This window comes from Pan troglodytes, chromosome 9, assembly GCF_028858775.2.
Source record: "Pan troglodytes isolate AG18354 chromosome 9, NHGRI_mPanTro3-v2.0_pri, whole genome shotgun sequence".
NCBI classification, from domain to species: Eukaryota; Metazoa; Chordata; class Mammalia; order Primates; family Hominidae; genus Pan; species Pan troglodytes.
In genome coordinates, this window is record NC_072407.2 from 126,297,290 (window position 1) to 126,362,316 (window position 65,027).

The window sequence follows — 65,027 nt, forward strand, 5'->3', positions numbered from 1 at the left end:
AAGAGTTAAGGGAATCTTTTTAGGCTGCAGTCTTTCTCGTTTAGCAGTTTGTTTCAAATCAAATTTCAGCTTTCACTTTATTGAATGAACTTCTATAGCGTGAAGAAACAACGTGTTCGCATTACTCTTGTCTGTCATTCCAAACCCCGGTGGCTTTAACTATGTAAACTATGTGTCTATATATTCAAGGCTGTAGCATTCAGCTATGCTCTATAACCATAACTCTCAGTTATTTAGTCTTAATTTTGTATTTAAATAATTCAGTGCTTACTCCCAGGCTTCTACTTTCTTGAGTTCTTTTGATTCATTTGTCAAGCATTTTCTTCAAGACTAGCTTAGAAGGACTATATTGTCTGAGGTCTTGCCTGCTTCAGGTTTTTTGTATGACTTTTCGTGGCAGTATATTATTGAAATGTAATTTTAGTACATAGTACGCACAAATCCTAAGTATACAAATTTGGGGGAGGGAGCTTTCCTCATACTTCTTTTTTGAGGCAAAATTGCTATACAATAAGCTATACATATTTAAAATGTACAATATGGCAAATGTTAACATGTGTTTACAACGTGAAATCATCACTGCATCAGGAAAATGCACATACCCATCACCTTCAAAGCCTTCCTTGAATCACAGTACTAAAACTGTATAATCATCTTAAAAAATGAAAAAAAAATTCACAATTGTCAGTGTTTATATAATATTTTAAAAAATTAAACCTAAAAATAAAAAGGAATTCTTAACATGATGAAGGGAATCTGCAAACAAACAAACAAAGCTACACCTAACTTCACACTTAGAAGAGTGAATTCTTTACCTTTAAGTCTGGTGAAAAGAAAAAAAAATTCCACTCTCACTGCTACTACATGATCATGTAGTGGATTCATGGACAGTGCAATAAGGCAAGAAAAAATAATAAATGACAGATACATTGCACAGGAAAAAATAAGATTATTTCTATTTATAAATGACATGGTGTTCTATGCAATGAACAATTGGAAATTGAAGTTTTTAAAAGGCAATATTACAACAGCACCAAAAATCATGAAACCTTCAAAATAAATCTAATAAACTACGTACAAGATATGTACACCATAAACTAAAACTAATTAAAGAAATAGAAAACTTATGTAAATAGAAAGATATACCATATTTATATTCCTTTTTGTTGCTGTGTATTATTCCATTGTAAAGATGAAGATACCATAATTTATCAATTAAACTGTTGATAGACATCTAGGTTCTTTACAGTTTTTGGCTGTTAAAAATAAACCTACTACTAACATTTGTGTGTATATGTGCATATATATGCATACAATTTTTGAAATTTTAGCAAATTCAATTCTAAAGTACAAAAAATAGATAATACATCATGACAAGTAAAGTTCAATCTTGAATGAAATAAGCCAAACATTGGAAGACTGAATATTTCTAACATGTCCATCTTTTTAAAGTTGATGTATACAATCCACGAAATTACATTAATTCCAAGTAAGTTTGATTGTGAGAAATTGATGACAAAATTTATATGGATAGACAAAGACACAAAAATAGCCAAAAAAAAAAAAAAATAGCCAGAACAATTTTTCAAAGAAACAGAGTAGGAGGTCTCACACTACTTGATTTCAAGACTCCCTATAGTTCTGCAATAATTAAAACAGTGTGATATTGTCAGAAGGTTACACAGATGGATCGACGGAACAGAACGTAGAGTCCAGAAATAGGCCCACATATATTAGGCTAATTGATTTTGACAAATGTGCAACGGCAATCTATTGAAGAAATTATGGGCTTTTCAAGCAATCACACTGGAATAATTCCATATTCATAACAAAAAGAAAAAAATCTCAAAACCTACCACTATGGTTTGAATGTGTTCCCCAAATTTTATGTGTTGGAAACTTAATCCCAAGCTCATATGCTGATTGAAGGTGAGGCCTTCTGAGGTTAACAAGGATTAGATAATGTCATTAAGGTGGACCCCCATGATGAGACTGTTGGCTTTGTAAGAAGAGAAAGGGAGACCTAAGCTGACACACAAGCTCATGCCCTCTGCCTGTGATGCCCTCTGCCATGTTATGTCTCAGCAAAAAGGCTCTCCAGATGCTGCCACCTTAACGTTGGACTTCTCAGCCTCCAGAAAGTGTAAGAAATAAATTTCTTTTCTTTATAAATTACTTAGTCTTGGTAGTCTGTTATAGAAATGCAGAAGAGACTAAGACACCTAACTCACATCATTAATATAATTACCACAAAATTACTCAGACATAAAGATAAAACATTAACCTTTAAGATTTTTAGAAGGGAGCAAAGGGAAAACTTTTTGACATAGAGTAAGGCAAAGATTCCTGATAAGCTACCAAAAACAGAGTCCATCAGAGAAAAAAGATAGTTAATTAGACATTATCAAAGTTAAAATCCTTTCCTCTAAGAAAGATAATACTCAAAGAATGAAACAAGCCAAACACTGGAAGGTTATATTTTCAAATCATACTTCTATTAAGTAATATACATCCAGAATCTGTAAAGAACCAGTAAACCTCAAAAATAAGTAAAGCAACAACTGATTAAATAAATGAACAAAGGTTGTACCTAGACACTTTGCCCAAAAGCGGCATATGGATGGGAAATAAACTCATGAAAGGATCCTCAACATCTTTAGTTATTAGGGAAAGTCAAATTAAAATCACAATGACATACCACTAAAAACCTATTAGAAAAGTGAAAATAAATAAACAAAGTGACTAAATCTAATGCTAATGAGTACACAGAGCAGCTGAAATGTTCATTCATCAGTGGTGGGAATGCAACATGGTGCATCTGTTAGAAAACCGTTCGTAGTTTCTCTTAAGGTCGTCACAATTTAAGGTATTTGCCTACAAAAATAAAAGCTTCTGCTCACACACAAAAACTGTACACTTATGGTCATAGTGGCCTAAGGATTATTCTAACGCTCCTCCTCTTCTTTTTCTGTAGAGATGCTAAGGGCACTTATAAGTCTCAGTCTTTGATGTCAGTCAAATAAAAGTCATGATTTTTAATTACGATTTTGCCCAGAAGTAATCATGTAACCAAAAACAAGGCATCTAAACAGCAATCTCTGTTTTTGAGATATTATAATAATTACAGGTAGCATCATGTCAGCTATTTTATTCTGATATAGTGGCTTCTCCAGGAGCCTATCTATAATTCAAGTGCTTTAATAAAGACATAATTATGAAGTCATTTATACACAGACCAAGGTGCTTTTGCCTTGCTGTCTTTGGAGGCTTAATATTCTATTCAAAATTTTACATCACAAATAACACATTCCACCAGGCCTAAAAGATCGGGAACTTTCTTCTCCCCTCCTTTTCTAACAGTGTCTGTTTGACTTTTAGGTACAGTCATTATCACACAGTTAGTGACTCCAGAAATGCCTGTCAAAAAATATATTACACACACACACATAGTCTGCGTAGTTACGTAATTTTAACATTATGATATACATGGCCATATAATGCATAATGCTCTGTAATCTTTCAGATGAAATCACTTTTTTTTTTTACTCAGCATTACTTTCCTCTTAGCTCACTCCAATTCATTGCCCTTATTTGTTTCATGTTTATAACCTACAACACACCCTCCCGTATGTTGTTACATGCTTATATTATCTGACAACTGCAATATGAGGTTCTAATACCTTAAAATGAAAATACCTAATGAAAGCCACAAAACCATGAGTGATTTAGTTGTCTGCAGGTCCTCCAGCCCTCAGGTTTAACCTTTCTTTAATATCAGATAACTTATGCCTTCGTCCTACTCAGAAAAATTCTATGATCACCATAGTATTTGTAAGGCCTTCCAATTTAGAGAAAAAGGAGTCATAGGTAGAAGCTTTAATTTTCCACTGTTCTACTTTCTAAGTTCCTCTTTCCTAACTTGAAATCCAATTGCCACTCATTATTTTTCTGGTTGAAGTTTCCTTTCTTTCCCTTCCTGGTTCTCCACAAATATGACCATAGATTTTTCACATTCACTCCTCGAAACATTATTTAATGTATAGTCGTTTTGGATTACAAATTTTATCAAAGCTTTATGCTAATAAAAGATAGTTACAGTAATTTACAGAACAGATACAAATTCAGACTGAGAATTTAAATTGAGAATTTCAGATGGTTTCTAAATCCTAATTGATAATCCCCACAGAGGGACCTCTTGTATATTGGCTATGTGTCTCTTTGGATTCTTGCCTAAATGACAAATTGGTAGGCTCTTTTCTCTCCTATGCCTCTATTCTCTGAGTTATAAACACCAGAAAATATTTCAATATACTTTTTGATTTTGTAAAATACATCAACTCCCTACTTGAGCCAATCAATTCGCAACTACCCCAGCTTAATAGATCTCCACTTTCACAATTTCACCCAAAAACACAATTTCCCAGAACAAAAAACTAAAGCAACAACCATCCTGAGATTATTTATCATCTAGAAACAAAGTGCACTCAACTGTCCAAAAGAAATGTTTTCTCATATAGTATCTCGTGTTTAATAAGTGAAATAATAAAGCATACCAGAAAAAGTAGTAGACTTGAAATCAGGAGTCTATTAACTTATTTTAGGCTTTTTTATAAAGAAATTGTGTGACTTTAAGGGAATCATTAGCATCTCTTAGTTTCAGCACCTCATAGATGCAATCAGTGTATACTGGTGATCTGTATAAGCTATTTGGGGTATACCAAGGTAAACGTAAAATTAATGCCAAAAGAAGCTCATGTGTAGTATTTAAAACTGCAAAGTGGGCTGTATTTGTTAAGTCTTGTTGAAACTTGTCTGTCTGGAAAACGCTGGCGTTTAAAGGATGCATGATGCTGCCCAGTGGAGGATGGAAAGACAAGAGTAGAGACAGGTTGTCAGGCTCTTACATGCAGCGGAACATTGTTATCCTAATTTTACTTTACTTGATCATTTGAAAAACCAATCATCTTTTCTAGAAGAAAAAAGGAAGTCCATAATGACAATGTAAAAAGAGAAAAACTTTCTTTATTATTACACAGGAAAAATGATGAAAAGGGGAAAGATGTGCAAAGGGTGGGGGGAAAAATCTACTATAAAAAATTGGAGACAAATTGACAGGATGATACTCAACTAACCATCATGAGATAACAAATAGGAAAAATTATTTCCTCCTAAATTATTATAATAAAATACAGAGAATCCCCATCCTGTAACTACATACACAGAGAAATGTTGTTTATGGCAAAAACATTCTCCTACTCAGAGATTTTCCCATGGCAAATTTAACATCTTTGCTCCTTAAGCTGTAGATTAAGGAGCTCATCATGGGAAGCCCATTCGTATAAAACACAGAAGAGAATTTTCCCTCATCCATAGACCCAGCAGAAGATGGTTTGAGATACGTAAATGCACTTAATCCAAAGAACAGAGAAACAGCAATTATGTGGGAACTGCAAGTGCTGAAGGCTTTGGACCTTCCCTCATTGGAACTGATGTGGAGGATCCTGGAGAGGATGTCACCATAAGAGATAAAGACGGTGACAGTGGGCACAATGGTATTGATGCCTGCCACAATGAAAACCACCAGTTCATTGATGTAGGTGCTGGTGCAGGAGAGCTGGAACACAGGGAGGATGTCACGGAAGTAATGATTGATGGTGTTTGTATCACAGGTCAGCCTCAGCATGCATCCAGTGTGGGCCATGGCCCCAGAAAAGGATAGGAAGTAGGAACCAAGCATAAGGCTGAAACACACTTTAGGGGACATGGCAATGTGATAAAGAAGTGGGTAACAGATGGCCACACAGCAATCATAGGCCATTGACGTCAGCATATAACATTCAGAAATAAATTTAAAAAAAAAAAACAGAAAAAGAAAAAGAAAAGCTAGATCATGCAAACCATGTAGGAGATAACATTCTCCTCTGAAATACAGTTCCTCGGCAGTTGGAGTATAAACACAGAAGAATAACAGAGGTCTGTGAAGAACAATTTAGAAAGGAAAAAGTACTTGGGAGTGTGAAGATGTGAATTTCGCATAGTTAGAATTACCAAGACAAAGTTTCTTATCACAGTGACAACATACATTACAAGAAACATGAAGAACAGAGGGAGTTAAAGATCTGGCTAGTCTGTTAACCCCACCAGAATGAATTCATTCATCAAAGAGCCATTTCCAGGAGCCATTCTACTCTAAGGGAATCTATGGACACAGGAGAAAAGGGTTGCATAAAAGGACACCCAGAACTTCCCATGGTATTTTCTCCCACACCTTGGAATATTGTTGAGATTGTCTGAAACTAGACTGATGTGGACCCACAGAATCTGCCTTTACCACTACTATGTTACTGAGTGACATTGACTTACCCATGGTAGAATCTTACTAAACCAGATATAGCACCAACTTAGCCTATGGAGTGAAGGCTGGCTCTCCCATATGCAAACGTAACTCTTAAGAAGTGATAGAATAAGGGAGAAAAAGGATGAACGGGGACAGAATCATCCTTCCCTCATCTCATTATTTCTTCATTCACTTGAGTCCTCCCTCACCGTTAAAATTGGAAGCAGAGACCTTTGCGACCTGGTGCCCATCTCCAATGCAGATTAGACTGTGGTGTGGGAGGGAGAAAGAATCTTGTTTCTAATACACAGGTAGGGGAACCAAGTCTAGAAAAGGTTATATTACTACTCCAAGTCACAGAAAAAGCCATAAATCTAGAAGAGGTGGATTTTCATTCATGGAGAGGGAATTACTGACTAAAATACCGCATCCACCGCTTTCTCTGTTTTCTCTGAACATTCCCAGCTCCCACTTTAAATAGATTCTTACATCAGTTGCACTTGAATCTCAAGACTGACAAGGTGTAAAATAAAAGGCAATATGTTATATCCCTGTAATTCCGTTTCAAAGCAAGACAGTAATATAAATAGAATTCAGAAATACACCCTCTCATGCCAGACAACCTTGGTGCGTACTGTTGATTACTTACCCAGTGGTCCTGGAAGGGCAATTTCAGGGTCTGAGGCTTTGGGTTTTTTGCTTCTAAGAAGGTGCAGCCCAAACTCTATTTCCAGTATGTTCTGAAATTTTTTCTGAACTACAGATCATCTAATTTATTATTATTGCTTTGAATCCTCTCAAGCATCAGAAAAAATAAAGTCTTTATTGTTATCATATATGCCATTTAATGAGACACCAGAAGACTTACTATGAGTTTAATGATAATAATACAAGTTGTTCTAAAGAGGATAGAAGCTTGCTCAGTCTCTTCCCCAGGAAACAGATTTTAGGAGTAACAGGAAAACGGGGGAATTGTATTTTCACCCTGGACCATAATCTGCCTTTAGTTCCTTAGAGACTCAATATTTTACTCAAGTTTTCTTTTCACTCTGGGGATTGTACATCAGCCATGCAGAGCCAGAAATAAGCTTCAGTTTCTCAGTCAGCAAGATGGTGCAACAGGAAGCCCTAGATCCTCCTTTCCCCATGAACAAAGTAATTCTACAACAATTCATGGACAGATTCTATTTGTGACACTTCTCAACCTAGTTATAATGTTCCTACACCCCAGTCTAGCATAAAACCAGCCACATGGAATCTGGTAGGAACATTTGCATTATCCTTGTGCCATAATCTCTATTTCTGGCAGAGCATCATGCAATTGGAATAAAAGCTTCTCCTTGGGAAGGGCATTGGGGTACACCATGCATCCAGTGCCCCATATTTTCCACAGGTTATGCGGAGGACTGACTTCTATCTAGCCTGTCTCATAGCACTGACAGGACATAAGACATAGCATGCTCTGATCATTAAGGGCCAGTGAGAACAGAGTAGGCAATGTAGACAAAATAGCTCAGTACAGAGACAGAAAAGAAAGAAAGAAAGGGAGAGAGAGAGAAAGAAAGAAAGAAGGGAAAGAGGGAGGGAGGGAGAGAAAGAGGGAGGGAAAAGGGAAGGAAGGAAGGAAGGAAGGAGAGAGAGACCCTCCTAACTTCTCCCTGGAGAGGGAAAAAGATACACTGCACTCTTCCAATGCAGCCTGTCTCCAAGGTTCATCACAGACGCCAGCAGTTAAGGCAAACTCTAGCTCTCAGCATTTCCCTAAGGAGGGAAAGAGGTGTATCAGAAGTCAGGCTACCTGAGCAAATAGCTTCTGCCTCACTTGTTTCAGGGTGCTGACTGGATCTTGCACTCTCTGGACAACTGGTAGTTACTAAGAACAAAGATGTCTGGTGTATTCTACCAAACATTTAAAGAACTAATGCCAATTCTTCTCAAACTCTTTCAATAAATTGAAGACAAGGGAACACTTTCAAATTTAATTTATGAGATCAGCAGTATCTTGATACCAAAACCAGAAGAAAAATCACAGGAAAAGTCTTATCTCTTTTTTTCTTGGTTAATGTAACTAAGGATTTCTCAATTTTGTTTTTTTCATAAAACAAACTCTTATTTTTGTTGATTTTTTATTGTGTTTCTATTCTCTATTTGATTTATTTCTAGTCAAATCTTTATTACTTCCTTCCTTCTTCTAATTTGGGGTTTAACACACCAACATATTGGGTTTTTTTCCTAGTTCCTTAAGGTTTAAGGTTATTTGAGATAGTTTCAATTTTTTAACATAGATGTTTATAGCTTTATACTTCCTTCTTAGCACTGCTTTTGCTGCAACTTGTAAGTTTTGTTATGTTGTATTTTTGTTTTTGTGTGTCTAGATATATTTTTTAAAATTTCTTTTTGATTTCCTCTCTGACTCAATGTTTGCTCAATGTGGAAATGTTGAGTTTCCACGTATTCCTGAATTTTCCCATGTACCTGCTATTATTGATCTCTAGTTTCATTCCTTTGTGGTCATAAAAGATATTTGAAATGATTTTAATCTTCTCAAATTTGTCCAGATTTATTTATGACCTGAAATGTGATCTATCCTGGAGAATTTTTTACTTGCCCTTGAGAAGAATGTGTATTCTGTTGCTGAGTGAAAAGTTCTGAATATGTATGTATATATATTTGTTAACTCCATTTGGTCTATAACATTGTTAAGTTCTGCTGTGTTCTTATTAACTTTCGGCCTGGATGACCTACTCATTATAGAGAGTGAGGAATTGAAGTTTTCTGCTATTATCATATTCCTGTCTATTTCTCCGTTCATATCTGTCGTTGTGTGCTTTCTATACTTAAGTGCTTTGATGTTGGGTGCATACATCTTTATAGCTGTTACATCTTCTTGTTGAATAAAGTCTTTTATCATTATATAATGACCTTATTGACTCTTTTGACACATTTTACTGAAGGCTATTTTGTCTGATATGTTCTTTTTTGGTCATCACTGAATAAACTATTTTCCTCCACTGCTTTATTTTCAGGCTTCATGTGTTCTTAAATCTAAAGTGAGTCTCTTGTAGATAGCATATAATATGATCTTTTTTAAAATCCACATAGCCACTACATATCTTTTGATTTAGAAGTTTAGTCCATTTACATACATATAAAGTAATAACTCATAGGTAAGGACTTATTCTTGCCATTTTTAAATGGATTCTAACCAGTCTTAGCTGGTCTGGTTACAAAGGAAACTTTTTCTCACAAGCATCCTGTTTCTTAAAGATAGGCATATAATTGCTTTTTTAAATCCATCTAGCCACTCTGTTTGATTTGGGAATTTAGTTCATTTACATTAATTATTGATAGATTAGGACATACTCTTTCTTGCTTTTGTTTATTGTTTTCTGTCCATTCTGTGTTTCTCTTGTTTCTCTCTTCTTCTCCTGTGTTTCTTTGAGATTTGATTTTTTTGTAGTGATGTGCTTTGATTATTTTAATTTTTTTATGAATCTACTGTATATTTTACAGGGCTCTCATCAAACATTTTATAGTTACTGCAGTCTGTTTTAAGCTAATAGCAACTTGAATTGCATGCATACTCTATACTTTGCCATCCCCCCCACACAAACACTATGTTATTGCCATCGGATTTTATTTCTTTCTATGTTGTGTTTGCATGAAGAACTGTATGTTGTTATAGCTATTCTTACTACTTGTGTCTTCTATTTTATATAGTGTTAAAAGTGATTTACATGCCACCATTAAAGTTTTACAATACTTTTTCTTTCTTTTTATTTGTATTTAGCAGTTAGATTTTTACTTTGTTTATCATCATTTTCTTTCAACTTGAAGAATATTTAGCACTCTTTGGCGGGTGTAGTGGTGACAGACTCCCTCAGTTTTTGTTTGTTAGAAGGTATCTCCAATTCATCATTAAAGGACAACTTCCCTGAGTAAGTCATTCTTTGTTAATATTTTCTTTGACTATATCATCCAGCTCTCTCTTAACCTGCAAAGTTTCTATTAAGAAAATTGCCAGTAGTCTTGTGGAGCCCTCCTTGAATGTGACAAATGACTTTCTCTTGCTTTTTTCAAAATTCTTTGCCTTTGATTTTTTAAATTTTCTTTTATCTTAAGTTCAGGGATACATGTGCAAGATTGTCAAGTTTGTTACATAGGTAAACATGTGCCATGGTGATTTGCTGCACCTATCAGGAAACAACAGATGCTGGAGAGGACGTGGAGAAATAGGAAGGCTTTTACACTGCTGGTGGGAGTGTAAATTAGTTCAACCATTGTGGAAGACGGTGTGATGATTCCTCAAGGATCTAGAACCAGAAATAACATTTGACCCAGCAATCCCATTACAGAGTATATACTCAAAGGATTATAAATCATTCTACTATAAAGACACATGCACACATATGTTTATTGCGGCACTATGCACAATAGCAAAGACTTGGAACCAACACAAATGCCCATCAATAATAGACTAGATAAAGAAAATGTACTTATACACCATGGAATACTATGCAGCCATAAAAAAGCATGAGCTCATGTCCTTTGCAGGGACATGGATGAAGGTGGAAACCATCATTCTCAGCAAACTAACAGAAGAACAGAAAACCAAAACCCACATGTTCTCACTCATAAGTGGGAGTTGAACAATGAGAACACATGGACACAGGGAGGGGAACATCACACACTGGGGCCTGTCACGGGGTGGGGGGCTAGGAGAGGGATAGCATTAGGTGAAATACCTAATGTAGATGATGGGTTGATAGGTGCAGCAAACCACCATGGCACCTGTATGCCTATGGAACAAACCTGCATGTTCTGCACATGAACCCCAGAACTTAACGTATAATAAAAAAATCAAGTATATTGATACTGGAGTCAGGGGATGAGATATGAATGCTGTTTTAAAATCAAAAGTCAGGGATTTAGCAATGCCTAACATCTAAAAAAAAAAAAAGTCAACAAATCACGTGATAAGTTTCACAATTACTAAATATTGAGTGGAGACTTTAAAAATAGTAAAATAATAAATGCTATTATAACTATTCTTCAGATGTTTAAATTTTTACTTGATAAATCAGATTAAGAATTTTGAGAGTGGTCATCTTTAGGCCTATTTTCTCAAAGGAAAAATAATCCAACATCCTATTATTTCAAAAACATTGTCAGCTAATGTTTCCTTCAAATTGTTATTAATCTCCCAGCAGTAATTTGAGGGTTTTGTATCTTAAAATTCATAAGGTAGTAGTATATAAAAGCCAGTAAAAATGGGTATGACCATTTTGTTCCTGGGCCATCAAGACCTGTGGTTTTAATCTTTCTTTAATATCAAATAACTTAAGCTTTCATCCCATCCAGAGAAATTTTTTATCTCCATAATTTTTCTAGAGCCTTCCAGAAAAGGGAGGAGAGTCATAGGAAGGGGATTTCATTTATTCATCATTTTTCTTTCTAGATTCCTTCTTTCTAACTTGAGTTTCAATTACCCCTCACTATACTAGCTCCTAAAGTTATGGTCCTCTCTCTATATGGCTTACCACAAATGTACCATAACTCTTCTAACATTTGCCCGAACACTTTTAATGTATTGTCATTGCAGATGGTAAATTGTATCAAAGATTTAATGAACAGTGTACAACAATTACAGTGCTCTACAGGACAGATACAAATTCAGATTGCAGTGTGGTATCTGAAGCATCTTTGATAGTTCCTTACAAAGGGAAATCTTGTTTAATTGCCATTTGCCTCTTTGGGTCTTGGCCTAAATGTCATGTTGCTGGGCTCCTTTCTCTCCCTGATCCTGTTCTCTTAATTACAAGACCTTGAAATCATCTCAATTTTTTTTAATGTTGTAGAAAAATTCAGCTCCCTAGTTGAAGCAATCATCTTCCAACTATCCTAGCCTCAAAGGCCAGATCTGTCCCAACAACAAGAATCATCCAGTTGTTTTTCTAAACAAAAGATAAAGCAGCAACAACTTGGAGAAAGATTTATGTATCATCCAAAGAGAAAGCACATTCAAATTTTAAAATAGAAATATTTTTCATACTCATATTTTTGGAAATAAAAATAATAAAATGAAGTAGACCAAAAGCATACTTGAGAGAGTAGTAGACTTGAAATTAGGAATAAATAGTATATTCTAGACTTTTTTATTATGAAACTCTGTAAATTTGTAAATTTAAGTAAGTTATTAACTTCTCTGAGCATCGGTATCGTCTCCATACAATAAATACATATTAGCAATTGAGTTTGTGCTGTTTGGGTATACAAAGGTAAATAAGAAATATCTACCAAAAGAAGGTAAATGCATGGTATGTAGCTGCAAAACAGGTTATATTGGATGATCATTATGGAGCCTTTTATATCTGTGACACTGGCTTTTGAAGGGAACACATTCCTGCCATTGGATGATGTACAAGCAGAAGTAAAACAAAATTATCTGATTCAAGCTTCCAGTGGGATATTATGAGTAGAAAATAAGAAACCCCACACCAATGAATTAAATTCTCATATGTACCCTGAAAATACATACATCTATTATGTACCAATACAATAATAACATTTTTAAAAAGAAAACCCACACCCAATGAGTGATGAGTGGCACAGTGTCACCCTAGTTCTACTTTACCTGATTCTTTGCATAACAATTCGTCTTTCGCCAGAAGAGAAAGGAAGTCCATAATGGAAAAGAAAAAACATAGAAATAAATTTCTTCCTTAATGTTATTCCTAAACTGAAAACATGGTGAAAAGATTTTTTTAATAGTGAAAATTATAGAGAAAAGAAGAAATCTATTCCAAAAAAATTATAATCAATTTAAAGAAGACTCAGTTTTTTTTACCATGGTAAAAAGAAATAGGATAAGAAGGCTGCTACTATAATATTATAATTAAACAAACAGAATATCCCTGTCTTGTGACTATACACACAGACACATACTATTACTTATCAAAGTTTCCTACTACTCAGGGCCTTTCTTAGGGCAAATTTAACATCTTTGTTCCTCAGGCTGTAGATTAAGGGGTTCAACATGGGAACCACATTTGTATAAAAGACAGAAGATAATTTTCTCTTATCCATGGACCCAGCAGAAGATGGGTTGAGATACATAAATGCACCTGATCCAAAGAACAGAGAAACAGCAATTATATGGGAACTGCAAGTGCTGAAAGCTTTGGACCTGCCCTCCTTGGAACTGATATGGAGGATGCTGGAGAGGATGAAACCATAAGAGATAAAGATGGTAACAGTGGGCACAATGATGTTGATGCCAACCACAGTGAAAACCACCAGCTCATTGATGTAGGTGCTGGTGCAGGAGAGCTGGAGCAGAGGGAGGATGTCACAGAAGTAGTGATCGATGGTGTTCGCATCACAGAAAGTCAGTCTCAGCATGCATCCAGTGTGGGCCATGGCACCAGAAAAGGCCATCAAATAGGAACCAAACATAAGGCTGGAGCACACTGTAGGAGACATGGCAATGTGATACAGAAGTGGGTTACAGATGGCCACAGCGCTCATACACCATTGACGTCAGCACATAACATTCAGAAATGACAAAAAAAAAAAACAGAAAAAGAAAAGTTGGGTCATGCACCCCTTGAAGGAGATAATATTCTTCTCTGAAATAAAGCTCATTAGCATTTTGGGTGTAAACACAGAAGAATAACAGAGATCTATGAAGGACAAGTTAAAGAGGAAGAAGTACATAGGGGTATGAAGGTGTGAGTTCAGCCCAATTAGAGTTACCAAGCCCAAGTTTCCCAACAGAGTGACCACATAGATTACTAGAAACAGGAAGAACAGAGGGGATTGGAGATCTGGCTGATGTGTTAATCCCACCAGAATGAATTCAGTCACGAAAGAGCCATTTCCAGGTGCCATTCTTCTTTAAGGGAATCTCTGGAAACAGGGGAAAAAAACAAACGGTTGCATTAGAGGACAACCCAGCTCTTTCCACAATGGGTCTGCCTGAGATTAGCCTAACCTGTACCCACAGAATCTGCCTTTACAGAACACCGCCAATTAACCCTAGAGAGTGAAGGCCAGTGCTGCCATATACAAACATGACTGCTGGAAATAAGGGATAAGGGAGATGGATGGACCAGGACAGAATCGTTTTTTTCCCGTCTCATCATTTCTTCATTCATTTGAGCCCTCCCCTCACAAGTAAAATTGGAGGCAGAGGCCTAAGCGACCGACATCGGCCTCTAATGAAATTAGTCGGATGCAGTGAAAACCAAAACATTGTTTCCAATCCACTAGTAGAGGACCAGAGTCTAGGAGAGGTTACATTACTGTCCCAAGTCACAGTGAAAAAGTTATAAATCTAGGACAGAGAGGGCTCTGTCCATGGAAAGGGAACTTACTCAGTAAATACTGCAACCATTGAGCTTACTAGTGTCCCTGAACATTCTCTGCTCCCCCTTCAAACACATTCTCCAATTTCATTTGAGTTTCAGGATTGCTCAAAATGAGGGGAAATGGTGGATTTTAGATCCCTGGACTTCCATCTCAATAAAAGAAAACACTAATGTAAATAGAATTCAGAAACTCACCATTCTTAGTCCGGAATACCTTGATGCTTCTTTCACTTTCTTATTTCCCTGTGATTCTGGAAAAGTAATTTCGGGTGTCCAGGTATTTGTTCCTTTGATTCTAAGAATATACAGTCCAGACTTAATTTCTTGTATGTCTTTATGTGTGATTATGACTTTGATTCCCCTCAAGCAGTAGAGAAAAAATGAAGTCTTGATTACTACCCGTTTAGTCACTTGCTAAGACATAGTAGATTTAATATTAGTTTAATGATATAATGTGCTTGGTTATAAAAAGGGTAGAAGCTTACTCAGCCCCCTCCCCAGGGAACAGATTCTGGCTGTAATAGAAAATAACGGAACTGTATTTACACCCTGCATCATGATCTGTCTTTACTTCCTTAGGGATTCAATATTTTTACTCAAGTTTTCCCTTCCCTCTAGGGCTCCTACATAATGCAAAGCAGAGCCAGAAATAAACTCCCACATCCCCACCACCTTGATCTCTGAAGGGAAATCATTGTTTTGGTTTTTTTCTGTCTTTCTTCCTTCATGCTGAGCGGAAATTTCCCATAAGGTCTACTTTGAGACTTCGTGTTTTTATGTAAAAATTTTGAAGGACCATAGTAACTCACTTCAGGTATTGTCTCTCCTAGGACATCACCAAAATAACTTTGAATGGCTTACATCACTTCTAAAGAAGGTTTTTACTTTCTCAGGTTTATAGTTTCTGAAATAGGGATACTAATAATGATATCTCATTCACTGGGTGGTGGCAATTAAATGAAATAAGTACAATGGTAAAAACAGCCCCTGGCACATGACAAATAATCAGTAAATGTCAACTATTATTATTTGTGTTCTCATAACTTCTGGCAGATTCTCCATCAGGATTTTTCCCCTTGAATTTTTGTTTTCCTCTAAAAACTATAAGTTCTGTAAAGACAAAGATCACTTCAGACTTGTTTACTACTTTGCTTCTAATGCTAAGTACAGAGAAGAGTACATAGCAGCCCCTCTTTAAAATTATGAAAAGTATGTTATCTGGCTGAAAGTCTTCAGAATAGAATTTCCATGGTTCTCAGATGCTTAGAGGCTACAAACACAATGACCTCCATGCCTTTCTCTCAGCCACCTCACAAGTTCAGACACTCCGTAGGTTTTAACGGAACTGTGCTATTGAATTGTAGTAGCTTCTAACTGTTATTCTAGCATTTTTCCACATAGTTCCTCTTGTTTAGCCACCTATTCTGTTGCTAAAATAAGCTCTGGAAGTGCAGCTCTGCCTTCCCTAGTTTTAGAACTTCCAGTGGCTCTCCATTACCCACTGAACAATTGAAGCTGTATAATAAAAGTGTAAGTTTCAAAACTATTATTCAGTCTCAGTTAAAATTAGCAAGGAGATTGAGTCAGACAGATTATAGCTGATGAGAAGCCATGAAAGAACTATTCTGATTAAAGGAAGTATTTTGAGCACGTTTGATATTGTGTAATTTCTTATTTTTCTCAACAAATATGGGAAAAAGGATATTGGACAATGTTTATGTTTCAGAGTCTGTAAGAGTGTACAAAAAAACAAAAAACACTAGCCAGGGGAGATTACATTTAAAATTTAAGTTTAAATCTTCACAAGCTCTCCTTCTCATCATAATAAATTATAGTGTTTTCTCTTCAATGTTTACCTAAAACAATTAAGAATGTACTCCAAGATGTTCATCTGTAAAAATTATATGTTTTATTTACTTTCCAAGAAATGTAACTTTCAACCCACGTTATCAGTTAGAAAAAAATTGGCTTCAAATTACAGAATCTCTTTAAAATAGGAGCTCGTTTCATTCACATAACAATAAATCTAGAGGCAGAGTGTCCCAGTGTTGATTCAGCAACTAAACCCTCTCATCAAAGACCCATCCTCATTCATTCCACTGTCCTCAGTCTGCTGACCTTATTCCTCGGGGTTTTCATTTTATGTTCACAAAACATCTGTTATAGCTCCAAGAATCACCTGTATCCAAAGAAGAAAGCAAGAAAACAATGCAGAATAACTCTCCTCACATATCCCTCTCTTTTTATTCGGAGGTAAGTCTTCTCCAGAAGCCTAAAAATGACTTCCCTCTATGTCTTATCAGTCAGAAATAAAACACACAGCCAACTTCATTGCAGGGAGAACTGTCAAATGATTATCTCTTATTTTTAGCCACTATCATGAGAGAAATTTTGTGGCATTAGAAGGGAAGGAACAATGTCTACTATAGGGCAGGACACCAACATCTTCTACCTCAGTGAAGCTTGTGAAAGATGTTCATAATAGGAAATTGTGTTTATTCAATTTAACTGTAGAGTATACTTGTTATTTGTTAAGTGAGTTACTCTCTGAAGCTTTAAATCAAATCAGCTGCCCTAGCATATTCAAACAATTATAAAAACATATATGTGAAATATATGTATACATTGAGTTCATATTTACACACACAGTCCTTATGTAATTAAAAGAAAAAGGAAATCATTGTATATTTATAGAGGGTTTTTTATTAGCCAAAAAGCCACAGACTCTCTGAATGTTTTCAAACTCCTCAAAATAAGGGTCATTCCCAAAAGACATTATCAAGAAAGTGAAAAATCCCACAGAATGGGAGAAATATTTGCAAATTATATAATCTTAAAAGACCTAGTATGCAGAATGCCTAAATAACACTTAAAACTCAATAATAAAAAGATAAAACACTCAATTTTGAAATGGGCAAATGATTTGAATAGACATTTCAAAGAATATACACAAATGGCCAATAAGTACATCAAAAGATGTTCAATATCATTAGTAATTAGGGAAATTCAAATCAAAACCACAGTAAAATATTACCTCACACACACAAAGATGGCTATAATTTTTTAAAAATAATAAAACCACGTGTTGGTAAGGATGTGAAGAACTGAAACCTTTGTACACTCCCGGTGGCAATGCCAACTGACTGCAACCACTTTGGAAAATGGTCATGCAGTTTCTCAAAAGGTTAAACAGAATTACTGTTTCACTCAGAAATTTCTCTCTTAGTTATATACATCAGAGAAATAAAAAACATACATTCGCATAAAACCTTATATATGAATATTTATAGCACCATTGTTTTATAATTGTCAAAATGTAGGAAAAAACACCAAATATCTACCAACTAGTAATTTGGTAAATAAAATGTGGTATATTCACACAATGGAATATTATTCTGCAAAGAAAAAGAGTGGGTAGTGGTGAATGAATGAAGTATCCTTACAAGTTAAAGCATGATACAGCTTGAAAATATATTAAATGAGAAAAAGTAGTCACAAAGACCACATATTTTATTATTTATTTTATAAGAAAGATCCAGACCAAAAAAAAGGCTATTAACATATTTTGACACATTAACATATTTTGAATGGACAAGTGTAACGGTTCAGGTATAGGAATGAAAAGGAGGTGAATCAAAGGGGCACAGGAAAATTCTGAGGGAAATACCTGTGACAATATATGTAGCTATCTAATCTCCTCTAGGTATTTTCTGTCCTGTGTACATTATTTACATGATTCTGTATAATGTTAAAGTCTACCAAATATGTAATGGAAAGAGACTTACAAAAACTCACAAAACTGAAATATATAGCACCTCACTTTCTTAATGCTAAATATACAAATATTTCTTCGGCTATCATCAAAAGTTGAACTATATAGTGAGTGCACCCAGTCCACTGGTCCTAAATTGGACTAAGCTATTTAACAACTTAACTATCTCATATTGTTGGATTAGGTGTTTGAGACCTAAACAATCACTTGGGGAAAAATGCAGTGAAAAATACTTAATAAAAATGTCTGGCAATGCTTTATGAACTTGGTAGTGATTACATTGACTGCTTTCATTATTCATTTAATTATAAATGAATATTTTGTGAACTTTTCAATGCATATGATAAATTTGTTGATAAAATAAGGAAACAGAGTCTTTTCAGTATGTACCACATTAATGTAAATTATTTAAAACCCAAAATACACTTAAAATCAGAATTGTGATGTTTTATTTTTATTAGATAACATTTTCAAATAAAATATCTTCATAATAATCAACAAAAATTGGTGCTTGCTCCTGGAAAGTAATTTTTTCTATCAGGTTTTGTGAATAAAACAACTACTTGTAATTACTGCATGAGAATTCTTAGTAATTATAACTAACAAATATTTACAATCACCACCAACAACAAATTTGAATGTAAAAGTAACAGAATTTAAAATTGTTTTGAAAAAATCAGCCAAATATTTAAAATTGAAATCCCATTCAAATAATGCAAATGGTCTTTTCTTTGATTGACAAATTTTATTTTGAAGCAGTTTGGAACCAAGTTCACTTTTTTACTTAATATTTCCAAATAACAAAGATACCCTAATTTGCAGTAAACTTGTGCATTTTTAGACCAGTCATGCTAACAGATGATACTAACAGAATATATCAGCTGGAAATGGGCAGAAGTATCTGATCTGGGAACAGAGAGACCAGACCACAGACAGCAGCACTTAAAGCTGGGCACTGTACTTCTTGGGCACCTGAAAACCCCGTCAGCAAACCCATGGGCCTCTTGTTCACAATAAGCTATGTCCCCCTCTGCATGTGACAGCTGTAGCTGGTATCCAGGGGTGAAGCATCTCTTTGGTTGGGATTTTAAAGTGGAGCAATGAGTGCTATCTTGTCTCACTGCTCTTGCTCCTGCCAAAGACATGCTGTGCTGTCACATCATACTTCTTTACTCTTGACCACCCAGGAGCCCTTCCCAAGCTAAATCTGCCAAAGCAACCAAACTGAAATTCCCAACCTGGCTATCCTAGGCTCAGTACCTTAACCTCAAACCCCTTTTGCCATTCTATCTGCTGTGCAGTAGTTAGAAAGCTCTGTCCCAATCTATTTTCATAAAGGAGAAAGAATGAGATGTTTGGAAAGAAGTACCTCAAAACCTTTTCATTAATAAGTCAGCCTTGCTGCTATGTCAAATCCAGGACCTGATAACATTTCAATTCCTTCGGGTGATGAAGTGAACTTGGTTGGTCAATAGGCACCATTTCATGAACCTCAAAATATAATTTCTAACTTAACGTTTTTCCTGAAAGTTAAACCTTGGGATATTGCCATTTTAAGTTAATGCAATATAATCTGTGTTTAAAATATATGTAATTAATATAATTAAGCTTTTATGTAAAAAAGATTTTATGTGTCTTTAACATATGTTAGTATGTTTTTCCAGTTTGAATTGTGTGCATGGAGAAACTGTGATACAACAAATAAGAAACAAATATTTGACAATAGCTATATCTTTACCAAATTACACATACAAAGCTTGTAAACATTCAATAATTGTAAAATAAGCTTATACATTCGAATGTTATTTTATGTCTAATTTTCTCATTACATTAATTTTTTTTTTTGAGATGGAGTTTCACTCTTGTTGCCCAGGCTGGAGTGCAACGGAGCCGTCTCAACTCACCACAACCGCTGCCTCCCAGGTTCAAGTGATTCTCCTGCCTCAGCCTCCTGAGTAGCTGGGATTACAGGCATGCACCACCACCCTCGGCTAATTTTGTATTTTTAGTAGAGACGGGGTTTCTCCATGTCAGTCAGGCTGGTCTTGAACGCCTGACCTCAGGTGATCCTCCCACTTCGGCCTCCCAAAGTGCTGGGATTACAGGCATGAGCCACCGCGCCTGGCCTCATTACATTAATTTTAAAAGATAATAGGCTTTAATTTAAACGTTAGTTATAAATATTATTAGAAGTGGTTTTAATTTAAAAAATAAATTACACTTGCCAGGTCAACACAAGAAATTCAACCTGTAAAATAAGCCTGTTGACTTCACAGAACTAAGTCAAGCTAGTTGCTGATTCATTTTCCATGAAGGAGTGCTGGAGACTACAATACAGTACTCAGATCACAATGTATATTCTATGCCTGCAATTCACATTTTACTTTTTTGTTAAGTACTGGGTGGTTATAGACATGAATTTTATACACCTTTTTCTATGTCATTAAAATGTGAACTTCTAAAATATGTGCTTTAGAGCAAAATCCAAACCAAACAGTTTTAAGGTTTCTCTTTAACCAAGCACTATAATGAATGTAGGCACAAGAAAGGTAGAAGCAAATACAGACATTCAGACTCTGCTTCAGGAATAAAAGTTTTAAACAAAATTAAGTAAGATAAATATCATAATGAATATAAAAACTTGACTCTTCACTCTAACACCAATAATTTTAATCACATAGAAGTAAAGTACTTAGCCAGCAATATCATCTTCTAAGGCTATTCTCACAAAATGTTTTAGAACTTTTCAAAAATTATGGTATCTTTGTATAAACATAAAAATTACAATGATAATTAATCATGTCCCCTACCTATGATATATCCTTTGAGGGGCATCTTGCCCTAAGTTCATTCACAGTAGTAATGATGCAGGATTTTTCTCAGCCACTTTGCCAACTGGGGACTTCCATGGCCTGTGACACCCCCTACCCCCTGCCAGGGCCTTGCTCAGCCTGTGTCCTGCTGCTAGAGGCACCCCACCCACTCAGCCTGCCTGTCTTATAGATTGTACCCACATTCAGCAGTTCCTGAGCTCTTGTCCTGTGTCCAAGAAGAACGAGGTTACACTGACAATTCAAAGGGTGAGGATGGGCAGAGAATTTTACTGAGTGAGAGAACAGCTCTCAGCCGAGAGGGGATGTGGGGAGGTGGCCCCCCACCACTGCATTCTGGTGGTTTCTCTCCCAGTGTGGCTGGATCCAGGGATTCTTACGTACTCAGAATGGGGAGTGCATGCTGATTGGTTTGTAAGTACACAAAAAAGATTAAAGCAAAGACACCATTCAAAGGTGGGCAGAAGACGGTGTAGAAAATCAATTGGGAAAGGGTAGGTAAATGTAAAATAGGTGAAGTGTGGGGATCAGAGGAAAGTGCACCAGACAGAAAGACAGGTTCTCAATCCAGTCCATGGATTTCACTTGTAGCTTGGCTTTCAAGCTTTAAACTGTCTTTGGCTTGAAGGTAGAGTTTCACCGGGGACCTGCCCCTATCTGCCTAGGCATTTCTGTCTCCTGCCACTATCAATAGTAGGCAATAGACAGTTTAACTTCTGTGTAGAGCCTGATTTTCTATTCTTTTTGTCATGAGTAACTATTTTTGTTTCTAAATGAAGGCATAATATCTAATAGGCCTGTACAGTACATACACTACTATGGAAATAGTGACATGCCTTATCAGGAAGGCTTGACCCAAACTCCTCAGCCTCACCATTTAGGAAATTATCACTATTATTAAAAGATCTGGATGAAACATTTCTTTGGAGCTCACCCTGTTTACCCTACCTTAAAATCAAACCTTTGCAGGGGCAAGTTCATTTTTCTAGTTGTAGATCAAAGCCTTGAAGAGCATATCTGTGCTACAGGCATTTTGGCTGAGGGCACCATCATTCCCATACAACCCCCATCTTCCAGCTCATTCTGAAATAACTCCCCAGAAGCCCTCTTTCTTCCCAGACTTCTTTTTTTTTTTTTTTCAATTTATTCATGGGACGAACAATGGTTTCGAAAATCAGGCTCTGCGTCATTAGCTGTGTGACCTTGAGCAAGTCACATATCATTTCTTCATCTGGAGCACAGGATAAGAAGATCTAAATGTAAAGTGATTTGTTAAAAATGCAGCACACAGCATGGGCCTCGGATTCCGTTTTTGATTCTCAGAGGAAAAAAAAGTCAAATTTACGTATTAAAAGAATAAATCTCAATCAGGCAAATTTGTGCCATATAATTTTGTTTGCTTTTTAAAAGAAGTATTGGATCTCTTTTTCCAGATAAGAACCCCTGTTACACAGCTAGGTAGACAGAAAATCTTGACACTCATTATACATGGCACTTTATTCTTTTGCCAAGAATATCATTGTAAAACTTTTAATCACAATCACAATCCACAGACATTGTGGACATAAACAAGGTGGTAACAATGTCAATTCTATTACAACAAAATATAAGTTGACCAATGTATCGTCATTATTGGTAGGATTTGAGAAAGGTGGGTAGAGTTGTGAACCTAGTCCGTCTGTAAACATCTGTAAGAACAGAACCTTGGTCCAATAAGGTGTGCAGTTCCATTACAGATGTGAGGCCAGAAATCCAGAATAAGAACCACTCTTAAAAGAACCCTGAAAAATTCTGGAGATTTTTACAATTTTACCTGGTCCACAATTGTTGTCATCCCTTCTCTCTTTTAATGTGGTTATAAATAATAAAACTAATGAAACAAGAAAGGATTCTATGTAATTGTTTCAGAGAAGGCAAGAAAGAAATGAATTTGTCAGACAGCATCCAACTCTCTGGCGTACCTTCGATGAGGGAGACATGTAAGAAAAAATAGTAGGTAGTGTTATCCTTAGATAGGAAATTATATCAACTCAGCATCTCCACCTGGTATTGTTACTGGCTAATGTTGTGAAGTCCCAGGTTCTTGGTGCCATAAACAAAGAATTGGACATGACACACACGCAAATAGCAAAGCAGCAAATGGTTTATTAAGCACGGTATGATCCGCAGTGGATCAGGCTGACCCACAAGTGGTATCAGCCCTGGTTTGTTACATTTCATGGCCTTTTACTTGTTTTTTTCCTCACTTGCTTAACCTCACCTTCTCTCCCGTAAATGAATTGCACATCCTTGCCTTTCCCTCATTGTGCCTTAACCTCACTTTATTTCTCATAAGCTAATTGCTCATCCTTGCTTAACCTTACTTTATCTATTCTGACCAAATTGCTCATCTTTACTTTTACTTCTCATGACCAAATTGCTACTACAAGTCCCTCCTACTTACTTCCCTTACATTGCGTGTTCCAACTCACTGCTTACTCCCTTATCTACTTGCTGCTTACGCCCTTATTTCAAATGTTCTATTGCTGCTGTCTTGCAGGTTTTGCTTTTGCTATTGCTTAAGCTAACCTACATCCAACAGGTCCCCTTCACCCCCGACTTCCTCTGCTATTCTCCTGCCTCAGTATGGGGAACAAAGCTCAGGCTTGGGCCACCTTGGGACTAAGGACAACTCTTCTGTCCAAGGATAGACCCACACAGTTACATTGCATAGTGAGAGAAGAAAGGCAGAAACCTTGCCAACACGACTTTAGAAAGAAAGATGGAGAGAAGGCAGAAAAGATTAGGAGGAAGCAGATGAGGAGGAGCAGGAAGAGGAGAGGAAGACTCAGCAATTGGAGAGGGGCTAAGGCAGCACCATTGGCTCTACTCAGTTTGTAATTTTATTTAGGGTTTCCTTTAGAGCAAGTTTGACATCCTTGTTCCTGAGGCTATAAATGAGGGGGTTCAGCATGGGTACCACATTCATGTAAAACACTGAGAGAAACTTCCCCTGACCCATATACCAATCAGATGATAACTTAACATGAGTGATCAGCCCAAATTCATAGAATAGGCCAACAGTTATTATGTGGGAGCCACAGGTACCGATGGCTTTGAACCAACCCTCGGCTGAGGACATGTGAAGGATATTGAAAAGAATCAAAGCATAAGAGATTAAGATAATGAGGCTTGATACTATAACAACTGTGCCTACAATAACAGACATCACCAGCTCATTGGCATAGGTGCTGCTGCAGGAGAGCTGGAGCAGTGGGAAGATGTCACACATGTAATGGTTGATGACGTTGGAGTCACAAAAGATGAGCTTCATCATACACTCTGTGTGGACCATGGCCCCAGCAAACCCCATCACATATGAACCAAGCATCAGTAGAGAACAGATCTGAGGGGACATGGTGACCATGTACAGAAGGGGTTTGCAGATGGCCACATAGCGATCATAGGCCATGGCTGTCAGCACATAGCACTCAGAGTGGACAAAAAAGCAGAAGAAAAAGAGCTGAGTTATGCATCCTGGAAAGGAGATGATGTTCCTCTCTGAAATAAAGCTCATCAGCATTTTGGGGGTAAAGACAAATGAATAACAGAGATCAATGAAGGACAGATTGAAAAGGAAAAAATACATGGGAGTGTGAAGGTGTGAATTCAGGCAAATTAGATTAATTAAACTCAAGTTGCCCACCATGGTGGTCATATAGTTCACCAAGAACAGGAAAAACAGGGGCAATTAGATCTCAGGCTGGTCTGTTAATCCCAAAAGAATAAACTCTTGTCACTGAAGAGTCATTTTCCACAGCCATTAATTTGCTGGGTGTGATCTGTAGGAACAGGTGTAGAAAACATTAATAATGGATCCTCACTCTTTATCTCCAGAGGGAGAGCTGAATCTCCTGGTTTACAAACCCAGGGATGTCTGAAGACACATAGCAAGGCATCCAAGGCTTAATATTTTCTATGATGATACCTGAGAATTTCCTTTTCCTGCTCTTCTCCCCCATCATGTTTTGTGTCTGTCAGTGAGAATGCTGGTAGACCTCCCAATGTGTCTGCACATTATTCCCTCCCTTCTCCTCAAACTTCTCTAAGGATTAAAGCTGGAAAAAGCAATGAATTGATGGTATTCCCCCAGAATCTTTGATTTATATAGTTTTGAGTTTGAACGGAAATTATCAAGACAAAAGTGATTCAATGCTTACCTTTCTATCCTTGGAGGACTAACTGCTGCAGGACCTTCAGGGTCCTTCCTCCCCACTGTCCTGAGAGGGTCAAAGTTGCTGATGATGAAGGAGGTAATTGCCAACAGCACAGACCTCCATCTTCAACATGCTAGAAGAGGTATTCTAGGGAATATGCCATAATATCTGTCTGAGAATTTTCCCAGACGGTTCTCTCCTCCTGCATGCAGGAAAACAACCACCTTATAGGAGCCTCCTAAAGTCAGATGACTCAAATAAAAATCTATTTCATGTCGCATAGTTCTGGGAAAGTTGATTAGAAGCACAAAAAATTATTATCTGTTTTATGATTTCCTCCCAAGTTTAATGAGCCCCTCAAGGGTAGATATTACCAAACCTGTGTTTACAACCTGTGTCACAGATCCAACATTGGCTCCTTTGGGACTCAGTGTTCCACTCAGTTCATAATTTGGCATCAAGAAGTCCTAATCCCCACTGCAGAAGGACGAGCTCCTCCCTTTGTAATCATTCCCTGGAGTCTATGCACAATTCTACAGGGGAAATGTCCAGGGCACAGTCACTTGCCATTTCTGCTACCTTCCTACAAGACCCCTGGATTGTGTTGGATCATACCCTTAACACTATACATGCTTGTGGATTCCACCTCAATAGAGATGTAGCAAAATGGTTGAGGGAATGGGAGCAGGCCCTCAAGTCAGGCTGAGTTTACATCCAGGCTTCTTAACTTTCTCTGAGACCTCAGACAAGTGATAGAACTTCTCTGCCCCTTATGTATGTATATTTGTATCTATATAACCTATGCATATCTACAAACTAAGGCTAATTTTAAAAAGCTATCTCATAGCGTTTTGTGGGAATTACATGAGTTAATTCACATAAAGTGTTAGAAATGTGCGTGACACATAATAAGAACCTGATAGGTGTTGGCACCCCTGCCCCTGTTACTCATCCATATATATAAAAATCAGGATTTATTGATCTTGGTACTTTTTACATTTTGCATAAGTTTTGGTTGTGGGGCTGTCCTGTGTAGCACAGGACTCATAGCACAGCATCCCTGACCTTACCCATTAGATGCCAGTGATAATCCCCCCACCATACAGACACACCAATCATTAAATCAAAATATTCTCCATTGTCGGACATCACCTGGGGAGCAACATTGCCCATATTTGAGAATCGCTGCTCTGTCTGTATAGCCTGGACTTCTGCCATAACTGTTTTTCGGAAAGTTCTACTTTATGTCTATTTATGTGTCTCAAGTTCAAAGTGCTCCAAATTGAATTCAGTGTTTTCTTAGGCTTCCCAGGGCTGCTCCTTCTCAGGTCATCATTTTATAAATTATTTTTACCACCGTCTGGGCATATAATCCACAAAGTAAACTTAAGCACCTCCTTCTCCCTTACTATCTCTTCCAGTCTCCAAGTCCCAGAGAATCCACCTCTTTGAATGATCTGGACTTTCTCTCAATTCTACAGCTTTCACAGTCCCTCTTCATCTCAAATTTGGATTACTCTAATGGTTTTCTAACTTAGACTCCTTAAAGGTGAGAATTTGGACCTTTCAGGTCTATCACCACCACTGAAAACACACACACACCTCCTCTTCCTGGCCCCCAGTACCAATTCCTACCAATAGGATTATAATTATAAATTCGGTTGTAACAGTATTCCTCTGTTACATTATTAAGCCTATTTTTAAACACTATTCACAAAAAATTCATCAAGTACTGTAATTGTTTGTCTTTTTTTCCTATAATTCCATATATTTTTTCTTATTTCTTTATATATTCTTACCCTTTTTTTTTTTTAATCTCTTCTCAGTACATGCCGTCATGTAGATTCAACTTCATATTTTTTTATTTACTTTTTTTTTAGACACAGTCTCACTCTGTCACCCAGGCTGGAGTGCAGTGTTGTGATCTCACCTCCCTGCCACCTCCACCTCCCAGGTTCAAGTGATCCTCCTGCCTCAGCCTCCCATGTATCTGGTATTACAGGTGTGTGCCACCACACGCATCTAATTTTTGTATTTTTAGTGGAGACAGGGTTTCACCATGTTGGCCAGGCTAGTCTTGAACTCCTGACCTGAGGTTATCCACCCACCTTGGCCTTCCAAAGTGCTGGGATTACAGGCGTGAGTCTCTATTCTATCCCATGGACTTGTTCACCTGACTTTATAACAAAACCAATCTGCCTTGATTGTCACGGCCTTATACTAATTTTTAAAATCAGCTAATGTAAGTCTTCTTTGTCATTTAGGGTCCCTTAAGTAGGAGATGTCAAGAAATGATAAGACTTGCAACACATATTTTGTTATAAATGCCTATTAAGGATAAAACTGGAGGGAGCCAGAGTCAGCGATGAAGGCCTTAGACCAGGATGAAAGTCACCTACGAAAGGAGAAAAAAATGGAAAGATCGGGTAGGAAAATCTCAGACCATAGAGCAGTTCTAAAAAGTCTTGGTCAGGAGGATAGGAAGTCTCTAAACAAAGATTTCCTATCAGAAAAGACATGTTAGATGGAAATTGCCAGCTCTCTTTAAGTCCCACCCACCCTGCTGAGTCATTGGTGGAGGGCATCTCAGAGTAAGAATGGACTCTGCCTAAACACCATTGTGGATCCAAAGCAGTGCAACTATAGACTTTCAGTCAGCTATGCACCCCACTGATGGGTCTCTTCATGGGGAGCTGAGCTGTTCTTCTCTGAGACTACCACACTCCACCTCCAAAAATATAAATTAAACCCCAAAGCTGTTCAGATTTATAATTGTCATTATTTTTGTATGTTATTAATTATTAATTAAAATAATACATTTATTATTGGTGTAAGAAGCAAGGTACTCCAATTCAGCCAGGCACAGTGGCTTACACCTGTAATCCCAGCACTTTGGGAGGATGAAGCAGGAAGATTGTTTGAGGCCAGGATTTAAATTTTTTTCTCCAAATATTTAAAAATTAGGGAGGCATGATGGTGTGTGCATGTACTCCCAGCTACACAGGATGCTGAAGAAGTCCTCTACCTCATGCTGTACACAAAAGTTAATCTAAAAATGGACCAAAACCATACACACACAAAAAAGCTTAAACTATAGGCTGAAGTGGAAGAATTACTTGAGCCCGGGAGTTGGAGGCTGCAGTAAGCTATGATCGAATCACTGCACTCCTATCTGGGTGACAACCTTTATATAAAATGTGTTTCATGTCTTATTGGTGAGATAAAGTTTAAGTAGGCTCACAAAATATTTGTAGAAATATAGTTTATTAACATTAATATACATTCCTTATGATAAACCACACTGGATAAGGAAAATGTTGTATAAAATATTTCTACTAACAATGTGCAGTATTTACCTATAATGAGTAAAAAATAACATTTACAGTAGGAACTACATGCTTTTTTTCAAAATTTTCAGTGCTGTTTTAGACAGTAATGAATGAGGTTTTATAATGTAAACTATATTCCCCCTTACTGGAATCCTGAGGTGCACATGTATTATTTCTCTAATCATCCTCTGTTAATGCTGCCTTTGGCAATAAAAGGTGGAGATACACATATTCTCTGCTGTATCAAATGGACTGGAATGATAGAGGTTCTCAAAAGCAAACGGCATGTGGTACAAATTTTGCCATTCTCAAAGGGAACAAGAAAAGTCAGAATAATAAAAGGCAAAATGGTGACAACATAGAACAAAAGGACAAGATCAAGGGGAACTGATTCTGCTTTAAATTACCTACCATTTGTAGTGGATATATTTCATCAAATCCAGCTGCCTATATCTGCAACAATGTTGATAAAAATAAGAATGCTTCTATCATATTTGGCACTTCTGTGTTTAGGTGAGAAAGCCATGACTTTGACATTTTTATAATTCATGAAATTTACCACATTTTTCCAATTAAGAATAGCCCAGGAGAGAGGAAAGGTAGAAAATGATGAAGAAAAATATCAGTGCATATGTTCCCTTTACAAATATGACATGACCTCTTTAGTAATATTGCGAGAAGTGCCACAGATGCAATAACAAAAAAGAAGACACAAGATGATCTCATAAGAGAAATGATAAGACAAGTTTATTAAATCACACATAACACCATCTGTAGAAACAACAAAATCTCTTCATGAAAAACACTAATAAAAATTTGAAGCCCTTCAATTGTTTTACATCATTACTGCTTCTAATTAGAATATATTTCTTCTCTGAATTTTAATCAGACCTTTCCTCAGTGCAACTTTGACATCCTTGTTCCTCAAACTGTAGATGAGAGGATTGAGCATGGGCACCACATTAGTGTAGAAAACAGAAGAAACTTTTCCCTGCTCCATAGATCCAGAAGAATATTTAATATACATGAATGCCACTGACCCAAAAAACAGAGACAGAGCAATGACATGAGAGCTACAAGTACTGAAGGCTTTTGATCTTCCTTGAGTGGATTTGATATGAAGAATGCTAGTGACAATGAAAACATAAGAAATGAGGATGGTAAAACTGGGTACCGTGATATTAGTACCCACAACAATGAGAACAACCACCTCGTTGACATAGGTGCTGGTGCAGGAAAGCTGGAGGAGGGGGGGTATGTCACACAAGTAATGGTTGATGATATTAGCACTGCAGAAGGTGAGTCTAAGCATGCACCCGGTGTGGGCTGTGGCTCCAGCCAATCCCGTTATGTAAGCAGCAAAGGTGAGCATAGAACAGACCTGATGGGACATGGTGACCTTATACAGCAATGGATTACAGATGGCCACATAGCGATCATATGCCATTGAGGTCAACATGTAACATTCAGAGATGACGAAAAAGAGAAAGAAAAACAGCCGAGTCATGCACCCAACATAGGAGATAATATTCTTTTTTGACACAAAGTTCATTAGCATTTTGGGAGTGAAAACAGAGGAGTAACAGAGATCAATGAAGGAGAGATTGAAGAGGAAATAGTACATTGGTGTGTGGAGGTGAGAATTTAGACCGATAAGAGTGATCAAGCCAAGGTTGCCTACCATGGTGACAACGTAGATCACTAGGAACAGGAAAAAGAAGGGTTGCCGGAACTCTGGACGATCTGTTAATCCAGCAAGAATAAATTCAGTCACTAAGGAGTTGTTTCTAGCCAGCATTTTTTGTCTTCAAAAATCTGGGAAGACAAAAGAAAATTCTATTAGGAACACAGATTTCTTTTTACAAAATCTCGTTAATGAGGAGGGGACTCAGGCTGTAGGAATTTGGGTGAGTTCTTTGTTTCATGGGATCTGAATGTACTGAATGTACTGCCACTCCCACTCTTCAACATTTCAGTCACTGTCTTTTGACTGTACAGACTGAATGTGACAAACAATTGCTCCTGTCCTTACTAGAAGACAGAGAGGTGGAGTAGCTGAGGCACAGGCCTACCTGCTGTTGAGCTTGGGTTATATGGATGTGTCTCATCTCCCTCACTTCCATCTGTCCCTTCACTTCCTAGTTTCTACTTATGTTTCCATTATTCTACTAGACACTTCAGTTTCCTTGTGATGACCACCAGGTAAGGGAGGATTCCTTTAGGGCGGAGACCATACTGATATTCTGTTTCCTAGACAGGGGTCTCCTATAGGGTTTCTAGATACCTTACTATAAGAATCCATGAAGTCACCAGGTGATAAAAGAAGACCCTTAGTAGTCGAGGCCTTATGATTCACCACATACAAATCACGTTAAGTGTTTCTACACATTCTCCTCTATTCCATCCTAGCTAGGCAGAGGATGAAGAAAGGAAGCTGAATGTGCTTTCACAGGTCTTTGTAGGAAGGCATAAGGGAAACATAATTAATTTGGGTACAGTTATATTAGTTGTTAAGTTGTAAAATTTTACCAAACTGGTATTTTTATGACACTTAAACTCTTCTATATGTATAGCACATGTCAATATATTTTTAATAAAGAGACAAATCTCCTTTCCTGGCATTCCTCTGTTCTGGATGTGTCACTTGGAACTGCTATTGCTATCCTGATACCAGGATGAGAATGAAGCCAACAGAGAGAACAGTGTGAGAAAAATGCAAGCCTGAGAGTCAGAGCTCCATACCACTAAGTTTCTTGCTATTGAATAAATACTTTTCCCCATTTTTCAGCAACATCCAGGAGAGAGAAATAGAAACTTGATTAACTCACCTTCCTTCCACTCAGAGAACTCAGTGCTGACCATTGATATGTGTTTCACCTCCACTGCCCTGGAGGTAGAACTGGTGGTGAAGGTATCTACGTTGACCACATGTAGTCAAAGAATCTTCTTCTCCCTTACCTGGCAAAAGCATTGAGCATAGATTTCAGAATCTGAATGTTCTGGGAATCATTCTGAGGTGTAGATCAAACTATTTATAAATTTGCCAAGAGGATTTGTTAGAAAATCAGACTTCACACGAGACCCACCATGTCTACCGTCATAGAGACATGGCATTTGCTCAAGGCTCATAATTCTTAGACCTGATTACATACCAACAGTAAGTCTCTCTCAGGACCTCCCCTACCATGACACACTCTGCAGGGAAGAAATTATATGCCTGTGTTTACAGCCTAACTTGTTGTCGTAGATGTAAACTTTTCATCAGGGATTATACAATCCACAGGGCATAGGAGAAAGAGCCTCTGCTGTCATGTATAAAGATGTAAACATAAAGATTGTCAGAATTTTTGCTAATTATAATTATCGGTAGTATTAGCTTTAACAAGTATGTATGTATAATTTAGTAAAGTTTATTGCTATGCTCATTTTTAATATTGTGAGTCCTTTTAAATAATCCATTTTTAGTTTTGCATACTTTGTAGGCAAAAAGAAAAGAAAAAGAATAAAGAAAAGGATACTTTTAATTGATTTCAGATTTTTTAAATAAAATTTTGTGTAACATAGAATGATCCTTTATTTCATCAAAATTTAATTATCTTGGGTTGCTATAACTCAACATGTCTTTGCCTTTAACAGGTTAAAATCAAATCTGTAAGAAAAATCACTAATCATGTGCCCTCATTTCAAGACAGTATGACTTCAGAATTTCCCTGTAGGTAGGAATTTGTGCTTGTGAGAAGGCATCTATATTTTTTACCTTTTTATTTTAAAATTATTAGAATCACAAGAAGTGGCAAAAGTATACGTAGATTCCCTTGGACACTTCACCCAGCTTCCTCACACAGAGACATCTTCCACAACTGTAGGACAATAGCAAAATCAGGAAACTGACATAGGTTCAATAATGTTAAAGAAACTACAGACCTTATTCAGCAATTTAACATGCGTGTGTGTGTGTGTGTGTGTCTGTGTGTGTGTGTAGATCTATGCAGTTGAATCCTATGTACCTATTTATGTAACGAAAACCTAAGTCAGGATACAGAATTCTTTCTTTTTTTCCTTTTTCTCTCTCTCTCATTTTTTTTTTTTAAAGACAGGGTCCTACTCTGTCACCCAGGCATGAGTGCAGTGGTGCAATCACAGCTCACTGCAGCCTCAACCTCCAGGACTCAATAGATTGTCCCACCTCAGCCTCCCAAGTAGCTGGCACTACAGGCACATGCCACCACACCTGGCTGATTTTTTAATTTTTTGTAGGGATAGGGGGTCTCACTATGTTACCCAGGCTGGTCTTGAACTCCTGGTCTCAAGAAACCCTCCTGCCTCAGCCTCCCAAAAGTGTTGGGATTATAGGCATGAACCACCATGCCTGGCCTCTAATTAATTCTTAAACAGACTTTTAAGCATTCCATTTGTTCCGCCCCATCCTCACTTCTTCCAGAAATATCTGCTGTCGTGAAATTGTGAGAATGTTGGAGACTGTGTGTAAATCAGGTGTGTTCTTGGTTTTCCCAGTTCTATCATAGTGTCAGATGTCATAAGAATGCCAGTGCAGATACTGCTTGTTTATCTACTGTCTAATTTCCAAAATCTGGGAGTTGTTCTAATTCTACCTTTTTTTTTTTTTTGTCCCTGGGAGCAAACACCATTTTTATTTTTACATATTTATTTATTTTTTTCCCTTCTGATTTGCTTCATTTTTTTATTTTATTATTATTATACTTTAAGTTTTAGGGTACGTGTGCACAATGTGCAGGTTAGTTACATATGTATACATGTGCCATGCTGGTGTGCTGCACCCATTAACTCGTCATTTAGCATTAGGTATATCTCCTAAAGCTATCCCTCCCCCCTCCCCCCACCCCACAACAGTCCCCAGAGCGTGATGTTCCCCTTCCTGTGTCCATGTGTTCTCATTGTTCAATTCCCACCTATGAGTGAGAATACGCGGTGTTTGGTTTTTTGTTCTTGCGATAGTTTACTGAGAATGGTGATTTCCAATTTCATCCATGTCCCTACAAAGGACATGAACTCATCATTTTTTATGGCTGCATAGTATTCCATGGTGTACATGTGCCACATTTTCTTAATCCAGTCTATCATTGTTGGACATTTGGGTTGGTTCCAAGTCTTTGCTATTCTGAATAGTGCCGCAATAAACATACGTGTGCATGTGTCTTTATAGCAGCATGATTTATAGCCCTTTGGGTATATACCCAGTAATGGGATGGCTGGGTCAAATGGTATTTCTAGTTCTAGATCCCTGAGGAATGGCCACACTGACTTCCACAATGGTTGAACTAGTTTACAGTCCCACCAACAGTGTAAAAGTGTTCCTATTTCTCCACATCCTCTCCAGCACCTGTTGTTTCCTGACTTTTTAATGATTGCCATTCTAAGTGGTGTGAGATGGTATCTCATTGTGGTTTTGATTTGCATTTCTCTGATCGCCAGTGATGATGAACGTTTTTTCATGTGTCTTGGCTGCATAAATGTCTTCTTTTGAGAAGTGTCCGTTCATATCCTTTGCCCACTTTTTGATGGGGTTGTTGGTTTTTTTCTTGTAAATTTGTTTGAGTTCATTGTAGATTCTGGATATTAGCCCTTTGTCACATGAGGGTTGTGAAAATTTTCTCCCATTTTGTAGGTTGCCTGTTCATTCTGATGGTAGTTTCTTTTGTTGTGCAGAAGCTCTTTCGTTTAATTAGATCCCATTTGTCAATTTTGGCTTTTGTTGCCATTGCTTTTGGTGTTTTAGACATGAAGTCCTTGCCCATGCCTATGTCCTGAATGGTAATGCCTAGGTTTTCTTCTAGGGTTTTTATGGTTTTAGGTCTATGTTTAAGTCTTTAATCCATCTTGAATTAATTTTTGTATAAGGTGTAAGGAAGGGATTCAGTTTCAGCTTTCTACATATGGCTAGCCAGTTTTCCCAGCACCATTTATTAAATAGGGAATCCTTTCCCCATTGCTTGTTTTTGTCAGGTTTGTCAAAGATCAGATAGTTGTAGATATGCGGCGTTATTTCTGAGGGCTCTGTTCTGTTCCATTGATCTATATCTCTGTTTTGGTACCAGTACCATGCTGTTTTGGTGACTGTAGCCTTGTAGTATAGTTTGAAGTCAGGTAGCGTGATGCCTCCAGCTTTGTTCTTTTGGCTTAGGATTGACTTGGTGATGCGGGCTCTTTTTTGGTTCCATGTGAACTTTAAAGTAGTTTTTTCCAATTCTGTGAAGAAAGTCATTGGTAGCTTGATGGGGATGGCATTGAATCTATAAATTACCTTGGGCAGTATGGCCATTTTCACGATATTGATTCTTCCTACCCATGAGCATGGAATGTTCTTCCATTTGTTTGTATCCTCTTTTATTTCATTGAGCAGTGGTTTGTAGTTCTCCTTGAAGAGGTCCTTCACATCCCTTGTAAGGTGGATTCCTAGGTATTTTATTCTCTTTGAAGCAATTGTGAATGGGAGTTCACTCATGATTTGGCTCTCTGTTTGTCTGTTATTGGTGTATAAGAATGCTTGTGATTTTTGTACAATGATTTTGTATCCTGAGACTTTGCTGAAGTTGCTTATCAGCTTAAGGAGATTTTGGGCTGAGACAATGGGGTTTTCTAGATATACAATCATGTCATCTGCAAACAGGGACAATTTGACTTCCTCTTTTCCTAATTGCATACCCTTTATTTCCTTCTCCTGCCTAATTGCCCTGGCCAGAACTTGCAGCACTATGTTGAATAGGATTGGTGAGAGAGGGCATCCCTGTCTTGTGCCAGTTTTCAAAGGGAATGCTTCCAGTTTTTGCCCATTCAGTATGATATTGGCTGTGGGTTTGTCATAGATAGCTCTTATTATTTTGAGATACGTCCCATCAATACCTAATTTATTGAGAGTTTTTAGCATGAAGGGTTGTTGAATTTTGTCAAAGGCCTTTTCTGCATCTATTGAGATAATCATGTGGTTTTTGTCTTTGGTTCTGTTTATATGCTGGATTACATTTATTGATTTGTGTATGTTGAACCAGCCTTGCATCCCAGGGATGAAGCCCACTTGATCATGGTGGATAAGCTTTTTGATATGCTGCTGGATTTGGTTTGCCAGTATTTTATTGAGGATTTTTCCATCAATGATCCTCAAGGATATTGGTCTAAAATTCTCTTTTTTGGTTGTGTCTCTGCCAGGCTTTGGTATCAGGATGATGCTGGCCTCATAAAATGAGTTAGGGAGGATTCCCTCTTTTTCTATTGATTGGAATAATTTCAGAAGGAATGGTACCAGTTCCTCCTTGTACCTCTGGTAGAATTCGGCTGTGAATCCATCTGGTCCTGGACTCTTTTTGGTTGGTAAGCTATTGATTACCTCAATTTCAGCTCCTGTTATTGGTCTATTCAGAGATTCAACTTCTTCCTGGTTTAGTCTTGGGAGAGTGTATGTGTCGAGGAATTTATCCATTTCTTCTAGATTTTCTAGTTTATTTGCGTAGAGGTGTTTGTAGTATTCTCTGATGGTAGTTTGTATTTCTGTGGGATCAGTGGTGATATCCCCTTTATCATTTTTATTGCATGTATTTGATTCTTCTCTCTTTTTTTCTTTATTAGTCTTGCTAGTGGTCTATCAATTTTATTGATCCTTTCAAAAAACCAGCTCCTGGATTCATTAATTTTTAGAAGGGTTTTTTTTTTTTGTCTGTATTTCCTTCAGTTCTGCTCTGATTTATTTCTTGCCTTCTGCTAGCTTTTGAATGTGTTTGCTCTTGCTTTTCTAGTTCCTTTAATTGTGATGTTAGGGTGTCAATTTTGGATCTTATTAGCTGATTTTAAAAATTAGCATAAGGCTGTGATAATCAAGACAGATTAGTTTAGTTATAAAGACAGGTGAACAAGTCTGTGAGATAGAATAGCAGATTCAGAAACAGAGCCTCACTCACGCGGTCAATTGATTGTTGACCAAGGAACAGTGTAATTCCATTGAGAAAGAAAAGGCTTTGAAGCAATTGTTGCTGGATGTACCGCCTATCCATAAGGAAAACACCGAACCTTGACCTCTACCTCACACTATACACAAAACTTAATCTAAAAATGGACCAAAACCATTCACAAAAAAGCTTAAACTATGGATCTTCTAGAAGAAAACATATGAAATTGTGTTGGTGCAGGCATAGATTTCTTAGCATTATTCTATAAAGCACTAAGCCCCAAAGGAAAAAAAAAGCAAATAAACTTAATTAAAATGAGATTATCTATTTATCAGAAAAGTTCTCATAGGCAAACACAGGCTAGAAAAATATTTGTAACTATATATTCAATAAAGTATTGTGTCCACATATATATCTCAACTCATTACTTAAAATATATATCAAAAAAGACCATTTAATAAACAGACAAATGATTCAAATGACATATCTGAAAGCAAGCTTTCAGGTCTCAAGCCAAGGACGGCTTTGAATATGGCCCAACACAAATTCATAAACTTTCTTAAAACATTATGCTATTTTTTGGTGACTTTTTAAAGGCTGATCCGCTATCATTGGTGCTAGTGTATTTTATGTGTGGCCTAAGATAATTCTTCTTCTTCCAATGTGGCCCAGGGAAGCCAAAAGATTGGACACCCCTGTCCTAAAGGAAGACATGCAAATCAATAAACACCTGCCAATGTGCTTAATTTGTTGTAATCTCTTAGAAGTATAGTGAATAGCTGGATAGCACTCCCTTACCAGCTGTTCCATCCCCCCTCATTGCATTGCCTGGAATTTGTGCCTATCCTCTTTCACTACATTACCTAGACTTTGTCCCAGTCAAGCATTTATCAGGCCTTCTGGTTGGTCTCCTTCCTTGTTAGTCCCAGCAATCTCTGAGTGGAGCCTCTACTTGAGAGGGCCAAGCACCAGCTGTGGGGTATTTCCATACCTCAATTAATTCAAGCGCCAATCCTACAGGGCTTCTCTGACATTTGAGAATCTGGTTATGCATCCCCTTTCTATTTTTCCACGAGTTCTGGGAGTGGTAGCTATTTTCCACACTTTATTAGTCTTCCTATTTTCTCTGTGCCAACGTTTTGCTCTTTCCCCCTTCCAATATCTGTATAACTAATTCTCTGTTTAAATATCCTCTTTAGGAAATGCATAGCATACTACTGGCTTTTTTTGGCAGGATCTTTTCTGATACATGGAACACACTGTATGTGATTTTTATGGACTCTTTTGTCCATGTCATAGACTATAAACTTGTCCAGTTAGCACATGCCAAACCCTCGTGTCAGAGCTGTCCAACTTCCTGATTAGTCTGGAATATTAACGTAACTATAGTTTTTCTCTGCCAAAATGATTTTTAACAATCAATTTTTACCCCTGAAGTTATAATTAAACCTAGGAGTTCTGGGGGGCTCCTTTTCAAAAACTGCATGTGAGAGCCCATCTAAGATTAAAACCCTGGTAGAATTAAGCAGGAAAAAAGTGAGAAGAGACACACCCACTCATGATATGACTTGATTCTACTTTGTCCAGCATACAAGAAGTCATCCACATCCTTGACTTACCAGTTTTACACACATTTTTGGTGTAGGCTGTCTTATTCCTATCACTTAAATGGAAAGAACCCCAATGTACTTTGTAAAGATTGCATAGTAGCACATTCTACATTGTATAACACAATTCTGCATAGTGTAGTCATTAAATAAAGCAATTTTCCATTCCTAGATACCAAGTATAAAACTTGCTCCACCAGTATGCATTTTGACCTTGAAACAACTGATTATCCCTCTTAGTTTTGGATTTCTTATATGTGAGATAGGGGTGTCTGGTTCAGAGGGTGATCATAAGGGTGATATGAGAGAAGGTAGATAAAGAATTTAGGCTGGGCGTAGTGGCTTATACCTATAATCCCAGCACCTTGGGAGGCAGAGGCAGGCGGATCATGAGGTCAAGAGATTGAGACCATCCTGTCCAACATGGTGAAACCCCGTCTCTACTAAAAATACTAAAATTAGCCAGGCATGGCGGCACGCACCTGTAATCCCAGCTACTTGGGAGGCTGAGGGAGAAGAATCACTTGAACCCAGGAGGTGGAGTTGCAGTGAGCCGAGATCACTCCACTGCACTCCAGCCTGGAGACAGAGCGAGACTCCATCTCAAAAAAAAAAAAAAAGAATTTCGCACTCTGATTGGCAAACAATAACTAAAGGAGGTACAAGTTTCAATTTTAATTTCCTGGGTTATATTTCCGATTAGACTGAGGAATCCTATGGGCAGGGCCTACTTTCTGTGTTCACAGTAATTATAACCTAAATGCAAAAAAGAAGGTCATTTGATGAAATAAATCAGTAGAATCTCTAAAATAAAGATAATTTATGGGATTTCAGGCCTCATGCATCATCAACTCTCAGCAGAATACATCTGATCAAGTCCTGGGAGCTTGAACTGCCAATCTCCGGGCTCCTGTAAGCTTGGTGTGCTCCTAGGCATTGTTCTAGAAATGCAACTGGAGGACTCTGGTTAAAGATAGCAGTCTTAATGTCAATGCATTGTCTGTATTCTTTGCCCAAAGTCACTAATGTGATAGAAAAGGGATTTAAAACAAACCCACGGCCAATATCATACTGAATGGACAAAAACTGGAAGCATTCCCTTTGAAAACTGGCACAAGACAGGGATGCCCTCTCTCACCACTCCTATTCAACATAGTGTTGGAAGTTCTGGCCAGGGCAATTAGGCAGGAGAAGGAAATAAAGGGTATGCAATTAGGAAAAGAGGAAGTCAAATTGTCCCTGTTTGCAGATGACATGATTGTATATCTAGAAAACCCCATTGTCTCAGCCCAAAATCTCCTTAAGCTGATAAGCAACTTCAGCAAAGTCTCAGGATACAAAATCATTGTACAAAAATCACAAGCATTCTTATACACCAATAACAGACAAACAGAGAGCCAAATCATGAGTGAACTCCCATTCACAATTGCTTCAAAGAGAATAAAATACCTAGGAATCCACCTTACAAGGGATGTGAAGGACCTCTTCAAGGAGAACTACAAACCACTGCTCAATGAAATAAAAGAGGATACAAACAAATGGAAGAACATTCCATGCTCATGGGTAGGAAGAATCAATATCGTGAAAATGGCCATACTGCCCAAGGTAATTTATAGATTCAATGCCATCCCCATCAAGCTACCAATGACTTTCTTCACAGAATTGGAAAAAACTACTTTAAAGTTCACATGGAACCAAAAAAGAGCCCGCATCACCAAGTCAATCCTAAGCCAAAAGAACAAAGCTGGAGGCATCACGCTACCTGACTTCAAACTATACTACAAGGCTACAGTCACCAAAACAGCATGGTACTGGTACCAAAACAGAGATATAGATCAATGGAACAGAACAGAGCCCTCAGAAATAACGCCGCATATCTACAACTATCTGATCTTTGACAAACCTGACAAAAACAAGCAATGGGGAAAGGATTCCCTATTTAATAAATGGTGCTGGGAAAACTGGCTAGCCATATGTAGAAAGCTGAAACTGAATCCCTTCCTTACACCTTATACAAAAATTAATTCAAGATGGATTAAAGACTTAAACATAGACCTAAAACCATAAAAACCCTAGAAGAAAACCTAGGCATTACCATTCAGGACATAGGCATGGGCAAGGACTTCATGTCTAAAACACCAAAAGCAATGGCAACAAAAGCCAAAATTGACAAATGGGATCTAATTAAACGAAAGAGCTTCTGCACAACAAAAGAAACTACCATCAGAATGAACAGGCAACCTACAAAATGGGAGAAAATTTTCACAACCCTCATGTGACAAAGGGCTAATATCCAGAATCTACAATGAACTCAAACAAATTTACAAGAAAAAAACCAACAACCCCATCAAAAAGTGGGCAAAGGATATGAACGGACACTTCTCAAAAGAAGACATTTATGCAGCCAAGACACATGAAAAAACGTTCATCATCACTGGCGATCAGAGAAATGCAAATCAAAACCACAATGAGATACCATCTCACACCACTTAGAATGGCAATCATTAAAAAGTCAGGAAACAACAGGTGCTGGAGAGGATGTGGAGAAATAGGAACACTTTTACACTGTTGGTGGGACTGTAAACTAGTTCAACCATTGTGGAAGTCAATGTGGCCATTCCTCAGGGATCTAGAACTAGAAATACCATTTGACCCAGCCATCCCATTACTGGGTATATACCCAAAGGGCTATAAATCATGCTGCTATAAAGACACATGCACACATATGTTTATTGCGGCACTATTCAGAATAGCAAAGACTTGGAACCAACCCAAATGTCCAACAATGATAGACTGGATTAAGAAAATGTGGCACATGTACACCATGGAATACTATGCAGCCATAAAAAATGATGAGTTCATGTCCTTTGTAGGGACATGGATGAAATTGGAAATCACCATTCTCAGTAAACTATCGCAAGAACAAAAAACCAAACACCGCATATTCTCACTCATAGATGGGAATGGAACAATGAGAACACATGGACACAAGAAGGGGAACATCACACTCTGGGGACTGTTGTGGGGTGGGGGGAGGGGGGAGGGTTAGCACGAGATATACTTAATGCTAAATGAGGAGTTAATGGGTGCAGCACACCAGCATGTCACATGTATACATATGTAACTAACCTGCACATTGTGCACATGTACCCTGAAACTTAAAGTATAATAATAATAAAAATAAATAAATAAAGAAAGAAAGAAAATCAGCTAATATAAGTCTGCTTTGTCATTTAGGGTCCCCTTAGAAGGAGATGTCAAGAAATAGACTTGCAACACATTTTTTGTTATAAATGCCTGTTAAGGATAAAACTGAAGGGAGCAAGAGTCAGTGATGAAGGTCTCAGACCAGGATGAAGGCCTCAGCCGGGATGAAAGGAGAAAGAAATGGAAAGTTCGGGTAGGAAAATCTCAGACCATAGAGCAGTTCTAAAAAGTCTTGGTCAGGAGGATAGGAAGTCTCTAAGCAAAGATTTCCTATCAGAAAAGATACATGTTAGATGGAAATTGGCCAGCTCTCTTTAAGTCCCACCCACCCTGCTGAGTCATTGGCTCAGGACATCTCAGAGTAAGAATGTACTCTGCCTAAACACCATGGTGGATCCAAGGAAGTGCAACTATAGACTTTCAGTCAGCCATGCACCCCACTGATGGGTCTCTTCATGGGGAGCTGAGCTGTTCTTCTCTGGGGCTACCACAGTCCACCTCCAAAAATATAAATTAACCCCCAAATTTGTTCAGATATATAATTGTCATTATTTTTATATGTTATTAATTATTACTTAAAGTAATACATTTATTATTGGTGTTAAGCAAGATACTCCAATTCAGCCAGGCACAGTGGCTCACACCTGTAATCCCAGCACTTTGGGAGGATGAAGCAGGAAGATTGTTTGAGGCCAGGATTTAAATTTTTTTCTCCAAATATTTAAAAATTAGGGAGGCATGATGGTGTGTGCATGTACTCCCAGCTACACAGGATGCTGAAGAAGTCCTCTACCTCATGCTATACACAAAAGTTAATCTAAAAATGAACCAAAACCATACAAAAAAAAAGCTTAAACTATAGGCTGATGTAGAAGAACCACTTGAGCCTAGGAGGTGGAAGCTGCAATGAGCTATGATTGAACCACTGCATTCCTGCCTAGGTGACAGAGTGAGATCCTGTCTCAAAAAAAAGACAAAAAACAAAACAAAACAAAACAAAACAAAAAAACTTCAATTCAACCACTATTTCTTGATTTTACAATATATCTGACATTTTAAATACATGAACAGGAAAAGAATTCGACAAAATAAAGGAATTATGAGAAATAACCTTTATATAAAATGTGTTTCACGTCTTGTTGGTGAGATGATAAAGTTTAAGTAGGCTCATAAAATATTTGTAGAAATATAGTTTATTAAAATTAATATACATTTTTTCATGACAAACCACATTGGATAAGTAACCATTGTGTAAAATATTTCTGCTAACTTAATGTGCAGTATTTACCTATAACGAGTAAAAAAATAACATTTACAGTAGGAACTACACGCTTTTTTCAAAATTTTCAATGCTGTTTTAGATAGCAATGAATGAAAGTTTTATAATGTAAACAATGGACCCACTTATTGGAATCCTGAGGTGCACATGTATTATTTCTCTAATCATCCTCTGTAAATGCTGCCTTTGGCAATAAAAGGTGGAGATACACATATTCTCTGCTGTATCAAATGCACTGGACTGATAGAGGTTCTCAGAAGCAAACGGCATGTGGTACAAATTTTGCCATTCTCAAAGGGAACAAGAAAAGTCAGAATAATAAAAGGCAAAATGGTGATAATACAGAACAAAAGGACAAGATCAAGGGGCGCTCATTCTGCTTTAAATTACCTACCATTTGTAGTGGATATATTTCATCAAATCCAGCTGCCTATATCTGTAACAATGTTGATAAAAATAAGAATGCTTCTATCATATTTGGCACTTCTGAGTTTAGGTGAGAAAGCCGTGACTTTGACATCTTTATAATTCATGAAATTTACCATATATGTCCAATTAAGAATAGCCCAGGAGAGAGGAAGGATATAAAATGATGATGAAAAATATCAGTGCATATGTTCCTTTTACAAAGATGCCATGACCTATTTAGTAAAATTGTGAGAAGTGCCAGAGATGCAAAACCAAAAAAAGAGACAAGATGATTTCATAAGAGAAATGATAAGACAAGTTTATTAAATCACACATAACACCATCTGTAGAAGCAACAAAATCTCTTCATGGAACACACTAATAAAAATTTAAAGTTCTTCAATCGTTTTACATCATTACTGCTTCTAATTAGAATATATTTCTTCTCTGAATTTTAATCAGAGCTTTCCTCAGTGCAACTTTGACATCCTTGTTCCTCAAACTGTAGATGAGAGGATTGAGCATGGGCACCACATTAATGTAGAAAACAGAAGAAACTTTTCCCTGCTCCATAGATCCAGAAGAATATTTAATATACATGAATGCCGCTGACCCAAAAAACAGAGACAGAGCAATGACATGAGAGCTACAAGTACTGAAGGCTTTTGATCTTCCTTGAGTGGATTTGATATGAAGAATGCTAGTGACAATGAAAACATAAGAAATGAGGATGGTAAAACTGGGTACCATGATATTAATACCCACAACAATGAGAACAACCACCTCGTTGACATAGGTGCTGGTGCAGGAAAGCTGGAGGAGGGGGAGTATGTCACACAAGTAATGGTTGATGATATTAGCACTGCAGAAGGTGAGTCTAAGCATGCACCCGGTGTGGGCCGTGGCTCCAGCCAATCCCATTATGTAAGCAGCAAAAGTGAGCATAGAACAGACCTGATGGGACATGGTGACCTTATACAGCAATGGATTACAGATGGCCACATAGCGATCATATGCCATTGAGGTCAACATGTAGCATTCAGAGATGACAAAAAAGAGAAAGAAAAACAGCTGAGTCATGCACCCAACATAGGAGATAATATTCTTTTTTGATACAAAGTTCATTAGCATTTTGGGAGTGAAAACAGAGGAGTAACAGAGATCAATGAAGGAGAGATTGAAGAGGAAATAGTACATTGGTGTGTGGAGGTGAGAATTTAGACTGAAAAGAGTGATCAAGCCAAGGTTGCCTACCATGGTGACAATGTAGATCACTAGAAACAGGAAAAAGAGGGGTTGCCGGAACTCTGGACGATCTGTTAATCCAGCAAGAATGAACTCAGTCACTAAGGAGTTGTTTCTAGCCAGCATTTTTTGTCTTCAAAAATCTGGAGGACAAAAGAAAATTCCATTAATAACAAACACAGCTTTCTTCTTACAAACTCTCATTCACGAGGAGGCGACTCAGGCTGTAGGAATTTGAGTGAGTTCCTCTTTGTTTCATGGGGTCTGAATGTACTGCCACACCCATTCCTCAACATTTCAGTCACTGTCTTTTGTCTGTACAGACTGAATGTGACAAACAATTGCTCCTTTTCTTACTAGAAGACAGAGAGGTGGAGTAGCTGAGGCACAGGCGTACCTGCTGTTGAGCTTGGGTTATGTGGATGTGTCTCATCTCCCTCGCTTCCATCTGGCCCTTCACTTCCCAGTTTCTTTTTTTTTTTTTTAAGATGGAGTTTCACGCTTGTTGCCCTGGCTGGAGTGCAATGGTGGGATCTCGGCTCACTGCAACCTCTGCCTCCCGGGTTCAAGAGATTCTCCTGTCCAGCCTCCCAGGTAGCTGGGATTACAGGCACATGCCACGATCCCAGCTAATTTTTGTATTTTTAGTAGAGACAGTGTTTCATGATATTGGTCTGGCTGGTCTCAAACTCCTGACCTCAGATGATCCACCTGCCTCAGCCTCCCAAAGTGCTGGAATTACAGGTGTGAACCACCGAGCCTGGCCACTTCCTAGTTTCTACTTATGTTTCCATTATTCTACTAGACACTTCAGTTTCCTTGTGATGACCACCAGGTAAGGGAGGATTCCTTTAGGGCAGAGACCATACCGATATTCTGTTTCCTAGACAGGGGTCTCCTATAGGGTTTCTAGATACCTTACTATAAGAATCCATGAAGTCACCAGGTGATAACAGAAGACCCTTAGTAGTCAAAGCCTTATGATTCACCACATACAAATCACATAAGTGTTTCTATACATTCTCCTCTATTCCATCCTAGCTAGACAGAGGATGAAGAAAGGAAGCTGAATGTGCTTTCACAGGTCTTTGTAGGAAGGCATAAGAGAAACATAATTAATTTGGGTACAGTTATATTAGTTGTTAAGTTTGTAAAATTTTACCAAACTGGTATTTTTATGACCCTTAAACTCTTCTATATGTATAGCACATGTCAATATATTTTTTAATAAAGAGACAAATATCCTTTCCTGGCATTCCTCTGTTCTGGATGTGTCACTTGGAACTGCTATTGCTATCTTGATACCAGGCTAAGAATGAAGCCAACAGAGAGAACAGTGTGAGAAAAATGCAAGCCCGAGAGTCAGAGCTCCATACCACTAAGTTTCTTGCTATTGAATAAATACTTTTCCCCATTTTTCAGCAACATCCAGGAAAGAGAAATAGAAACTTGATTAACTCACCTTCCTTCCACTCAGAGAACTCAGTGCTGACCATTGATATGTGTTTCACCTCCACTGCCCTGGAGGAAGAAATGGCTGTGAAGGTATCTATGTTGATCAGATGTAGTCACAGAATCTTCTTCTCCCTTACCTGGCAAAAGCATTGAGCATAGATCTCAGAATCTGAATGTTCTGGGAATCATTTTGTGGTGTAGATCAAACTATTATTTATAAATTTGCCAAGAGGGTTTGTTGGAAAACTGCACTTCAAACCATAGCTACCATGTCATAGAGCACATGGCATTTGCTCAAGGCTTACAATTCTTTTGGACCTGATTACATATCCCGCAGTAAGTCTCTCTCAGGACCTCCCCTACCATGACAAACTCTGCAGGGAAGAAATTGTATGCCTGTGTTTACAGCCTAATTTGTTGTAGTAGAGGTAAACTTCTCATCAGGGATTATACAATCCACAGGGCATAGGAGAAAGAGCATCTGCTCTCATGTGTAAAAATGTAAATGTAATGATTGTCAGAATTTTTGCTAATTATAATCCTAGGTAGTATATTAGCTTTAACAGGAATGTAAGTATAATTTAGTGAAGTTTATTGTTATGCTCATTTTTAATATTGTGAGTCCTTTTAAATAATCTTTCAAATAATCCATTTTTACTTTTGCATACTTCATAGGCATAAAGAAAAGGGATACTTTTAATTGATTTCAGATTTTTTAATAAAAATTTTGTGTAACATAGAATTTTCCTTTATTTCATAAAAATGTATTTACCTTGGGTTGCTCTAACTCAACATGTCTTTGTCTTTCATGTTAAAATCAAATCCGTAAGAAAAATCACTATTCATGGGCCCTTATTTCAAGACAGTGTGACTTTAGAATTTCTCTGTAGGTAGGAATTTGTGCTTCTGAGAAGGCATCTATTTTTTTACCTTTTTATTTTAAAATTACTAGAATCACAAGAAGTGGCAAAAGTCATACGTAGATTCCCTTGAACTCTTTACCCAGTTTCCTCACATGGAGATGTCTTCCACGACTATAGGACAATAGCAAAACCAGGAAATTGACATAGGTTCAATAATGTTAACGAAACTACAGACCTTATTCACTAGTTTAACATGCTCGTATGTATGTGTGTGCAAATCTATGCAATTCTATCCCACGTACATATTTATGTAACCACCACCTAAGTCAGGATACAGAATTCTCTTTTTTTTTTTTTTTTTTGAGACTGTGTCCTGCTTTGCTGCAATCACAGCTTACTGCAGCCTCAACCTCCCAGGTTCAATAGATCTTCCCACCTCAGCCTCCCAAGTAGCTGGGACTACAGGCACATGCCACCACCATTGGATAATTTTTGTATTTTTTATAGAGGCAGGATTTCATCATATTGCCCAGGCTGGTCTTGAACTCCTGGGATCAAGTAATCCACCTGCCTTGGCCTCCCAAAGTGGTGGGACTACAGGAGTGAGTCACCATACCCAGCCAAAAATATCCATCTTAAAAGAGATGTGTAAACTTTTGTTTTCTTATTTTTTATTAGTAATTATTATGTGTATTTATGGGATACAATGTGGTGTTTTGATAAATGTATACATCATGAAATTATTAAATTAAGATCATTAACACACCTATCAACTCACATACTGATTTTCTGTAGTGCAAACACTTAAAATCTACTCCCTTAGCAATTTTGAAATATATATTGCATTATTATTAACTATACTCTCCAGTCAGTGCAATAGATTCCAAAAACATATACCTCCTTTCTAATTAAAACTTTGCACCCTTTGACCAACATCTCATTCCCCTCACCCCCAGCCTCTGGTAACAACCATTTTGTTCTTTTTCTTTTTATTATACTTATTTATTTAAAAATATTTGAGACCAGGTCTCACTCTGTCACCCTGGCTGGAGTACAGTGGCACGATCTTGGCTCATGGAAGCCTTGGCCTCCTGGACTCGAGCAATCCTCTCACCTCTGCCTCCTGAGTAGCTGAGAGTACAGGCGCCTGCTATCACACCCAGCTAATCTTTTTTTATTTTTGTAGAGACAGGGTCTCACTGTTTTACAGGCTGGTCTCGAACTCCTGGGCTCAAACAATCCTCCCACCTTGGCCTCCCAAGGTGTAATCTCCCAAGGTGTAATCTCTCACACCTGGGATTACAGATGTGAGCCATCACACCCAGCGTAATTTTAAAATTTCTATAATTTTATAAGATAATATTCCAAAAATATATATATTCATAGTTATTAATGAAAATTTGTACTTTCTTTTGGAACATAAATTCTTTACATCAGGCTTTGTGCTAGAAATAGCTACTTGCAATGCTTTTTCCAGAATTTTTAATGAGTGTATCTCTAATTTCTTTTACAGTCACTGTTTTAGTTCACATTGACCTGCTATAAGAGAATACCTAAGACTGGGTAATTTATACAGAATTTTCTTGGCTAATGATTCTGGAGGTTAGGAAATCCAAGACTGAGGTGTCAGCATCTTGCAAGAGCCTTCTTGCTGTATTATCACATAGGGGAAATGCAAAGAGACAGAGAGAGAGAGCTGGAGCTGAACTCATCCTTTTGTAAGGAACCTACTCTTGCTATAAAGGCATTAATTCACGAGGGGAGAACCCTCATGGCCTAATCACCTCTTACAGGTCTCGTCTCTTAATACTGCTACAATGGCAATTAAATTTCAAGATGCATTTGGGAGGGGACAAACAATCAAAACACAGCAATCATCATCAATGAGAAATTATATATGAAAAGTGGTAAGAGTTTTCAATAATTTGTACCACCATTTAAAACTTTGCTATTGAAATCAGATTTTAAAAATATAAGAGTTTTTTTCCTTTCATTGGCGTATTTAATGTTGAATCAGTTTGGAATCAATTTCACTTTTTATTTCAAATATTACAAAATAACAAAGAAGCTCTAATTTGCAGAAAGTGTATGCATTGTTAGAGTAACCACATTGCAACCAGCTTAGATGCCACCAAAAGGCTCCATCAGCTGCTGTAAGAGAATATATGGAGAGAAGTATCTGATCTGGGATACTTGGACAGAAGTATCTGATCTAGGGCTTCTGCTTGGAGCAGTGGCCCTAGGATTTCTGGCCTGGTCTCCCACCACCACAGAAGGCAGCACCTAAGGCTGAGCACTGTGCTTCTTGGGCACCCAAAACATAAGCTCCACCAGCAGCTCCATAGGCCTCTTGTCCACAATGGTCTCTGTCCTTCTCTCCAGGTGACAGCTGTAGCTGGTGTCCAGGTGGTGAAGTGCCTCTTTGGTCAGGCTGTGAAATAGAACAGTGAGTACCTGACTTGGCCAACTGTTCTTGCATCTAGGCAAAGCATACCATCAGATACTCTCCACTCTTGCCCTCCTGACAGCATCTTTTTAGGCTCTGTAGCCTCTGTGCCTTTCGCATGTATTCTTATAGGGCTTCTACATGAATAAAACTTTCTTCCAATTAAAATTGTATTTATACAGCTGGTATAACAGAAGGATAACAAAGATGTACAACAGTACCCATATCTTCAAGAAAGTCACCAATTTGCAGATACAATACTTCCAAATATCCACAAGTTGGTTTTAAAAATGCTTCACATTCTGAAATAGTTCTTCAAATCTCGAATTATATTAGTTTTTAAACCTACGTTTGAATGTTTAATCAATTCAGTTTTATGTAAATTATAGCTTTAATTTTAAAAATTGAAAATTTTTGCCAGGATGATGAAAAGAAGAGTGGGCCTGTAAAATAAGTCTGTTGATTCACAGCAGAGCCAGGCATTTTGCTGACTTATCCTCCACCAGGGGGTGCTGGTGACGCGGATATCATATTCAGACTGCACGGTGCATGCCAAACCTGCGACTCATATTTTACTTTTGTTTGTAGTCATAGATGCTGCACATCTTTGTTTGTCTTTCGTAAAACGTGAAGTTTTTTAAAGATGTGCTCTTGAGCAAAACTTAGATCAAACCATTTTAAGCTATTTAATCAGGCATCTTAATGGATGTAGGCGAGAAAATGATAGAGGCAGACATGAGGCCTTCAGATTTCTGCATGGTAGAGTAAGAGCTTTAAACAAATCCATTACAATAAGGTAAGTTTACCTAATAAACGTATATAAATGATGCTTCTTTTTTTTTTTTTTTTTTAATTGATCATTCTTGGGTGTTTCTCGCAGATGGGGATTTGGCAGGGTCATAGGACAATAGTGGAGGGAAGGTCAGCAGATAAACAAGTGAACAAAGGTCCCTGGTTTTCCTAGGCAGAGGACCCTGCGGCCTTCCGCAGTGTTTGTGTCCCTGGGTACTTGAGATTAGGGAGTGGCGATGACTCTTAATGAGCATGTTGCCTTCAAGCATCTGTTTAACAAAGCACATCTTGCACCGCCCTTAATCCATTTAACCCTGAGTGGACACAGCACATGTTTCAGAGAGCACAGGGTTTGGGGTAAGGTCATAGATCAACAGCATCCCAAGGCAGAAGAATTTTGCTTAGTACAGAACAAAATGGAGTCTCCCATGTCTACTTCTTTCTACACAGACACAGCAACAATCTGATTTCTCTATCTTTTCCCCACATTTCCCCCTTTTCTATTGGACAAAACCGCCATCGTCATCATGGCCCATTCTCAATGAGCTGTTGGGTACACCTCCCAGACGGGGCGGCTGCCGGGCGGAGGGACTCCTCACTTCTCAGATGGGGCGGCTGGGCAGAGACGCTCCTCACCTCCCAGATGGGGTCGCGGCCGGGCAGAGGCGCTCCTCACATCCCAGACGGGGCAGCGGGGCAGAGGCGCTCCCCACATCTCAGACGATGGGCGGCCGGGCAGAGACGATCCTCACTTCCTAGACGTGATGGCGGCCGGGAAGAGGCGCTCCTCACTTCCCAGACTGGGCAGCCGGGCAGAGGTGCTCCTCACATCCCAGACGATGGGCGGCCAGGCAGAGACGCTCTTCACTTCCCAGACGGGGTGGCGGCCGGGCAAAGGCTGCAATCTCGGCACTTTGGGAGGCCAAGGCAGGTGGCTGGGAGGTGGAGGTTGTAGCGAGCTGAGATCACGCCACTGCACTCCAGCCTGGGCAACATTGAGCACTGAGTGAGCGAGACTCCGTCTGCAATCCCGGCACCTCGGGAGGCCGAGGCTGGCAGATCACTCGCGGTTAGGAGCTGGAGACCAGCCCAGCCAACACAGCGAAACCCCGTCTCCACCAAAAAAATACAAAAACCAGTCAGGCGTGGCGGCGCGCGCCTGCAATCGCAGGCACTCGGCAGGCTGAGGCAGGAGAATCAGGCAGGGAGGTTGCAGTGAGCAGAGATGGCGGCAGCACAGTCCAGCTTCGGCTCGGCATCAGAGGGAGACCGTGGAAAGAGAGGGAGAGGGAGACCGTGGGGAGAGGGAGAGGGAGACCGTGGGGAGAGGGAGAGGATGCTTCATTCTTATAGCAATTTTTTTAGTCAGATGTAAGTAAAGATCTTAACTGGTATAAATACGTTCTATAGCTGTTCTTATAAAGCAGTGTTTTCAACTTTTTCAGAAGGTAGTAGTATCTTCTGACAAAGATAAAAATTGCACACATAGGTAAGCTCATTCTCCAGAATCAGATATATCCTTTAAGGAGCATTTTTCCTTGAACCATTTGAGAAGTAGAAATGGACGGAGAAAATTTTTCTTGTGAGTAACCCACAAAACATGAAGATTTTGTAAAGATCCATTTTCTATGATTTGTGATATAAATAACTTATTTTTTTCTGTTTCCAAATATAAAAACATATTATAATATGTAACAGACTTTTTAAAGTACATGTGCAATTCTAGAGAGTGTGTCTTGCTTCGCTAAGGAACCTTGTCCCAAAGCTCTGCAGCCTCACTATCTCTGGAAATAATCGCTGTAATACAAGAATATGATTAAATGTTTATTTGTAGTAGATCCTGTTTATCCCATTCTAAAATCAAACCTTTCTAGGGCCATGTGCATTTTCTAGTTTCACATCAACGACTAGTCCATTATTTCTCAGCTACAAGCATCTTGGCTGAGAACATTATTCCCACAATGACCCCATTTTTAGGTTCTTTGACAAAGATGCAAAAGAAATATAGCTACATTGGCCATCCCACAAAGGAGATGATGTTCCTCTCTGAGATAAAGCCCATTGGAATTTTTGTGGTACAGACAAATGAATAGCAGACATCAATGAAGGATAGAGTGAAGAGGAAAAAGTGTGTGGGGGTACGAAGGTGAGAATTTAGGGACATAAAATTATGTTCAAATTCTCCCCACAGGGACCACATTAAGAATAAAACACTGGGGCAGCAGGAGTTTGTTAATCTCACAAGGATAAATTCAGTCACCAAAGAGTTATTTTCCACTGCCATTCATTTCATGGTATGATCTATAAGAACAGGGGCAGACAGTAGCATTAATGACAGATTCTCCCTCTTTGTCCCTAGAGGGAGAGCTGGATCTGCTGGATTGTCAGCTCAGGGTTGTCTAAAGACTTACAGCAAGTGATCCAAGGAGGAAGAGTCCCTAAGGAGGTCCCCAAGACCTGAAATTCCAGATTGTCCTTCCCTCTTCTCTCCCTCCCCCAAGTCAGTTTTTGTAGGTCTCTAACCAGAGAAAACTGCTTGTAGACCTTCTGCAGTTTCAGCACTTCCTCCCTCCAACCAGGGCTGTCTCCAGAGTATTCCCCTAGAATCTTTGATTTATGGGTTTGGAAGGAAATTGGCAAGACAAAGATGATTTAGACATTCATCGTTGTTTTTCCTAGAGACCCTACCAGTGCTCAGCCTCGAGGGCCCTTCTTTCCCACTGTCTTGAAGGGGGCAAATCTGATGATGCAGCAGGCAAGAGCCATCAGCACAGTCTTCAGTCTCTGACAAGCTGTAAGAGTTCTTTGGAGAATTTTCCATGACTTCTATTTGAAAACTTGCCCAGAAGGCCCTCTTCACAAGCAAGCAGTAAAACAACTTTAGAAGCCTAAATGGCTTGAATGGGAATTTGTTTCACGCCCTACAGCTCTGGAGAAAGTGATTCAAAGCCCAGAGAATGATTCTTTCCATTGCAATTTCCTCTAAAGTTGGATGAGCCTCTTAAAGGTTTGCATTACTGAGCCTGTGTGTACATCCTGTGTCATAGACCTACCTTTGGATCCTTCTGTACTCAGCGTTCTTACTTAGTTTATAATTTCATGTCAGGAAATCCAATCTCCAATGCAGAAGAGCGAATGCTCCCTTTGTCACTTCCTTCATTTTCCCCTGGAGTCTATGCACAGTGCTACAAAAGGAAAGTCCAGGGATACAGTCACTTGCCATTTCTACTTTCCTACATGCCTTTGGGATTGTGTTAGTAAAATCGTAGATTATAGCTTTGACACCATATGTGATTGTGGATTTCTCCTCTATAAAGATATTTGTAGCAAAGTAGCTAAGTCTTTGTAGCTACTTTGTAGCTAAGTCAGACTGCCTCAATTTAAATCTAGACTATTTCTGCACTTCCCAACTGTGAGATTTTAGATCTTATGTAACTTCTTTGACCCTTGTTTCCTCCTCTGTAAAATGAGAATAGTAATTGATTGCCGTGGGGGTTAAATGATTTAGTACATGGAAAGTATTAGAACACTGCCTGGAATATGAAAAGAGTCTGGTAATTGTTTGTTCTCCTTCTCCTCATTCATATTCGCCTATATATATAAAACGTGAACCTTTTCCCTGCGTGCTCCCTGAACACTTTTATTTTATGTGTATTTATGTGCCCCAAGTTCAAAGTGTCCCAAACTGCAGTCAGCATTTTCTTATGATTTCCAGAACCACTCCTTCTCTGTTCATTATTGTCTAAATTATTTTCATTACCACCCAGGTTACTAAATTTAAGCATCTCCTCCTCACTCACCTTCTTCATCCAGGCTCCATGTCCCAGAGAAGCTATCTCTTCGAAATCTTGCTCTGGTCTTTCCTCTCTAATACATTGCTTTCGTAAGCCTCTCTTCACCTCCTGATTGGATTACACTTGATTTTCTAATGTGGGTTCTTATGGAATAAAAGAATTTGTTCTTTGTAACCTCCTTCTCACCACACACACACACACACACACACAATCTTATCCTTGTAATATGGCTTATAATAATTATAAATTTGGTTAGATAAATATTCAGTAGTTGCATTATTAACACAATTTTAAACACTATTTACAGATAATAGATACCAGAATCATTTTTATTTTATTTCTTTTTCATTTTCCATGAAGCAAATGTTTTTGGGGGCTCTCATTTGCTTTGATAGTCTATGATTTCCTTGAATTATCCTCATGACCTCTTCTCCATTTGTATATATCTTTTCTCACTATATACAGTTGTAGCCATATGATGTTAGCTGATATTTCAAAAATTTCATCTTCTCAAAAATGTCATCCTAAGAAACTTGTGATCTACTACCAGATCACAAGTTTAATGGGATGTCCTCTAGCTTTGTTGAAAATCTAACATTTTGAGATCTCTTGTCACCATCTTTCTGGGAATTCTCTTCACCTCATACCCGTGTTAGGTAACCTGTTTTCTAGATTCTATGTTTTCCTGTTCTCTCTCCATTTTTAAAGTGAACTTCATTATTTAGAATAGTTTTAGATTTATAGAAAAATTGAGAACGTAGTACAGAGAGTTCTCATATACTCCACTCTCACGTCCCCTAATATTAAATCTTACCTTAGTATGGTACACTTATTACAATTAATAAACCAATGTGTTACATTATCATTAACTAAAGTCTGTATTTATATAGCCTCAGTGTTCACCTAATGTCATTTTTCTGTGCCAGGTCATCCAGGTTACCCCATTACATTTAATTTTCAATTCTCCTTACATTCCTCTCAACTGTAATAGTTTTCTTCCTCATTTTGATTGAAAATTTTTCTATTAATTTCCAGAGAAAATGTACATGGAATACAAATTTTATAGAAATTGCCTGTCTGAAATTGCCTCTTTTTTGCCTTCTTCTTTGATTGGCAGTGGTAGGGTTTAACTTCCAGTTTAAAAGTTAATTTAAACCTCCAGTTTAAAACTTAATTTTTCTGAGAATTTTGAACATACTGATACAATATGTGTACTGGAATTGCATTAAATCTATAGATCTAATAGACGGACATGTTAATAACATTGTATCTTCCATTCCATGAATATCATGTATCTTGCATTTATTTATATTATTTTTCTTTCTCAGAGCAAGGTTTTAAAGTTTTCAGTTTAGACATTTGCACCTCTTTCATTAAATTTATTCCTAAGTTAGTTTGGGATGCTATTATAAATGATGTGTGTATTAATGTAACTTTCCAAATTTTTGTGGCCAGTATATAGAAACACAGTTGATTTATGTTTAATGACCTTGTATCCTGAGACCTGAATTCATTTTTTAGCTCTGGTATTTTTGTTTTGTAATTTTTAAAATAATTTTCTGCATAAGCAATTATTTTAGGTGAACAACGCTTATTTATCCTCTTCCTTTTCAATCCATTGGCATTTTATTTCATTTTTCTGTCATATTTCAACAAGCTAGGCTCTTCACCAAACATAGAGGAGAGAGAATAATCTTAGTTTGTTTCCAGTCTTTTGGGGAAAGTACTCAGTCTTCAACCATTAACTATGATGTAAGATGTAGTTTTTTAATAAGTTTCTTTTGCTAAATTGAGAACATTCTCTCCTGTCCTATTTTTCTGAAAATTTTATTGTAAGTGGCTCTTTCCATGGCTGAGAGTAATAAAGGTGGAGACACATGTTCATAAGGAGCAGAATGGGGTCTTCTTGTCTATAGGTGAAGAAATCTGTCTAAGAAAAAGCCACATAGAACCAAGCACATCAGAAAAATTGAAAAAGAGGCACAATCCTTGTGACCCCTTGGATCCAGACAAATCTGAAGCAAAATGTGTCCCTAGGAGGCAGGACTCGACTCCGTCTACTATTTTAGGGAGCTGCCCTTTATATAAATTGAAGACTGGCTGAAGCAGGAAAGAGGCACAGAAGGCGCCTCCCCATAAGACATGTCCACCAGTGCCATGAAAATTTACCATTACCATGGCAACACTCAATGTCACCACCCCTTTTCTAGAAATTTCTGAATAACTTGTCTCTTAATTTGCATGCAATTAAAAGTCGGTATAAATAGGACTGCAGAACAACCTCTGAGCTGCTGCACAGTGCACACTGCCCCTGAGAGGAGCAGTACCTCTGCTGCTGCCATACATTGCCACTTCAATAAAAGCTGCTGTCTATTACCACTGGCTCATCTCAGAATTCTTTTCTGAGAGAAGCCAAGAATTCTCCCAGGTTAAGCCCCAATGTAGGGCTCGCCTGCCCTGCATTACTTGGACTTTCCCATTAAATGAACTTTTTTGTTTAAACTGATTTGGCTCAGGTTTGTTAAATCTGAGTTACCGAAAGTAATTACTGAAAAGCAATCACTTCGAATGAAAAGGCTCTTAATATATGGCACTATTGTACCTTGTACAAATTTCTGTGGCAGCGCTTACTTCCATTTTTATGTATAGCACTGTAACAGAGATAAATTTTACATTAAGAAAGATCTGTGTTTGAATCCTGGCTCTGCCACTAGTTTTTGCAACTTGGGCAAAAGCATTTAAACTAAGCCTTGGTTGATTCCTGTGTAAAACAGAGATACTTGTGTAGAGATTTTAAAAGGTAAGTTAATAAAAGAGCTTAGCATTGTTAACACCAGTTACCCATTAGTTGTGCAATTCTCAGTTTCTTCTGTTGCTTCTTCAATTAGGCCAAAGGGCAAATCTGTATCTTATCTCTTTTTGTGTTCAGAGAATCTTCATACTTAAATCCTCTACAGATGTTTATTTGATGAAATGAATAAGTAAACCTTCCAAAATAATCAGATAACTTACTTGTGGAGTTTAGATCTCAAGGATCCTTTATCTAAGCAAAGGTATATCAGCTCAGGAGAGGAGTGTTTTTGCCAATAGATAGAATTGTGCAGGCTTTGTGTGCTCACAGACATCACCTTAGAGACTTAGCCAGAGGACTTTGGGTTAGAGAAATACAGTTGAACTCATCCATTTTAACCACTGCTACTTTCTGAAAGCCCACTAAAATGTTAATGAAGGCATTACAAGGCAGAAGAACAAGCATGTTTCATTAACTTACTGGGACAAGAACACAGGGGAAAGACAGCAGGAAAAAAAAAATCAGAAAGCTGGAAGGCACAGTGATAATCAGTAACTGACTCGGTGGTCCCCAGAAAGCTGAATTCAGAGCTCCGTAGTGGAAGCAAATATCCAGATTACGCCATAGCGTGTCTCACGTGCTCAGTAATGTGGCGGCACAGCTCACCTCTGAAAGTAGGGGTGATGGTGAGCATAAAAACAGGAGGGCGGCTTGAAAGTCTGTTACAGAAGTAGGCAGATCCCCAGATTCTCTCTTCTACTCAGTGCATCCAGAAGAGTGATCCTCCTACACCCCAGCAGAAGACTGGAGGTTTATTCTGCAGAGATGAAAAATGAAACATCTCTAGAATAGAAGGCACTTGAGTGTGGAGAAGTACTATACTAAAACTGAGGGAAATAATTGGCAGTTCACATACTGAATGTTACTGTATCATTGAAATATGAGTATAAAATAAAGACACTTTCCGACATGCCAGGTGTGGTCAAGGCATACAAAGTATGGACAGGCTAGATGTCCCACAAACTCATTTTATCTTCTTCCTGATCACAAAACTAGAATACTTTTCGCAGAGTCTCTTTTGCTTAAGTACAGCCATAACTGAGTTCTAGCCATGGAGCATAAGCAAAAGTTAAGTGTGTCCGTTCCAAACCCACAAAAACTTCACTTCCATCATCTCTCACGATGCTCCCTCTTTGGCCTCACTGATGCAGAAGAGCATGTGTTAGAGATGACATAGCAACATGAGAAAAGGGTCTTGGGTCCAAGTTTATTACTTTATGGAGCTGCCCTCCATTTAGAAAAACTTATTTTAAACTTTATATGAGTAACATGGAAACTTTTATTATATTTAAGTTATGTATATTTGCTTTCGAACACCAAGTTTTGTAAGTATGGAAAGATGATTTAAACAACAGAGAGAGTGTTAAGATGAATTTATTATAAGTACATAGAAAATTGAATGAAAAACCAAAACCATTATTTATTCTAGAAAGAACAAAGGTAGTGAAAGAAAAATGATCATAGCACATTACAGTACTTATATAAGCAAAGCATTTACATTCTTATAATTATGTAAACACTGAACATGAATCCAACTACAAAAAATAAACTGTATTGGGAGGATAAAGAGAACAGAAAGTATATTTGTGTTGAAGGGAGGTAAAAAATGAAGTTAATTCTGATATCCTAAACTGAAAACCAGTTGACTTTTTATTTAGGCCTAACACTGAAAAATCAAGAAGCAACTGCATATATTTAGTGATAGGGTGATAAAGACCAGAAAAAAAAAGCCAAGATCTGTTTTTAATAGGACCATAGAAAATGATAAATAAGATTGAATTCTTGCCCCCAGCTTCATTTCATTAGTTTCATTTCTTATGCCCTGATCCTCTTTGATATCCTCCACATCTCATCAGCTGAAAGTGTTCAGCACCTGTAGTTCCCACACGGTAATTTTTGCTGTGGTCTATGATTCTACATTATTCACACGTCTCAAAACCTTTCCTGCTGATTCTTTGAGCCAGGGGAAATTTTTTACTCTGGTTTTTTATATCTCTTGCTATCATGAACATGTTCTCATTTCAGTAGATATTTTTCTTGAGGAAAGCACTGTTTAGGATGCCACACGTTCTCTTTTCCGTCTTAGGCTTTTCACCGCTGTTTCTTCCTTGGATGTTGTTTCCCCTGGAAAGCTTTCTTTTACCACATTCTCTTATCACCACCACCACCTCTGCCTAAATTTAGCTCCATATATATATATACACACACACATATATATTTATATATATTTATATATATATATTTAGAATTAATATATTCTGTAAGGAAAATACAGCTTCTTAGTATTGTGGGGTTTTTTAAAAATGATTTAAGTCCATAATGCAATGATATGGTTCAAAATTCAAAAGATTCAAAAAGGATATGCAGAGGAAAGTCTCCTTTATACCCCTGTCTCTCAGCCATCTAGCTGTCCTCCCTGGAGGCAACCAGTGCTACCAGTTACTATCAATGCTATCAGTGATATTTTATTCATATACAGTCCTATGTTGCTTAGAGACTAGGACTATATTCTGAGAAATGTGTTGTTAGGTGATTTTGTGGTTATGCAAACATCACAGAGTGAATTTACACAAACCTAAATCATACAGCCTGCCACACACCTAGGCTACATGGTACAGCCTCTTACTCCTAGGCTACAAACTCCTACAGCATGTGACTGTACTTTGTACTGTAGGCAATTGTAACACAATGGTAAGTATTGCTGTATCTAAACATATCCAATCATAGAAAACGTACAGTAAAAATATGGTATAAAAGATTAAAAATGGTACACTTGTATAGGGTACTTACCATGAATGGAGCTTGTGGGACTGGAAGTTGCTCTGGGTGAGTCAGTGAGTGAGTGGCGGGTGAACGTGGAGGTCTAGTACATTACTCTACACTACTGTAGACTTTATAAACACTCTACACTTAGGCTACACTAAATTTATCTTAAAATATTTTTCTTCAATAATAAATTAACTTTAGGTTACTGTAACATTTTCACTTTATAAATGCTTTTGTTAGAAACTAAGACACAAATGCACATGTTAACCTAGGCTTACACAGGGTCAGGATCATCAATATTACTGTCTTCCACCTCCACATCTTGTTTCATTGAATGGTTTTCAGGGACAGTAACATATGGAGCTGTCATCTCCTATGGTAACAATGCCGTCTTTTGGAATCCCTCCTGAAGAACCTGCCCGAGGTTGTTTTGCAGTTAATTTTTTTTAATAAGTAGAAAAAGTACACTCCAAAATAATGATGAAAGAGTATAGTAAGCTTAATACATAAACCAGTAACAGTCATTCATTAGTAAGTATTATGTACTGTACATAATAATATGTGCTATCCTTTGATATGACTGGCAGCACAGTTGGTTTGTTTACACCAGGATCACTACAAATATGTGGGTAACGCATTGTGCTATGTCTTTACCTTTTGATGGCTATGACATTGCTAGGGGATAGGAGTTTTTCAGCTCCATTATAATCTTAGGGGACTACCATCATATGTGCAATCTGTCATCAACCAAAACATCATTATGCAGTGCATAACTGCATAATGAAATTCACATGCATTATCCCACAAATTTTACACAAATAGTAGTATACTGTATGCACTGTTTTTCAACTCGCTTTTAATTTCCTATCTATCACTTCTTGAGAAACGACTGAAGAATGAGTAAGACTTAGGACCCAGGAAGAGTAGATTCAGAAGAGTAGTAAAGAGGAGTCGCAGATACCTGTGCAGTCACCATATGGACCAACCAGGCTAGACTGGAACAGTGGTGTAAGAGAGATTTTTCCACTTAACAATATCTTTTGGAGATTATTTCATACATAAAGGTAGTCTTCATTTTTTATACACCTAGATAGCAGTTTTTGTACAGATATCTGAAAATCTATTTGATCTGTCCCTCTTTGATGAATAATCAAAGGACTATCTCAGTCCTTTGTTATTAACTGAGGTTAATCTCAGTCCTTTGTTATTATTTTTTAATGTAATGAGTAAACCAATATATAAATCATTAGGCATATGTATATGGTTTCCTCTCTGTCCAAATCCATACACCTATTCTTTTCCTTTATGCTTTGACTCTGGGGATATACTTTTCTTTATGATGCTGGAGCTGAGCCTCTGGAGATTAGATTTCTACTTTGCCAGACAGCTTAGTATTCAGTTCCACCAATACTCAATGCTTCCACCAGAAATAAAAAGCACCTAGAAGTATGAAAACAAATGAAATATCAGTTAGGGAGAAATGACCTGAATCCTTGATATGATTTAATCAAATGCAATGAAAGACAGCAAGAACAACACCCCCAAATGTTACAGTTGATATTATGTAAATAAGCCATAGGTTATAACCAGAGTTAAAAATGTCAGTCAACTGTATGAGCTTGTGTCTTCTGGGTGAAATCCTCCATTCAGTGTCATGTTGGAGGGACTCAACACCCATCTTCCCACTGCAGAAACCATGTAGGAGAGAAGGTCCCTCCCCATACCACCTGGCAGCCAGAAAACAGGCACCTTGACCTAGGTCAGCAGTATCTAGGTGCATGCTCCCACCTGAGAAATTAATCTACAATGATACAAACAAATGGAACCATTGGGAACCATTTGCATGGCTTCAGCAGGATCCAAGGATAGTGTGAGATGTATGGAGCAGGGGTGTGGCATTTTGGCCAGACTGTTCTTGCTGAAATATGTCCTGGTCTTGGCCTCTGGGGTTGTCTTGGTTCTTACAGTTCTGCAAGTATGGTTTTACAACCCACTCCAAATTACTTTACATCCCCAATATTCTTTCCATCAACTCCTAGAGTTACTTTCTGTTACTTGTCAGAATAAGCTCGGATGCTCTGTGAGAACTGGGAAGATGTCTGCACTGTTCAGTGTGATATCCCCAGTGCCAAATGCAGGGCCTAGTACATTGTTGGTGGTCACTTCAACAATGTTTTTTTACACAGATAAATGAAAAGAAAGAAAAGGAATAAAATCACTCACCGTCCAAGAAGCGGCAGATTAGCATGGGAAGTGGGAAATGAGGGGCCAAAAATGTGGAATTCTGTGTCAGGAGCCGGTAACAGAGCCTTGGGGAATGTGTCCGTATTCCCACGTACTGTTCTTGAGTCCAGGAGAGAGAGGGCAGCAGGCTGAGCTGTCAGAAACGCCAGGGAATGAGCATTGAGCCCCTTTCTCCCCTCTCCCCCTTCAGAGCAGTCTACATCCTCTGACTTTGGGGGAAGGAGGAGGCTGCAGGAGAAAGTCAGTGGATGCCTGGAAGACTAGGGCACTGCCGGTGAGGCAACTGGTTCCTGAGCACAATCAGATGTTTTTGGAGACTCGGAAATTATTAAAGGGACATCAGAGGAGTTGGATTCCTGCATTACTTAGTGGGAGCACAGGTAGATGAAAATTACCTATTTTAATGAATCATCTGTGGTTTTAATATCTTGGGATTAGAGGTTAAACACTCCTGCAAACACTAGTGCAAACACTCCTGTGCCTGGTGAAATATATCTTAAAACATCTCTGTCAGATGATCATTCAGCTTTTGCCTGGATATTTCTAGTCATGATAACTCGAAGGAAGTGTCATTTCCAATCCTTAGAGTATAAATATCATAGATCGGACAAAGATACCTTTCCTAGACTCTATTAACTCATCAATGACTTATAAAACCCACTAAACCCTTCAAAATGTTGCAAATCAGTAAAACAGCAATTGCTTTTAATTCGCAAAATCCTTATATTCCTGTGGGAGATACAGATCATAATTTAAAAGTGCATGACAGTCTTCTTGCCACCAAGAAATTAATTATTATGGAGAGACAAGTTTTCTAATCACATTGTTATTAGAAGAGCAGTGCATACAGTATGTTGAAAACACCTATATTTGTCTTACAAAAAGTTATATGTTTTAATTTTATAATGCTTATAAAATTGTAATGTGCTTTTTAAAATATACTTTTTTAAAATGCCTGGCCAGTACAAGAAAGAAAACAACCAGAGGAAAAAAAATTGACACCGAAGCAGGCAATTCACTTAAGTAGCCACTAGGTTGTGCTGGTGATTCAGTAACGTTGCTTAAACCAAAAAAAAAAAAAAAAAAAAAAAAAAAAATTTTTGTTTGAGATTTCGTTTTTCACATCTTTCTCGGGCCCCTAACATGTATAGCCATGGATTTTACATAACTCCTTACATGAAAATTTAAACTCCTTGTTAAAACGTAAACTTTTTAAAAAAGCTGTCCATTAGAACAAAATTTAAACAGGTTGAATATATTTAATTTGCAAAACGTGTTAAGCACTTTCTATATTGTACAAAGGAGAAGAATGGCTAAGATATGACAATTACAGTATAAATCATATACACAAATATAAGCAAGTAATTCCAATAGAATAGATCACTGTAATGCTAGCTCTAAGTATTTTTGTTGTTGTTTTGCTTACTGCTCTATTCCAAGACGTAGAACATATTAGGAGCACAATAAATGTTTGCTGAATGAGTGAATGGTTAGGTGAATTCATTATTATACAATAGCTGTTAGTCTATGGTCTAAATGTATTCCTATAAAACAGTGTTTATAATCATCTTAAAATCATTTGATAAAAATATAAACTTTACAAATCTCCAAGACTGTATATCCCAAATAAATAATAGCCTTACTCTCAACTCATTGGAATAAATGATGTTAAGAAGATAGTATCTAGCTTTTGTGTGTTTTCACCAGAACGATTTGTATTACTAAGTTGTATTACAAAATTGTTTGTACTTATTTCAATATATAAAGTAACATGATAACGTCTTTTATTTTACACAATGTTTCTAAAGAGTGACACATTCCCAGAATGAGGTTGGCTTCATTGTGAGAGCTATTGTTGAAAACAAATCATGATTAAATGTTTCTTTGTAGCAAACCTTATTCATCCAGCCCTGGGGACAAACTCTTTAAGGATACCTGCATGTGTCCACTTTGGCGTCTAAATCCACACAGATTATTTCTCACATATAGGGATTTGGAACACCATTTCTGTGATCACTCTTTCTTTCATGTTGATTGCCAGTCATTTCTCCAGATTGCCATTCTCTACTTCTCTATTTCTCTGTTTCATACTATTTCTTTCCACTCGTTTCTGGAATGCAATGTGTCTTGGTGCAAAAAAAAAAAAAAAAAAAAAAAAGCACAGCAGTTGGAGCCAGATAAAGAAGGGTTTAAAAATGGAATCTGCCACCTTCTGGGGACCTTCAGCTGATTCCTTAATTCTGAATATCAATTTACTCCTCTGTAAAAGATGACAGCCAGCAGAACGCATGTTATTTCTGCCTTTTAAGAAGCACGACAAGTGGGAGCTACATGGAAAGGTATTCAATCCACTCCACACAGTTTCAGGATTAAAAGATCGTTTGTGCTAGGAAACTGTTTGCAGTTAAGAAAACAAAGAAACTTCATTCTGTAGGTAGCCCTTTTGTCCTTAGCTAAAGATAGTATGCTGTGTTTTTCACTCTATCAATTATGGAGCCCAGAATATTTATCCAAAATTTGGAAATAGCTGGAAGATAAAAGAAGCTATAAATACACATGAACAAGGCAGTAACAATGTTATGCTACACCTAGTACAGCATATTTTTGTATTAGTAATATAATATAAAAAATAAAATTCTGTGAATTTTTCTCAAAGATGAAGAGTACTTTGATGAATGTCATAGATCCGTAGAAATAAAAGGAAAAAGAGCCAAGAAAGTTTTTAGCACTAGGTTAGAAAAGAAAAAAAGAAAAAAAAAAGAGGTACAAACTTCAAATTAGTTCTATCAAGTCCTTTTTTTTTTTTTTTTTTTTTTGTTTTTGTTTTTTTGAGATGGAGTCTGGCTCTGTCACCCAGGCTGGAGTGCAGTGGAGCGATCTTGGCTCACTGCAAGCTCTGCCCCCCAGGTTCACGCCATTCTCCGGCCTCAGCCTCCCCAGTAGCTGGGACTACAGGCGCCCGCCACCACTCCTGGCTAATTTTTTTTGTATTTTTAGTAGAGACGGGGGTTTCACCGTGTTAGCCAGGATGGTCTCGATCTCCTGACCTCGTGATCTGCCCGCCTCGGCCTCTCAAAGTACTGGGATTACAGGCGTGAGCCACCGCGCCAGGCCAAGTCCTATTTTATAAAGCAAATTTAATCAATAATGGGTGATAAATTTGAATAAATATCTTTTTAGCATGTATGGAAATGATCACTTGATTTTTATCCTCAGCTGTATTTTAAAATATGTTATATTAGTAGATTTCCTAATGTTGAAGCGTCCATGCATCTATGGAATAAATCCCACCTGGATATGATTACTCTTTTTTCTGC

At 37.8% G+C, this 65,027-nt stretch overlaps 4 protein-coding genes and 1 pseudogene across 4 annotated transcripts; all 5 read right to left on the minus strand.

Moving 5' to 3' along the window:
- Window positions 1-3,907: 3,907 nt before the first annotated feature.
- LOC466830 (olfactory receptor 8B3-like) lies at window positions 3,908-6,183 on the minus strand (annotated as a pseudogene).
- A 7,108-nt stretch (window positions 6,184-13,291) lies between these two features.
- Window positions 13,292-14,227, minus strand: LOC112204815 (olfactory receptor 8B3-like). Its single transcript, XM_024347553.2, is given in 1 exon segment — window positions 13,292-14,227. A coding segment is annotated over 1 exon segment (936 nt).
- A 9,951-nt stretch (window positions 14,228-24,178) lies between these two features.
- LOC100614352 (olfactory receptor 143-like) lies at window positions 24,179-25,174 on the minus strand. The gene is given in 2 exon segments (XM_009424417.3): window positions 24,179-25,081; window positions 25,083-25,174. Coding segments are annotated over 2 exon segments (933 nt in total). The 5' UTR covers window positions 25,113-25,174.
- A 404-nt stretch (window positions 25,175-25,578) lies between these two features.
- Window positions 25,579-44,597, minus strand: LOC104001078 (olfactory receptor 8B2). Its single transcript, XM_016922208.3, has 4 exons — window positions 44,509-44,597; window positions 32,592-32,694; window positions 31,663-31,792; window positions 25,579-30,649 (listed from the first exon to the last, which is right to left on the minus strand). The coding sequence occupies exon 4, from the start codon at window positions 30,630-30,632 to the stop codon at window positions 29,691-29,693; it is 942 nt and encodes a 313-aa protein (XP_016777697.2). The 5' UTR covers window positions 30,633-30,649; window positions 31,663-31,792; window positions 32,592-32,694; window positions 44,509-44,597; the 3' UTR covers window positions 25,579-29,690.
- LOC466832 (olfactory receptor 8B3) lies at window positions 42,808-44,625 on the minus strand. The gene has a single exon (XM_054662807.2). The coding sequence runs from the start codon at window positions 44,623-44,625 to the stop codon at window positions 43,684-43,686; it is 942 nt and encodes a 313-aa protein (XP_054518782.2). The 3' UTR covers window positions 42,808-43,683.
- Between the last annotated feature and the right edge of the window lie 20,402 nt (window positions 44,626-65,027).

What these genes read in the sequence shown, in the direction of transcription:
- LOC104001078 (XM_016922208.3), bottom strand. Translation starts at nt 30,632, where the DNA reads ATGCTGGCTAGAAACAACTCCTTAGTGACTGAATTTATTCTTGCTGGA.
- LOC466832 (XM_054662807.2), bottom strand. Translation starts at nt 44,625, where the DNA reads ATGCTGGCTAGAAACAACTCCTTAGTGACTGAGTTCATTCTTGCTGGA.